The 71,235-nt window shown below is 42.8% G+C and overlaps 1 pseudogene; it reads right to left on the reverse strand.

The window, feature by feature from the left end:
• Nucleotides 1-10,039: 10,039 nt before the first annotated feature.
• On the reverse strand, nt 10,040-23,596 carry LOC115511193 (annotated as a pseudogene).
• Nucleotides 23,597-71,235: the final 47,639 nt, after the last annotated feature.

The raw sequence follows: 71,235 nt of genomic DNA on the forward strand, positions 1-71,235 counted from the left end.
CTGGAGGAATGAAGTTGCCATGAACTGAAATGGGGAAGGCTGTGGCTGGAGCAGGTTTGGGGTGGGGGTGGGGGGCGAGTAGGTAAGTTTTTGAAATGCTGAGTTTGAGATATTATTGTGTGTGCGCCCAAGTGGAGCTACTGAGTAAGCAGTTAGATACAATATCTAAGGGAGAGTTCCCAGTTGGAGAAAAATAGTTAGGAGTTGTTGGGCTGACAGTGTTAATTAAGGTTACTGGACTGAAAAAGAGCATCGAGGAGACTATATGGTGGTTAAAAGCAAGGGAGCTTGAACCAGAATGACTGGGTTCAAATCTCAGCCAGCCGCTTACCAGCTGTGTGACCTTGGGCAAGTTACCTAACCTTTTGGTGCCCAGATTTCCTCATTTGTGAAAGAGAATAATTGCAACCTATATCTCACATGGTTGTTGTGAGTTCATACATGTAAAGTGCTCAGAACAGAGTATGGCACATAGTAAACTCTCAGTATGTGTTACTGGTTATTCTTTTTTTAAAATTTTCAATGCTTTTATTTATTTTTGAGAGAGAGAGCAAGCGGGAGAGGGGCAGAGAGAGAGAGAGGGAAACACAGAATCCGAAGCAGGCTCCAGGCTCTGAATTGTCAGCACAGAGCTGGACGCGGGGCTGGAACCCACAAACCGCGAGATCATAACCTGAGCCGAAGTTGGATGCTTAACTGACTGAGCCAGCCAGGTGCCCCATCTTTTTGCAACAGATATGAATTTCTTCCTGATGCCAGAGTGTCACCAGTTTTTTTTTTTAAACTCTGAAAATGATTTTAATTTTAAAGAAAATCTGCAAATATAGGGCAAAGAATTTTTTTTTTCGAAACCTCTGTGAATAAATTGCTGACATGTTGCTTTATCACACCCAAATATTTGTATTTCCTACAAATAAGGACATGCTTCTGCATGGCCACAATACCATTCGAATCAGGAAGTTCACACTGACATGTTCCTGTTATCTTCAGGCCCCCAACAAGTTTTGCCAATTGCCCAAGAAAATTTGTCTTTTATAGAAAAAAGATCCAGTTTCAGTCACTTGCCATGCCTCTCTAGTTTCCTTTAATATAGGACAATTCCGCTCTCCTGTATGACCCTGGTACTTTTGAAAGGCATAGAAAGTAAAATGCCCCTCATTTCGGATGTTTCTGGTACTTTCCATTATTAGAGTCAGGTTTTGCATCTTTGGCAGAAATATCCAAAAGCAATGCTGAGTTCTCGTTGCATCCAATCAGGAAGCACATTCTTTCAATTTGTCTCATTGCTGGTGATGTTTGCTTTGAGTCTTTAGTTTAGATGATGTTGGCCATGCATTTTTACCGTAAAGCGCCCCCCCACCCCCCACCCCACTCCTGTCATTAGTAAGTATGTTGTAAGCCAGTCTAAGTCCTTGCCCCCAGCAAGGGTGGAGAGAGTTAACAGTAGCTATTTTCCTGCATAAAGGCTTTGGTTCTTGGAACCAGATCTTACCTGGTTCGCACCTGGTTACCTGCCCCCAGGTCTGGACACCTCCAGGGCGTTGTCTCCTAGCGGGGTGCATTGTTCCACAGCTCACTGGATTCACCACCTACTCATTGGAAGAGCCCCTTGTTTGGGCCTCTCCACAGCCACATCCCCCTTCTGCCTCGCTAAGAGAACCCAGTCTGTCCAGCATTGGGTTTCGCGGTACCTAGCTAGGCCCTGCCCCAGCCTCAGGATCTGGATCTTCATTGGGCCACATCAATTATGGAGCTCCACCTCCTGGCTAGTGATTGGTTGAGTAATTGGTCGAAGCTGGGACAGACATCAAGATTTTGACCTATCGGATGTGAAGGGAAATCCGTGGGAGGCTTCTGGGGGGGTGGGGAGGGGGAGTGGAATTCGATAGCTGCCTCTGCACAGCAGGTTTAGTAAGAAACCTACACCGACCAGTCTAATACTAATTATTATTTAAGCATCCTAGGGACTGTCAGCAGGAGATTAAGAGTTTTAGGTTCTGAGAACCAGTTAATATATCCCCCTGTTGGAATTGCCCTCTACATGACTTTTTTGCTTCTTTCTGCCAAGTCTGGAAATCAATTCCACCCGGGAATCTGGGGAAAAAAAATGAGGTTTCCAAATCGTTTTTATGAAACTCATTATTTTCTCTCTTCCCACATTTGGAGGAAGTGTTGGAAACTTGTAGGCATAAGGCACATAGAGAGTTGGTGCTTGTGGGGTTGAGAGAATTGGTGTTTCATGTGGTCGGATGCATTAGATGTTTTTCCCTCAAAGTAAAATTGATGTTGAAAAAGGAAAAGGAAAGAGTAACTTTGTACGGTATCCCCACATTGTTGTAACCTTTTAACCTTTTTAAAATAGATTTATTGAGATATAACTCACCTAGCATAAAATTCACCCATTTAAAGTGTAAAATTCGATGGTTTTGAGTATACTCAGAGTTGAGATGCATTGAATTTTACAAAGTGTAGACTTTTGACATGTAGTTATAAAACATGGCTGTTGGTGTCACTGCAGAGCTCTGCAGTCCAGTTTTTCTGGGGGCTTTTTTGTGGCCAAGTTAGGCAGCAGATAAATGTAACACATCTGTCTCAAGAGAGATTGTCATTGCAGAAATAGAGTATAAATGCACCTTCGAGTTTCAAAAGCTGAGATCCAGATGAAAGATGCGAAAGTGTGGAAAAACAGTCTCCCGTAGAGATCTATCCCCTCCCATCCCCTCCCATCCCCTCCCATCCCCTTCCATCCCCTTCTGCACACCTCTGAAACTAAGCAGCATTGCCCCATCTGTGGCAGAGAGGAGGGAAACTGGAGGGAACCGACGTTGGGGGGTCCCCGAGAAGGTGTTGCGGACTGTAAGTCTGGAGTTCTCGCTTGTCCAGCAAGAGAGCAGTTGCAGAATTGATTACGAGAGAGGCTAATGTCTGGGAGGAGACAAGAGCCCCAAACAGGGGCTTCCTCTCTGTATTTATTGAGCACTCAAGATCTTACACAGGTGGTAAACTCGAAGAAAACAATCAGATAGTAATCATTAACTTGGGTGTGTAAGAAGCAAAGGGTTTGGGGGTCAACTGGTGTTTGAAGTTGTGATCAGAGCACGAGAGTATATTGGTGCCAGATGGAAAGTAGTTTCCTGCAGGTGATACAACAAGTTACTCGTGATCCCATTATAATTTCTGGCTTATAATATCTTTATCTCTGTGGTGGCAGCTTTCCACCCTAAGCTTTTTAAACCATTTATGTAAGTATAAGGAATTCTTGAGCCTGTTTCCCTACAAGAAGGGTCCTGCAACTTGTTCCTCTTTGCAAACCTTGGGTCCAATTTGGAGGGATTGAGAGTCAGGACTCACGTCTTCCTTCTTGGTGACGTGACTTGTGGCGTTCCTGCCCCCAGTCTGGCCTGGCAATAGAACGGAACTGGGTGTGTGCTCTGCCTGGGTGGAGAGGACCCGAGACCACCCTGCAGAGCTTCCTGGGGTTCCAGAGTAGCCAGATTTTCCAGTGTGCACAGAGCTGAAAGCGAGGGGGTGTAGGGAAGCCCCGAGATCAGGAAGAAGTTAATTCTAGGGCCACTTGTGGGGATCTGTAGTTAAAGGCAGCACGGGGTTTTGGACATGTCAGCAGATGCTTACATAGACCGATGTCACAGAGTCAACTTAGACACTACTGGGGATGGAGAGATTGGGAGAGCCCTGAGTTGACTGAGGAAAACCTGAATGTCATGGTTAAGTCCCTGGAAACAGTACTTGAAATAGAAATTATGGTAAATCATGGAAAAGTTCAAAGATGTGGTACTTTTTGCACACTTGGAATGGTAGCTTGAGAATTGCATCAAAGTTTGGTTGTGTTAGGTTAGTCACGTCAGCTAATGTCCCCAAGACACAGCTTCCCTATTTGTCAACAGGGGTTGGAGAAGAAGGGTCGGACTAGGCATATCAAGAGCCTTTTCAGCTCAGCTTGACCAGGATGCGAAAGTAACAGTGCCTCTCAGGGGTTTCACTGCCCACTTGTGAATATTTTTCTTATATGTCACTCTCTTTGCAATCCTTTGCCCCTGTGTCCAGTAAGACAATGAGAGATACCAGTATAGCACAGGGTGGCCGGGGAGAAGGGAGACATTCTTAGCCCCTGTAGAGATCACATGAAAATGCAAAAGAAAAAATATGTACAATCGTGCCATCATGATAAATGGAAACATTCTGTCCCACTTCCCTTTCCAATCCATGCCTCCAGAAGTACCCCTTTCGTACCAGAGCCTGGAGTCTGCATTGCATACTAGGGCTTCTGGGAGGCAAGAAAGATGGAAAAGGAAAAGCTGTCCTAGCAACCAGTTTTACAGACCCGATGACTTTAAAAATTTCTCTCCAGCTCTGACCCTGAACTCCAGACGCATACGTTCATCTGCCTATTCAATATCGGCACAAGGATGATGAATAAATGTTACATTGAACGTGTTCAAAGCTCAACCCTTAATTCTCACCACCAAGCCTAGTCTACCTGTCTCCCCCATCTCATCCGTTGCTCAGCCTTGCCAGGAAGCCATCACCAATGACTTCCCCTCCATCACATTCCACATCCAGTCTTCAAACGTGTCCCATCATTTCTATCTTTAAGTACCCCTCACATTAGTCACTTTCTCTTCATCTCCGCTGGCACCGCCATAGCTCCAGCCACCCTCGCTGCCCCTGGTTTGCTGCAGTAACCTCGCATCTGAATTTTCTGGCTACCGGCTTTACTCTACTTACCCCCCCAGGCAGGAGTCATGGTGATTTCTTCAAAATGTGTATCTGATCTTGTCATTTGCTCTGTGTATTAAAGCTCTCTAATGTCTTTCCATTCTTCTTTGAGTGAAATCCAAACTCCCCACCATGGCCAAGAGCCCTGTGTGATTGTCTCCTGCCCATTTCGTCAGCATTGTTCCCTGTCCCACTACTCTCTAGTTCCAGCACTACGGCACCTCCTTCCTCTTCCTTGAAGGTTCCAGATTCCTTCATACCTTAGGTCTTGACACAGTGGGTTCCTGTAACAGGAGTGTATCTCCCCAGGCTCTTGCAACTTTCAGATATCAGCTCAAATATTCCCTTTTCAGAAAGGCTTTCTCTGCTATCCTTTCTAGATAGCTGCCACGTAATTCCTGATTCCTGTGGAGCTCTCTGTCATTGCCAGTGGAAGTACCTTGTGCACATCTTGCGTGATCTTTATTTTCTCCAGAACACGTATCACATTCTTCTTTCTTTTCTTCCTATCTTCCCCCTCCCTCCCTGCTATCTTCCCTCCTTTCTTTAGTATCTGTCCTCATCAGACGGTAAACCCCACAAGAAAAGGGACCATTCCTACCAACGTTCACCAGTGTTTCCTCTGTGTCTAAACAGTGCCTGTTACATAGTACAAACTCGGTAATATTTGTGGAATAAATGAAGACCTTACCTTCTTCGCCATGAGCAATTATTTGGGTGGAAGCTATGGGCTTGCTCAGGACGTGAGCTGTCTCCTGAAGGGATGAGGAACCTTCAGGTCCAAGTTAGGACTCTTCTGACTGCTTCATTTTCCCTCTGGTGTCAAGATACGGGACACCTGGGATAATCACTGTCGCCTTGTTGAGGTATGACTTAGGGAGTGAGGAACTACCTAAAGTTTTTTTTTTAATGTGTATTTTTTAATTGAAGTATAGTTGATGCCTAAAATTCTTGAGCAAATGTTTAAAAAAGGCCACTGTCACGTCTGTGTAGCGTATGGATTGGCGACTCCAGAGTGAGGGTCGTGAGGAGGCAATTGGCGTGATTGAGGTACATGCCGATCAGGGTCTGAGCAACCAGGAAGACGAATGGGAGGGAGCAGAAGTCGTGACACTTGGACACCTGTGGCGTCTAGGACACAAAATACGAGGTGACAAGTCTCTGCTGTCCTCACTCAACCCAGAGAAAGTATCTCCCTAAATTTTGTTCCCTAGGCCCTTTGCTGGCCTCATCCTTGTCCTGGCCCCATTTCTGGAGGGGGAGGTAAGGGAGAAAGGCCAGCACATCCCAAGGCTCCCAGCATCGGAGGCTGGGGATGGGGAAGCTGAAGCGGAAGCCGCTCTACCGTGAGTAGAAAATGTTGAAGAGCAGATTCATGCCTGAGGGGTAATGGGGGTTGGGCTCTGCCCTCCGTCCCTGTGACTACAAAGGTTCAAGGCCACAGTTGAACAAACTCACTGTAGGACACCTGTTTCCCCTGGGCATATTTGTCCTACAGAGAGCCTTTCTCCAGAACTTGGCCTACCCTACCTCCCCCAGATCTTCACCAGGGCCATTTTGGGGCTCAGGTACACAGGTGGGCTGATTATTGGAAGGAAAGGAGGGAGGGAGAGAAGATGGATGGATGGATGGATGGATGGATGGATGGATGGATCTACTGACCCTAGATCTACTCCAGGGCTGGAAAAGTGCATGTGTTCTCCCCTTCTGCTCCCACTTGAGGACATGGGATGGGCTTTAACGTAGAACAGCAGGCCTGAGAGATTGGGAAGCAATAAAATGAGGGTGAGTCAAGGTCTCCCCATCTGTCCATAGACAGTAGGTGGTGTGGCTCCCTAGAAAGCACTGAGCAGAGCTGTGTCTGAATCCAGGGGTTTTGGTTCCACCACTTGTTACTTGAGTAACACTGAGTGGCTTCCTTCAGGTTCCTCACTTGTAAAATGGAGAACGGTGTCTACCTTGTGGGATTGGTATGAGGATGAAATAATATACTGCATGTGAAGTGCTAGACCCATGGTGACACCCATTAGCTGTGCTTTCTTCCTAATGTGGACTTGTAAATGTCATAACAGGAAGGGAGCTTGGGGGCTCTTTAGGCATTGTTCTTCTGTTTTTTTCTTTTGAATCTAAAGGAAGTGTGTAGAAGGGCACCTGTCATAATTTTTGCTTTACGACTCCCTCACTGATTCATGCATGACCCTCTTTTATTAATCTACTTACCTACCCATCTATCCATCCATCCATCCATCCATCCATCCACCCATCCATCTGTCCATCCATCCGTCCATCCATCCGTCCATCCATCCATCCATCCATCCACCCGTCCCATCTGTCCATCCATCCATCCATCCATCCATCCATCCATCCATCTATCCATCTTCTCTCCCTCCCTCCTTTCCTTCCAATAATCAGCCTATCTGTGTACCTATGCATTTAAATATTTATTTATCAACCTTATATTGTTATCACTTCTATTTTTTGTTTATGATGATATGACTATTCATGAAGCCAACATCCAGCATGGAAGCTAGATTCCTGATATTAACTTCCATCTACCTCTATGTACCCACCTTTCTCATCCTTTTCCCCTCCCCCATTCTAGGCGACTACTATTTAAAAATCTTTTTTTAGTTTTGTTTTGTTTTGCTGAGAAATTTAGGGGAAAGATCTTTATTTTAAAATTCCATGAACATCGCAAATTATACCAGTCACATTATCCACAGTAAAAATGACTCCTTTAAATAGGACTTTCCTGTTCTTTCTGATTCAAGAGCAAATTCTTGTTTAAGTGACAATAACTGCAGAATTTCAGGCTACACTCAGACCAAAACAAGTCCCTTATTTTTATTTTATTTATTTTATTTTATTTTATTTTATTTTATTTTATTATTTTATTTTATTTATTTTATTATTTTTTTGTTATTGTTCCCCTGAGCTAGGACGCTGTATATAACGCACAGGCTACATATAGAGGAGTAGAAATTATGATCCATGTTCTCAAGGACTTTTGTTTTGACATAGGTTAAAATATTACATGACACCAGAGTAGTAATGTAAGGTTGTAAATAAACCCTAGCCATAAGTGCTAAAAAGATTCTAGTAAGCTTATGAATCATAGGATCCACCACCATCCTTTGTCTGAGGGCTGGCCTTCTCCCAACTTTGTTTTTTTTTTTTTTTTTTTTTTTTTTTTAATTTAAATTCAGGTTAGTTAACATACAGTATAGTCTTGGCTTCAGGAGTAGAACCCAGTGGTTCATGTCTTACAGATGACACCCAGTGCTCATTCCCCCAAAGTGCCCTCTTTATTGGCCCATCACCCATTCAGCCCCTCCCTCCACCCACCTCGCCTCCAGCCACCCTCAGTTTGTTCTCTGTATTTAAGAGTCTTAGGATTTGCCTCCCTCTCCGTTTTTTTTTTAATTTTTGAAAATATTTTATTTATTTTTGATAGAGACAGAGCACAAGTGGGAGAGGGGCAGAAGAGAAGGAAACAGAATCTGAAGCAGGCTCCAGGCTCCGAGCTGTCAGCACAGAGCCCGACGTGGGGCTCGAGCTCACAAACTGCGAGATCATGACCTGAGCTGAAGTCGGATGCCACCCGACTGAGCCACCCAGGCGCCCCTCTCTGTTTTTATCTTAATTTTCCTTCCCTTCCCCCATGTTCATCTGTTGTGTTTCTCAAATTCCACATTGGAGTGAAATTATATGTTTGTCTTTCTCTGCCTGACTTATTGCGCTTAGCATAATACCCTCTAGTTCCATGTGACTATTTAAAATCTTGAGCTCATTGTTCTTTTTTGAAAAAACACATGCTTATCATATTTATATGTTTCCCTAAAAAACATTTGGTAGCTGTTTTTAGCTTTTAAAAATAATGTCATGCTGTATGAAATCTTTTGGGGCTTACTTCTTTTTTTTTTTTTTTTTTGCTAAAATTTATCTATTTATTGTGTCTGGTTGTAGTTCATTCACTTTTATTGCTGTATAATATTCCATTCTGGGATTGTACTAAATTACTTGCTCATTATTCTGTAGATGTGCATTTGGATTGTTCTCAGGTTTTTCTAATTTTAAATTTTTTTATTTTTTTACTCTTATTCATTTTTGAGAGACAGAGGGAGACAGAACACAAGCAGAGGAGGGGCAGAGAGAGAGGGAGACACAGAATCCAAAGCAGGCTCCAGGCTCAGAGCTGTCAGCACAGAGCCCGACGCGGGACTCAAACTCACAAGCTGTGAGATCATGACCTGAGCCGAAGTTGGACGCCTAACTGAGCCACCCAGGCATCCCTCAGGTTTTTCTAATTTTAAACCGTGCTACCCCGTATGTATTTGAATATATCTCCTGGAGCACATGTGGAAGGGTTTCTTTGGGTATGTATAACTCTAGGGTGTAAATGGCAGGTTATGGGGTATGTGAATGTTCAAGTTCAAATTTTTCAAGCTGTTTTCCAAAGTAGCTCTGCTGATTTACATACCCATCAGCAACGTGGGAAAGACCCAGTTGCTTCTTTACTTTTTCTATCTGAATAGGGAAAAATGGCATCTCGGTGTGGTTTTGGTTTGGCCTTTCCCGATCACTAATGAGATTGGACATCTCTTCATAAGTGTATTGGCCGTAAATGTTTCCTTTAATACTATTTTAATGATGATGGGGCACCTGGGTGACTCAGTTGGTTAAGCTTCCAACTGTTTTTTTTTAATGTTTGTTTTTGAGAGACAGAGATAGCGTGTGAGTGGGGGAGGGGCAGAGAGAGAGGGAGACACAGAATCCGAAGCAGGCTCCAGGCTCTTAGCTGTCAGCACGGAGCCCGACGCAGGGCTCGAACTCATGGACTGCCAGAGCATGACCTGGGCCGGAGTCAGAGGCTTAACTGACTGAGCCACCCAGGCGTCCCATGAAGCTTCCAACACTTGATTTCAGCTCACGATTCATGGGATCGAGTCCCGCTCTGGGCTCTCTGCTGACAGCTCAGAGCCTGCTGGGGATTCTCTCCCTCCCTCTCTCTCCGCCCTTCCCCCGCTCGTGCATGCACTCTCTCTCTCTCAAAATAAATAAACTTTACAAAAAATACCGTTTTAATGATGGAGCTGTAAAGGTTTCATGGCAGCTTGGGTGCCCGCAATGGGCTTTCCTGGAGGAGTCAGGGAGGGGCCTTCCGAACTGCAGGTAATGTGTTTCTCCCTGGGTAGGAGCTTGTTTTGCCGCTGCTGGGTTTCTTGCTCAGGGCCATGAACTTCATGCCCAGAATTTCCAGAGAAGCTTCTTTCCTTCATTGGATGTGAGAGTCTACCTCTCACTACTGACTTTCCCGGTCCAGGCTCTCACCTCCACCGGGAACTGTAGGAGACAGGGAGGGACAGCCAGCACCGGACAGGTCTCAGAAGGCTGCTGAGGCAGGAGAAGCTTTGGCAGTGGCTGCAGACGTCATGGCAAGTGCCTCTCCTGGGTCAGCACTCCTAAATAAAACAGGAGGGCACCGAGGATCCTACGTCACTGAGGAGGGCCTTGTGGTGCCCGTGACCTGCCGAGGAAGCGGGGAGCTGGGGCAAAGCCTTTGTTCTCAGACTTCGCCTTGGAGACCACCTTGAGAGTGTTGACTCCAGACTAACTCTCCCTCCTTAAGTGTTCCCCCTGCCCGGACCAGGGCAGCCTGCATCTTTGTGCATCTTTAGACTGGAGCTGTGAGGGGCAGAGGGGATGGTTGACGGGACTGGGGTGTGACTCTTAGGGACGGTCTGGATTCAGCATGCCTTCAAGCTAGATGTGCAGCAGGAGTGCCGCGTGGCTTCTGCTCTCAGTGCCCCCTGTTGCCCTGGAATCTTCCCGTCCCCTGGAAGCCGTTTCTCTGTCTGAGGTTCCCTCTTAACTTGGAAGGGAATCTCCTCTTGAGGACACAGAAGATGCAAAGTACAGTCAGGGGAAACAACTTCCAGCCAAGCAGGATGACGGTTCCGAAGAGGGAGCTGAATGTCTGGCATCTGGTGACGGAAAGATACCAGGATGAACCAGGCTTCCTGCTCCCACCGCTCAACCCCCGGACAGGCTCAGCCTCACCTCAGGCTCCGGGAGCAAGCCTGTACCTTGGGTTGAGGGAATCGCCTCGCCTCTCTGAGCCTCAGTTTCCTGATCTTTAAAATGGGGCTTATAACGTGTACCTTAGAACGTTTCTGTGTCAGATGAGAACTCCCAAACACGGTCCCTAGTAGGCCCTCAGTAATTGTTGAGCCTGAACAGCTTTTGAGAGGGTGGGTGGGAATGAGGGACGATAAGTCACTAAATCACAGGAAGATCTGGTGGACTGTGTGTGTGGTCAGGCACCAGCTGTGTGGCGAGAGCAGGACTTCCTGCTGTTTCGTGCCCAAGGCGGCAGCACCCTCTGAAGAGGTTGTCATAATCTGTTCGTCTCCAGCCAGGTGATTTGTACGACTCCAGGGTAAAACCTTTGCACGTGGCAGGTGAGGCTAGCCAGCTGGAGGCTTGGGACACCGTGTGCTGATACGGTCACTGTGGGTGTAACTGAGACAATAGCCCTTCCTTCATTCCTTCCTTCCTTCACGCAAAAGAGGTTCAAGGAGCATCGCTATCCTTCTAGGCACTCTTGGGATACAGCCTTGAGCAAGACAGACATAGTCCCTGCCTCACAGAGCTCCTGCTCTGGTTGCGGGGAGGGGGGACAGGGAAGAAAAAGCAGTCACGTGACCCTCGGAGGGTTCTGAGAGCCTACACGGGGGCACCTGACCTGGTCCGGAGGTGGGGCAGGTTAGGCAAGAGTTTGTGGAAGAAGTGACCTTTGAGCAGAAATGTGAAGGGCGGATAGGCGTTAAACCACATGTGGCGGATTGCGTTTTCCAAAAATGGCCATAGCAAGACCCTGGATGCCTTCTAGAACCTCGCCACTCCCCGCCAGAAGGGGAGCCTACTTTTTAAAAAAAGTTTGTTTGTTTGTTTATTTATTTATTTATTTAGGGAGAAAGAGAGACAGAGAAGGCGAGCATGAGAGCATGTGTGCGAGTAGGGGAGGGGCAGAGGGAAAGGCAGAGAGAGAGAGAACCCCAAGCCCTGACAGTGGGGAGCCTGACGTGGGACTTGAACTCACCGACCACAGGATCGTGACCTGTGCTGAAGACGGATGCTTAACCGACCAAGCCCGCCAACCCCCGCCCCCCCCGAGAGACAAAACACTTGTAATATCTAGGGGTTCTGTTCTGCGCGACCATTTAAGTCTGTGATGAACAGTTGGAGATACTAACTTTAAAATGTGTGATGTGGGTGCCTGGGTGGCTCAGTCAGTTACATGTCCGACTCTTGGTTTCCGCTTAGGTCATGCTCTCATGGTTTGTGAGTTCGAGCCCCACATTGGACTCTGTGTTACTGGTGCGGAGCCTGCAAAGGATTCTCTCTTTCTCTCCCTGTCTCTCTCTCTGTCCTTTCCCCACTCGCTCGCACGCTCTCTCTCTCAAAATAGATAAGTAAGCTTAAAAAAATATATATGATGAACTACATAGTCCTTCACAGTTATCTCAAAAATGTTTTGAAGACTGCTGTTGAACATCCTGATAAGGATTTTATTTTATTTTTGCGAGAGCAGTGGTGAGCCGCCAAGGGCTTTAAGCAAAGGAGGGACAAGATCTGGCTTCCTTTATAAAATGTCCTCAGCTGCTGGGGTTGGAGGGGATGGGCTGTTAAGGGTGATGGTGAGTATGAGAGAAGAGTCTGGGTGTCCAGGTAAGAGATGATGTTGCGAGGCGCCTGGGTGGCTCAGTGGGTTGAGTGTCCAACTTCAGCTCAGGTCATGATCTCACAGTTTGTGAGTTCAAGCCCCGCATCGGGCTCTGTGCTGACAGCTCAGAGCCTGGAGCCTGCTTCAGATTCTGTGTCTCCCTCTCTCTCTGCCCCTGCCCTGCTCACTCTCTGTCTCCGTCTCTCAAAAAATGAATAAACGTTAAAGAAGTATATATATATTAAAAAAAAAAAGATGATGTTGCCTTGAACTTGGGGATGAACATGGGCAGTGGCAGCAGAAAGAAATGGATGGGGTCAGAGAGATGTGGGAAGTGAATTTGGTAGAACTTGGTGAGGGGTTGGGTGAGAACAGTTCCCTGGCTTGGACGACTGGGTTGATGGAGTGTCTCTTTATTGATATGGGGAAGGAGAAGGAGCCAGGGGTCTGGAGAAACTACAGAGAGCAGCACAATGCCATCTCTCAGATGACCGTGACCAAAGCACCTTCCTTGGGGAAGGGGGACACTACCTCCCTCTGGCATCTCTGTGCGGGGACTTTTACAGGACGGAGGTCTGACATGGTCATCCAGAGACGTGTATTACTGGGTTCACCTCCCAGCTCGTGAACTTAAGAGCCACGTGACCTTGGACAAGTCATTTTACTTCCCTGGGCCTTGATTTCCTCATCTGCGTGAAGCAGGGACACTTAGCTTCTTTGGGATGCTCTAGGTGGAGGCTGGAATTCTGTTTCCAGGCTGGAACCCTCTGGTGGAGCAGAGGCAGATACTATTTAGGGAGGGAGGCATTTCAGAAACAAGGAGCTAGACTCTACGTTGGTGCCACAAATTGCCTCCAATGGAGGCGGTTTGCTGAGGAGATTGTGATGCCGTTAGTGGGTTTTCTCTTTGCTTCCCTTTGGCTGGAGCATACGGAGGAGGGCTGGGGCTCTGGAGCCCTGGGAGGGATGTGCTCAGCTGCAGGAGTGAGTGGGACTCTGCCCTCTGAGGTCACTGGAGGGGGGTGGCTGAAAGAGAGCGCAGACACCCCGGGGATGCCCTTGTGAAGGCCAGGCCGTGAACTTTGGAGCAGCGAGGGTGATGATTTCCTTCACCCCTCCTGCCGTATTTCTGCAAAGTCTGATTCAACCCTCGGTAATAGCTTTGTTTTTATGAAGTCGGAGCAAGAGTGGTGTAGCCTTGTCCGCACTGTCCCCTCCCCCGACTAGGGTGGGTTTGTTTGTTTGTTTGTTTATTTATTTATTTATTTATTTATTTTCCTACTAGGGTGGGTTTAAGAAGCATGTTTCAAAAGTAGTGACTGGCAGCAAAGTGATGGTGGTTAGCAATGCAAGAGGGAGAAACTTCCTTGCTGTGGCTCGAAGCCCTGTGTGGTCTGGTCTCTGCTTGTCCCTCTCCCACCTCTTCTTTCTCCCCCGCACCCTTCTCTTCACTAAGCCCCGGCCACATGGGCCTCCTCTCTGCTGTTCACCGTGTCTCGCTCCCCACCCCCATCGCGGGGCCTGGGCACACCTGTTTCTTCTGCCTGGAAAACGCTCTGCCTTTTGCTTGGCTGACCCCCTTTCGTCTTTCATGCCACGGCTGAAACATCGCTTCGCCAAAAAGGCACTTCCTGAGCAAAGCAGACTTCTCCTGTTTTCGTCTGTGTTAACACTTAACTTCTTTCCCCCCGCAGCACACGTTACAAGTTAAAACTGTAAAGGTGTTGCGTCTCGTTGATGGGGCCTATGGGATTGTGAGCTTGGTGAAGCAGAACTAGGCCTGTTCTGTTTACCGTGGGATCCCCGGCACCTAGAATAACGCTACCACATAGCAGATGTTCGGTAAACACTCGTCGAATGGCACGAATGAACCTCTTCCTCCCCAACACAATAGGGCAGAGGGAGCTCTGAAAGAGAAGGACCTGACAATGGCGTCATGCAGGGAGAATGGTCGTATAAGATAGGGAACCTTGTACCCGTCTCATGAGGGGTTTGGTGAAGAATAACCGAGAAGATGCAGGTGGAGTAGTCCAGACAGGGAACATGACATAGTCACCCACGGTTGGCCATTTGGGTGGGTGGGTGGGGCCCTTACCTCGGAGGAATTTGGAGATGTTCACGTGCCTTCTGAGGGGGCTCCGCAGTGTACTGTGAGCCACTTGGCAGGTGATCTGGGAGTGGAGTGAGGATAAGTCAAGGGTCACCAGGGCAGCGCTGACAAGGGTGCAGGACGAAGCATCTTTAGGCAGGAAGATGAGGGTCTCCAGGGCCCGAAGCTCCACGCCATCTTGAAACCATCTCAGATGTATGTTTTTGGGAAAGAAGCCAGTTGATGTGCAGGTGAGATTCACTCTCTGGTCTGGGCCGACCCTGCTGGAGGGGCCAGAAATCTCCGGAAGAGAGGGCTTCACTTTGAGCAAGGCAAAGTTGAGGGAGAAGAGGAGAAACGAAGATGGCAAGTTACTCTCCGGTGTGATACCCCTGCTTAAGGTTCACCCAGCTAGTCTTACCCCCCATCTCTCCTCTCCAGTTTTCTCTTCTGCGTAAGTTTTATTGTGACACGTCTTAACATGGCAGCTTGCCAACTGGCCTCGCTGATTGCTTCTCCACCCTTCCAGTCTGCGGTCGGACACCAGACCATGGTGATCAGAACTTGTCATTCCCCATCCTCTGCCTTATCTCCCCTCCTTCCCAAAGTACATTGTTTTAAAAAGTCGTATCAGGTAAATAATTAAAAACACATCCCTTGCATGCAGGAGTGCTGTTTCGAAGGGGCACATGCACCCCCATGTTTATAGCAGCACTATCGACAATAGCCAAAGGATGGAAAGAGCCCAAACGTCCATCGATGGATGAATGGATAAAGAAGGAGTGGTATATCTATACAATAGAGGATTACTCGGCAATCAAAAAGAATGGAATCTTGCCATTTGCAACGACGTGGATGGAACTGGAGGGTATTAATGCGAAGCGAAATTAGAGGAAGACGAATATCCTATGACATCACTCGTATGAGGACTTTAAGACACAGAACAGATGAACACAAGGGAAGGGAAGCAAAAATCATATAAAAACAGGGAGGGGGACGAAACATAAGAGACTCTTCAATATGGAGAACAAACAGAGGGTTACTGGGGGGGTTGTGAGACAGGGGGTGGGCTGAATGGGTAGGGGGCATTAAGGAATCTGCTCCTGAGATCCCTGCGGCACTATATGCTAACTAACCTGGATGTAAATTAAAAAAATAAATAAATTACAAAAAACCGAAACAAAACACATCCCTTGCTTCCTCTCCTGGAAAAAAATTACAGATCAACCACTTTTAACTATTTCAGTTGATCCTTTGGACATTTCTGTGTTTCTAAATAACATGTTTATACAATTATTTCTCTGTTTTTCAATTTTATATATTATGGGTAGACCTTCTACTATGGAAGATAATGGTTTAGCTCTCTTACATCTCCCTCTACCTGCCATTCACACTTCCTTTCCTTATGTCCTCCTATCATAGACACATTAAAATCATTTACCAGTATCAGCCTTTATATTTCTATGACCAAAGGAGCATTGTTCACAACGGGGCCATTTAATATATATCATGATTACCTTTTCTTTCTTGTATAGCTTTTTGTTTTCCCAGGACTTTTAATCTCTTTTCTTTAAAGTTTTTATTTATTTATTTTTTATAAAAAAAAATTTTTAATGTTTACTTCTGAGAGAGAGAGAGAGAGACAGAGTGCGAGCAGGGGAGGGGCAGAGAGAGAGGGAGACACAGAATCTGAAACAGGCTCCAGGCTCTGAACTGTCAGCACAGAGCCTGACGCGGGGCTCGAACCCGCAAATAGTGAGATCACGACCTGAGCCAAAGTCGGACGCTTAACTGACTGAGCCACCCAGGCGCCCCATAAAGTTTTTATTTATTTAAGTAATCTCTGTACCCAACGTGGGGCTCAAACTCATGACCCAGAGACCAAGAGTCACAGCTCTTCCCACTGAGCCAGCCAGGCACCCCTAATCGTCTCGTTCTTTTCATTTGCATAATTTTTATGAACCTGTGACAAATTCATCCCTAAAGTCTCTGCCAGATAAGTATAACTCCTCCCAGTAAGTCTGACGCTGCTAAGTACTGGAGTGAACTTCAGTTTAGGGTACGTGAACACTTGGGAGTGGACAAAGACTTTTCAGGGATTTTATGCGTTTGGGTTAAAAAGAAAAAAGCCCTTTGTGGGGCACCTGTGTGGCTCAGTCAGTGAAGCGCCCAACTCTTGGTTTGGGCTCAGGTAACGATCTCATGGTTCGTGAGTTTGAGGACCGCATTGGGCTCTGCGCTGACAGTCCGGAGCCTTCTTGGGATCCTCTGTCTCCCTCTCTCTCTGCCCCTCCCCTGCTTGCGCACACGTGTGCACTCTCCCTCTAATATAAAAAAAAAACATTAAAAAAAATAGAAATTACTCATCATGGGACTTTAACAATGATCAACAAATGTTTTACCTATATTTGTACCATCCACTGCATTAGTTTATTTTTTTTTCAACTTTTTTTTTTTTTTTTTTTTTTTTTTTTTTTTTGGGACAGAGAGAGACAGAGCATGAACGGGGGAGGGGCAGAGAGAGAGGGAGACACAGAATCGGAAACAGGCTCCAGGCTCCGAGCCATCAGCCCAGAGCCCGACGCGGGGCTCGAACTCACGGACCGCGAGATCGTGACCTGGCTGATGTCGGACGCTTAACCGACTGCGCCACCCAGGCGCCCCCACTGCATTAGTTTAAAGAAAATACTAGACACTCTGCCATTTCATTCACAACTACCTCAGCAGGTATACCTAAGACTTAAGAATTTGTTTTTAAACATAATAAAAATCCCATTATTGTACTTACAATTTAATAATTCCATTGTATTATCTGATACTTGTCAGCGTTCAAATTTTCTGCTTGTCTGACAAATATCATTTTATAACTGGCTTGTTTGACTCGGGATGCAACCAAGATCCGGATTTATGTTTTGTTGCTATGTCTTCTCTTTTCTTTTTCTATTTCTTTTTCTTTAGCAGGCTCCATGCCCAACGAGGAGCTTGAACTCACGACCCTGAGATCAAGAGTTCACATGCTCTACTGACTGAGCCAGCCAGGAACCCCTTGCTATGCCTTTTTTTTCTTTTTTTAAAAATGCTTATTTTTTACTCTGAGAGAGTTCTGAGAGAGAGAGAGAGAGAAAGAGAGGGGGAACACGAGCTGCCAGTGCAGAGCCCAAGGCAGGGCTTGATCTCATGACCATGAGATCGGACAGTCAACTAGCTGAGCCACTCAGGTGTCCATACATCTCCTTTTCTGAAAGAATGTCCCTTCCCTTTTATTTTTCTTCACATTTATTTGTTGAAAAAAACCAAGTCTGCAGAAAAAAACCTGCAGAATTTTCCACATTCTGTCTTATATTCCTGTGGTATCATTTGACATGATCCTCTCTCCCCTGTATCGCCTGCAGTTGTAGCTAAAGGATCTAGTTGATTAGAACCAGGTTCATCATTTTGGCAAGAATACTTCATAGGTGGTGACAACTTCCTTAATGCATTTCATTAGGAGCCATGGACTATCTGGCTGTCTCTCTGTTTATGGTGTTCAGGTTGACTAGTGGGATTCGGTGTTGTCAGGGTGATCCGTTATGAATTCTCCACCAGCCTTTAGCCCAATGTCTTTAACAACCGTAGATTATTGCTGTCTAGCTCCGTCATGCCATCAGTCACCAGGAGTTGCACACTGGTGATGGCCTACATCTGAGAATTATGTTCTGTATCGTTTCTCGTAGCTTCCCATTTGATTAAGCTCCATTTGCCCACAGTGGTGGTGGGCTTAATGACATGCCCTTCATTGACGGTCTGACCTCACCATTCCCTTCCTAATTTGTGTATCCTCTCATTTTTCTTGATTGGCTACGTGGCTAGGAGTTTATAAATATTACTGATTTTTTTTCAAAGAACCAGCTTTTGATTTTATTGATTTTTCTCTCAGTTTTCCATTTTCTATTTCAGATTTCTGCTTTCTTTTTCATTATTTCCTCTCTTCTGGTTACTTTGGGTTTCACTCATTGTTCTTGTTCTAATTTTTAAGGTTGCTGACTTGAAACTTTTCTTCTGTCCTAATGTAGGCATTTTAGTGCTATAAATTGCCCCCTGAGTACAGTTTTAGCTTCATCCCACAAACTTGGTATGTTGTACTTTCATGTTCGTTCAGTTTAGAATGCTCTCTCATTTTCCATTTATTTCTTCTTTGGTAGCACATTATTCAGAAGTGTGTCATTTTGTTTCCAAATGTCTGGGGATTTCCCAGAGATCATTTTGTTTATTATCAATATAATTCCAGTGAGAACACATCTTGCATGACTTGGCTCATTTTAAATTTCCTGAGACAATTTACAGCCCAGGATATCGTGCATCTTGGTAAATGTTCCCTTTGTACTTGAAAAGAATGTGTTTTCTGCTGTTTTGGGGTAGAGTGTTCTATAACTGTCCGCTCAAATTGTTTTATAATGCTGTTCAAGTCTTCTACATACTTCTTGATTTTCTGCCTACTTGTTTTGCCAATTATTGGAAGAGGAGTGTTGAAATTTGAGACTATTGGGTACATAAACAATTAGGGTTGTTGTATTATCTCATTTAAAAATGCTTTAAAGATGTTTCTTCATTATCTTCTGGCTTATATCGTTTTTCAGTGAGAACTCTGTCAGATTCATCTTTGATCCTTTGTATCAATATTTCCTTTTTCCTCTGGTTGCTTTTAAGATCTTGTCTTTATTACTGATTTTATGCAATTTGAATATGATGCATTTCGGTGTCGTTTTCTTCATGTTTCTTGTGCTTGGAGTTCACTGAGCTTTTTGGATCCATGAGCTCATATTTTTCATCATATCTAGAAAAAAATGGACCCATTATTTCTTCAAATGCTCTTTCTGTCTCTTTCTTTCTTCAGATTCCGTAATACATATTTATTAGGCCACCTGGCGGTTTTGCACAGCCGACCGATGCTCTGTTTATCTTTTTTCACTCTTTGACCTTTTTGTGTATAATTTTGAATGGTTTCTATTGCTGTATTTTAAGTTCATTAATTTTTTTCAGTTCATTGACTTTTTTATCTGCCATTAATCCCATCCAGTGTGTATTTTTCACCCTAGGCATTGCAGTTTTCATCTCTAAAAGTGAAATATGGATCTTTGAAAATATTTTCCATGCCTCTACTTCACATATTCAGTCTTTCCTCTATTTGACCACACATGGTGTGGTTATACTAACTGTAATGTCCTTGCGTACTAATCCTGTCTCTGTCTTTTCAGGTTAGGTCTGAAATGATTGATTCACCTTATTAATGTATTTTCCTGCTTCTTTCCTTCTTGCTTAAAATTTTTATTGAAGTATAGTTGACATACAATGTTATTTTAGTTTCAGGTGTACAACATAGTGATCCCACAATTCTGTATTTTATTTTGTATTTATTACCACGATAGCCATAGTGACCATCTGTCAGCTTGGTAACTTTTTATTGCAATTTTTAAGGTTCTGAACTGAAACTTTTCTTCTGTCCTAATGTAGGCATTTTTAGTGCTATAAATTGCCCCCTAAGTATGGTTTTAGCTTCATCCCACAAATTTAGTGTGTTGTGAATTTTACTTTGTTTGGTGTTAGATATTTTGTAATCCTATACATATGTTTGAACTTGTCTGGGGACATGGCTAAATTACCTGGAAATGGTTTGAGGTTTTCATGTGTTGTATTTAAACTGTTGTATTTAAGTTTACAGGATCACAGTGTCATTTGGTTTAGGGCTATTTTTTTTTTTTTTAACCTCTTACTGAGGCAGACCCTTTCTGCATACTCTACTAGATGCCCCACGAATTACAGGGTTTTTCACTCAGGTTGGTGGGAACAGGCACCATTCTTGGCCTTGTGTGAGCTCCAGGGATATCTCCCCTTGAGGCCATGCACATGAACTCATGTACGTCTGTGTTCTCATGAACATTCTCTTCAGTACACAGCCAGATACTCAAGATCTTTGGAGTTCTCTCTCTGTGTAGCTTTCTCATCTTTGGTGCTCTACTCTGAAAACTCCAGCCATTTTGCCCTCCTTGGACTTCTAGCTCCTTCTGTTAACTTGGGGAGACTGCCAATACCCATCTGAGTTCTCTCTTACTGAATGGTGGCATGGAAGCTTTCTCAGAGAGTAAGCTGGAGGCAACCTTGGGTTTCACGTTTGTTTCTCATCTCTCAGGGATCATTATCTGTTGTTGCCTGATGTCCAATGTTTTTTTTTTTTTTTTAAAGTTTATTTATTTATTTTGAGAAAGAGAGAGAGAGAGAAAAAGCAGGGGAAGGGCAAAAAGAGGGGGAGAGAGAGAATCCAAGCAGGCTCCACCCTGTCAGTGCAGAGCCCAACTCGGGGCTCGATCTCATGAACTGTGAGATCATGACCTGAGCTGAAATCAAGAGTCAGATGCTTAACCGACTGAGCCACCCAGGCACCCCTCATGTCCAGTGTCTTGCCAACCATTGTTTCCTATAGTTTGCCCAGATTTCTCGTGGGCAAATAAATCCAGTCCCTATCACCATTTTGGTAGAAGGTACCCTAAGTATTCAATTTGCCCTAGGTATTCAACTCTGCCTTGACACAGGCCTAACAAAGGGGGAGCCTTGGGCTAAGAGCCGGGAGCTTGTGATTTGTCTTAGAACAACGGGCTGGGTTTTCAGGGATCTGGACTTACCATGCACAAACACCCTGGTGCCTGGTCCGGATTTTAACTCCACATCAGGGGTCCCTTTCTGGAACTTCACACAGTAGTAGGTACCGGCCTCTGCTGGGGCGATGTTACTGATGAGGATGGAAAAGTCCAGGTTGTTTCTCCTTGTGGGGTCTGAAACATTTGTTACTTCGGGGGGAGTCGGGGTCTCCCCCTCTAAAACTGAAGATTGACTCCCGGCCTGGCCCTGTCCCCCTGAACCACTCGACCTTCCCAGTGGGGATCAGCGAGGTCACGGTGCAGTGAAGAGTGGCCGCCTCTCCGGCTGCCGCAGACACCGACTTCTCGGGCTGGATCACCTGCAGTTCCGCCTCACCTGCCACACCTGGAGGGAAAACACGGCAGTTCCAGGTCCCCTGCCCGGCCCCGGGGACTTGTCTTGTAGCTTTGTTGTGGGACTAGAACTGGAGACTTTGAAGAACACTCAGGACTGTTGTCTGGACGGCCCAGAGTCTGTGGACCTGGTATCAGGCTGATGTGGGTTCAAGGCCTGACAACAGCACCAGACAAGCTTGTCGCTTGGGGGAAGTCCCTCTCTCTGGTTTCAGTTTCCTCTCTGTCAAGCAGGAGGGATCATCCCTTTCCCTATTAGTGCAGCGATATTTATTTATTTATTTATTTATTTATTTAATTTTTTTAACGTTTATTTATTTTTGAGACAGAGAGAGACAGAGCATGAACAGGGGAGGGGCAGAGAGAGAGGGAGACACAGAATCTGAAACGGGCTCCAGGCTCCGAGCTGTCAGCACAGAGCCCGACGGGGGGCTCGAACTCACGGACCGTGAGATCATGACCTGAGCCGAAGTCGGCCGCTTAACCGACTGAGCCACCCAGGCGCCCCAGTGTGGTGATTTTTAAATGAAGACATGGGTTGTCAAGGACTCGGAGTGAGTGCTGTAATGGCCAGAATCAGCAGAACCGTTTTTACGTGCTCCTACTTGCATTCACTAAACCCTGGAAGGATTCGACAGTGAGTTTCCATAGACCCTTCTGCATGCCAGGCATCATTCTAAGCACGTAAGTACATGAACTAGCTCCTGGAACTCCCACCACTACTCTGGGAGAATGGCAGTATTGTTCGTCCCTGTTTCCAGACAAGACAGTGGAGGCACGGGGAAGATCATAACTTGTCCCAGGTCAAACAGGGTATAAGTGATGCACTTGGATTTGAACCCTGGCAGGTCGGTTTCAAAAACTATCTGTGCTTTGGGGCGCCTGGGTGGCTCAGTCGGTGAAGCGTCCGACTTCGGCTCAGGTCATGATCTCACGGTTCGTGGGTTCGAGCCCCGCGTCGGGCTCAGAGCCTGGAGCCTGCTTCGGATTCTGTGTCTCCCTCTCTCTCTCTGCCCCTCTCCACTTGTGCTCTGTCTCTGTCTCTCTCTCTCAAAAATAAACACTAACAAAAAAAAGATTTATTAAAAAAAACCAAACAACCTGCGCTTTTAACCACTTTGCTGAACGGCGTTTTGACTGAGCTCTCAACCCGCCAGGAGGAGAAGGGGTGCTTTGCCTGTCTGCTGAGTGTGGGGGTCAGCTCTGGGGAGAAGGGAGTGGGCAGGCAGGATTAACTCCCACATCAAGAATATAACTTCAGGGGATTCAGTCAGCTGAGCCTCAACTCTTGATTTTGGCTCAGGTCATGATCCCAGGGTCAAGAGATCGACCGTTACACATATTAAATATATATGCGTATATATTTTATTTTAGGATGCTGAGATTTTGGGAGACTTAGTAGTCTACAAAGTACCATTTACCAGTTTTCTAACAGTTCTGCATGGCATGTGGAGTCCTTGTGATCGATCGATCTATCTATCTATCTATCTATCTATCTATCTATCATCATTTCCATCTTAATTAGGGCAGCCCTGAGTCCCGGGTTCTAGGGTTTTCAGCAGGAGTCAGATGCTGCACTGTCAACTCCTCCCTCAGGGTGGCACCAGGTCCTGCAGGTCTAGCCGCAGGGGGTCATGGAGCCTTCACAGTGTGACAAGAGTGTGGGAAGGGAGGAGGGGTGGGAACCCCGGTCATTGAGAAATGTCATGTGGGGTAAATCCTGCCTGGACCTCCATGGGAGAGGAAAGTGCCCCTCCAAGTAATGAGCATTCTGGGCGGGGGGGGGGGGGAGTACGGTATGTTTGGGAGATGCTTCCTGTAAAAGAAAACATTTAGAGAAATGTCTTAAGGAGGAAGAGTCGGTGAAGAAAGAGGGTCTGGAACAGAGGTCCATCTGCCCCCCTGCCAGTGAGGGATCAGGTGAGCATCCCTGCATGGTGGCCCCCGAGGATGGCCCTCACCCGTGAGGCCCAGCAGCAGAGGCAGCAGCAGGCGGGGTGGGGAGGCAGGTGCGGGCATGGTGGTGGCCCGGAGCCTGGTCTGTCTGAGTGTCGTCCTGGAGAGGTCCCTGGGACTCTGCTCTGCAGTGGGAGGGGAAGCCTGGACTCCCTCACATAAGAGGAAATGACCGTGATGGGTGGAACGAGCTGTGGGATTTTGACCATTTCTGCTTCTGGATTGTGAAATAGGAATCAGACTCAGCTAAGAAATTACTGCTATAGGGGCACCTGGGTGCCTCAGTCAGTCGAGCGTCCGACTTCGGCTCAGGTCATGATCTCGCGGTCTGTGAGTTCGAGCCCCTCGTTGGGCTCTGGGCTGATGGCTCAGAGCCTGGAGGCTGCTTCGGATTCTGTGTCTCCCTCTCTCCTCCCCCGCTCATGCTCTGTCTCTCTTTCTCTGTCAAAAATAAGTAAAACATTAAAAAAAATAAAAAAAAAAAAAAAGAAATTACTGCTATAAGGCTCCCAAGATGCTTGGAGAGTTACAGCAGGCTCCCTCAGTGCTGAGGCTGTGCCCCTTGGCTGCCTCGCTCCATGTCAGAGGCCCTGCAGGCTCTTCCTTGTCCGGCAGCCCCAGGCACACAGTCTACTGGAGTCTTCGAGAACGTTCTAACAAACCGGGCTCAGATGAACTGCCCAGCTGACCAGGAGGCAGGGTTCTGGGAATGGGGCCTCCAGGGCATGGGGCCCCCTCCGGAGGGGTCAGTGGTAAAAATGTGCCACATCTGATGGGCACCCCTGAGAGTACTCTTGCAGGGAGAGTGGCTTTGGGTGAACAAGGAGTTAGGTCTTTGGAGGGGAGGATGGCTTCTGTTCTAGAGGGTGGAGAAGGGACTTCAGCAGGTTCATCCTGCAGGAACAGCAACACGCCCCACACCCAGGAAGAAGAGGGGTGCGTCTTCTGTCTGCCCGGCTCTGGGGCCAGTTCTGGGCAGAGCGAGCGCATGAGCAGGAGGAACCCCCGCATTGAAAATGCTTTTCTCTTGAGCAGCAATGGCCAGCACAGAAGATTGTGTCCAGAGCCCGAGAAGACGTGAGCTCCTCACATCCACGGCCCCCCACTCCAGACACTGCCTTCTGTGACTCAGTTTCCCCACTCTTCCCGACCCTTGCCTCCATCCCAGCAGCCGACTGCATGTTGGTGATACGAAATAGCAGAACGAAAGAGGAAGTCAGAGATGGGATTAGATGGCTCTGTCACAGGATGAGTTTTCTCTTCCCTTGAGATGCTATTATTCTTCTAGCTGTTTGGTTTCTTTTTCCCCCTGGGAGAGCTTGACTGTGAGAACCTTGACAAGGCATTGGCCAGAGTGTTCCCTTTAGCATCCATTATTCTAACCCACTTCCTCTTTTCAACGGTGACAGGTTGTAGTTCCCAGAGCTGACTGTAGCAACATCCCCTTCCTCCTGCTCTTTGACTTGCCTTCCATTGAGAAGTGGGTAAATATCCCTTCCCCTGAATCTGGGCAGGCTTGTGATGACGATACAGGTCACGTGAGGTAACTTCCCAGGCTAGACCGTAAAACTCCCCTGTGCTTCTACCCTGCTCTCTTGGCATGTCCCTGTTTGGAATCTTGCCTCTGGACTATGAGGAAGCCCAAACTAGCACAACACAGAGGTCACACAGTAGGGACGCGTGTAGGGGTTCCAGCTGAAAGCCCAGCTGAGGATCCAGCCAGTAGCCAGTGTCAGTCATTAAACATGTAAACGAAGAAGCTTCTGAATGACTCCAGACCCTGCCTGTTGTCACCCCTAGCTGAGTGTTCCTAGCTGAGGCCCCAGACGTCGTACAGAGGAGACAAAGCCATTCTTGTGCCCCGTCTGAATTTCTGACCCACAATGTCACTAATCATAATGAAGTGGTTATATACTGCCCCTAAGTTTTGGGGGTGGTTTGTTACACAGCAGTTGTGACTCCAACGCGACCCCTGGCCACCTTGTTCTCCGTCTCCACTCATTAGTGTCCACCTCCTTTACTGGGCTTGGTTATCCTTGCTGGCAGGGACCATTGAATGCGGCCTGAGGAGATAGGCTTAGGGCGCAAAAGGACTTCGGTTGGAATCCTGGGCCCACGTGGTCCCTGTAGGACCATGGCCAAGTCATCTACGTGCCTGGATTGTACCGCTTAGCACCTGTAAACCGTTCTCATCACCACCTCCCCATCAGGCTCCCCACCTGTGTCCCCCTTTCAGTGTCTGATGTCCCCAGTGAGCCAGTTAGTCTAGTGGGGACCTTGGTGTTATTTTTGACAACTGCTTTCAACCTCTCCCCCCAACCCCCACATCCTTTCATCTAAATACATCTTAAATCCTCCTGTGCCTGTCTCTTCACTCTCACCTCTGCTTGGCTAGCCTGTCATTTTGCCTCCCCCCCCCCCTTTATTTCCGTTGTGCCGTGGTCTTCTCCTCACACCGAAGCCAGGGTGCTACTTTTTAAGCAAGGCATCTGCTCGTGTCATTCTCATTAAATGGCTGCTCAGGGCTCTTATGGTAAAAGGAGACCGTGCCTGACCGATCTAACTGCTTTGCTGGCCTCACCTCCTACCCCTTCACTCCTGTGTGGGCTCAACCGTGTTGGCCTTTCACCATGACTCAGGTGCCCTACTTCTCCTCTTCCATGTACTGGGGATGCCCCCCCCTTCTTCTCGTTACTGATAAACCTAGAGCACCCTGAAGTACCTATCAGGGTTTGTCATCATGTATTGATTTTAACTGTCTCGCCCACGAGAGCATATGCCTCAGTGAGAACAGGGGTTGGGGTCTGCTCTGTCTTCCACTGCAAATATTCAACAGATGTTTTGAAACTCAGGAGGGAATGGCTAGTAGATTCATGGTAAATGTGTGCGCAGTGACCCCACGTGTCAGCCGCCGTAGACCCGGAAGCAGTAGACCTGTAGGACCCCCCACCTTCCGTGGCGTCTCACAGCCGCCTTTTCGTCCCTTTGTTCCTTCGTGGGCTCCTCCATCCTTGGAATCCCTTGGAGCCTGACACTCATTAAGTAAACCACAGTGATGGCATCACAGCTACCTCCTTCTTGACCCCACTTGGTCAGGGCTGGGCTCTCCTCTTGGTAGTGGAAGCTCCCCTGGGTGGATGTTATCAGGGAATAAAAAGGCAGACGTCTTGGGTCTCTATGTTGGTGCCCGGCTCCAAGCTCTCTACCTGAGCATTCGTAGGTATCGCAGAAAGGAAAGGGGATAATCCTCATGCCTATGGGGTAGAATACGTTTTGGGGATATTATCATGGAATACCCCCACCAAACATTTTCATGCAACATGTATACAGACCATTCCCCCAAACTCGTACTAGGATTAGACCATGAGATTCAGGCACCATTACTAAGGGTGAGGGTGACACAGGTGAGAACAGAGAGGTGGTTGAATTCCTGGATGGGTCTTTTATTTGTTTATTTTTATTTTTTAACTTTTTTTTTTAACGTTTATTTATTATTGAGAGACAGAGAGACACAGAGCATGAGCAGGGGAGGGGCCAAGAGATGGAAAGACACAGAATCCAAAGCAGGCTCCAGGCTCCGAGCTGTCAGCCCAGAGCCCGACGTGGGGCTCGAACCCACAAACCGCGAGATCATGACCTGAGCCGATGTCGGATGCTTAACGGACTGAGCCACCCAGGCGCCCCTGGGTGGGTCCTTTAAACTCAAAGCCAAGGCAGTAGACTATAGAGCTAAGGCTTTTGAATGTGAGAAACAACTGGCTTGTAGAGAAAAGTTTTTAATTTCCAACTGTTTTACATTGAAAAAAGTAACCAAAGTTCTTTTTTAAAAATTTATTTTTTAATTTCCATCTAAGTTATTTAGCATACGGTGCAGCAATGATTTTAGGAGCAGATTCCTTACTGCCCCTTACCCATGTAGCCCATCCCCCCACCCACAACCCCTCCAGCAACCCTCTGTTTGTTCTCCATATTTAAGAGTCTCTTCTGTTTTGTCCCCCTCCCTGTTTTTATATTATTTTTGTTTCCCTTCCCTTATGTTCATCTGATTTGTGTCTTAAACTCCTCATATGAGTGAAGCTGTATGATATTTGTCTTTCTCTGACTGACTCATTTAACTTAGCATAATACCCTCCAGTTCCATCCACGTCGTTGCAAATGGCAAGATTTCACTCTTTTTGATTGCCGAGTAATACTTCATTGTATATATATACCACATCTTCTTTATCCATTCATCCATCGATGGACATTTGGGCTCTTTCCATACTTTGGCTATGTGGATGCTATAAACATGGGGGTGTATGTGTCCCTTTGAAACAGCACAACTGTATCCCGTGGATAAATGCCTAGTAGTGCAATTGCTGGGTCATAAGGTCGTTCTATTTTTAGTTTTTTGAGGAACCTCCATACTGTTTTCCAGAGTGGCTGCACCAGTTTGCATTCCCACCAGCAGTGCAAAAGAGATCCTCTTTCTCTGCATCCTCGCCAACATCTGTTGTTGCCTGCGTTGTTAATGTTAGCCATTCTGACAGGTGTGAGGTGGTATCTCATTGTGGTTTTGATTTGTATTTCCCTGATGAGGAGTGATGTGGAACATTTTTTCATGTGTCGGTTGGCCATCTGGATGTCTTCTTTGGAGAAGTGTCTATTCATGTCTTTTGGCCATTTCTTCACTGGATTATTTGTTTTTGGGTGTTGAGTTTGATAAGTTCTTTATAGATTTTGGATACTAACCCTTTATCTGATATGTTCTTCTTCCATTCTGTCAGTTGCCTTTTAGTTTTGCTGATTGCTTCCTTCGCTGTGCAGAAGCTTTTTATTTTGATGAGGTCCCACAGTTCATTTTTGCTTTTGTTTCCCTTGCCTCTGGAGACATGTTGAGTAAGAAGTTGCTGAGGCCAAGGTCAAAGAGGTTTTTGCCCGCTTTCTCCTCTAGGATTTTGATGGCTCCCTGTCTTATGTTTAGGTCTTTCATCCATTTTGAGTTTATTTTTGTGTAGGGTGTAAGAAAGTGGTCCAAGTTCATTTTTCTGCATACCGCTCTCCAGTTTTCCCAGCACCATTTGCTGAAGAGACTGTCTTTGTTCCATTGGATATTCTTTCCTGCTTTGTCAAAGATTAGTTGGCCATACATTTGTGGGTCCATTTCTGGGTTTTCTATTCTGTTCCTTTGGTCTGAGTGTCTGTTTTTATGCCAGTACCATACTGTCTTGATGATTACAGCTTTGTAATCATCATTTTGAAGTCCAGGATTGTGATGCCTCCAGCTTTGGTTTTCTTTTTCAACATTGCTTTGGCTATTCGGGGTCTTTCCTGGTTCCATCCCAATTTTAGGATTGTTCTAGCTCTGTGAAGGATGCTGGTGTTATTTTGATAAGGATTGTATCAGATATGTAGATTGCTTTGGGTAGTATTAACATTTTAACAATATTTGTTCTTCCTTTCCAGGAGCATGGAATCTTTTTCCATTTTTTTGTGTGTCTTCTTCAATTTCTTTCATAAGCTTTCTATAGTTTTCAGCGTGTAGATTTTTCACCTCTTTGGTGAGATTTATTTCTAGGTATTTTATGGGTTTTGGTGCAATTATAAATGGGATCAATTCCTTGATTTCTCTTTCTGTTGCTTCATTGTTGGTGTATAGGAATGCAGCCGATTTCTGTGCATTGATTTTATATCCTGTGACTTTGCTGAATTCATGGGTCAGTTCTAGCAGTTTTTGGTGGAATCTTTTGGGTTTTCCATATAGACCATCATGTCATCTGCGAGGAGTGAAAGTTTGACTTCCTCCTGGCCAATTTGGATGCCTTTAAAAAAAATTTTTTTTTAATGTTTATTTATTTCTGAGACAGAGACAGAGCATGAGTGGGGGAGGGGCAGAGAGCGAGGGAGACACAGAATCAGAAGCAGGCTCCAGGCTCTGAGCCCGATGCGGGGCTCGAACTCACAGACGGCAAGATCATGACCTGAGCTGAAGCTGGACGCTCAACCGACTGAGCCACCCAGGCACCCCAGATGCCTTTTATTCCTTTGTGTTGTCTGATTGCTGAGACTAAAGCTTCCAATACTACGTTAAATAACGGTGGCGAGAGTGGACATCCCTGTCGTGTTCCTGACCTCGGAGGGAAAGCTCTCAGTTTTTCCCCATTGAGGATGGTATTAGTGGTGGGTCCTTCATATATGGCTTTTAGATCTCGAGGTACGATCCTTCTATCCCTATTTCATTGAGGGCTTTTATCAAGAAAGGATGCTGTATTTTGTCAAATGCTTTCTCTGCATCTGTTGAGAGGATCATGTGGTTCTTGTCCTTTCTTTTATTGATGATGTATCATATCGATTGTTTTGCAGATACTGAGCCAGCCCTGCATCCCAGGTATAAATCCCACTTGGTCGTGGTGAGTAATTCTTTTAATGTATTGTTGGATCCCATTGGCTAGTATCTTGTTGAGGATTTTTGCATGCATGTTCATCGGCGAAGTTGGTCTCTAGTTCTGCTTTTTAGTGGGGTCTTTGTCTGGTTTTGGAATCAAGGTAATCCTGGCTTCACAGAATGAGTTTGGAAGTTTTCCTTCCATTTCTACTTTTTGGAATAGCTTCAAAAGAATAGGTGTTAACTCTTCTTTAAATGTTTGGTAGAATATCCCTGGAAAACCACTTGGCCCTGGACTCTTGTTTTTTGGGAGATTTTTGACTACTAATTCAGTTTCTTTACTGGTTATGGGTCTGTTCAAATTTTCTATTTCTTCCTGTTTCAGTTTTGGTAGCATATATGTTTCTAGGAATTTGTCCATTTCTTCCAGATTGCCCATTTTATTGGCATAGGTTGCTCATAATATTCTCTTATTATTGTTTTTATTTCTGCTGTGTTGGTTGTGGTCTCTCCTCTTTCATTCTTGATTTTATTTACTGGGGTCCTTTCCTTTTTCTTTTTGATCAAACTGGCTAGTGGTTTATCAATTTTGTTAATTCTTTCAAAGAACCAGCTTCTGGTTTCATTGATCTGTTTTACTGTTTTTTGTTCGTTTGTTTGTTTTGTTTTGGTTTTTCTCTCAATAGCATTGATTTCTGTTCTCATCTTTATTATTACCTGCCGCCTGCTGGTTTTGGGTTTTGTTTGCTATTCTTTTTCCAGCTCTTTAAGGTGTAAGGTTAGGTTATGTATCTGAGACCTTTCTTCCTTCTTTAGGAAGGCCTGGATTGCTATATACTTTCCTCTTATGGTCGTCTTTGCTGCCTCCCAGAGGTTTGGGGCTGTGGTGTTATCATTTTCGTTGGCTTCCGTGTACTTTTTAATTTCCTCTTTAACTTCTTGGTTAGCCCATTCATTCTTTAGTATGATGGTCTTTGTCTCCAAGTATTTGTTATCTTTCCAAATTTTTCTTGTGGTTGATTTCAAGTTTCATAGCATTGTGGTCTGAAGATATGCATGGTATGATCTCGATCTTTTTGTACTTGTTGAGGGCTGATTTGTGTCCCAGCATGTGATCTATTCTGGAGAATGTTCAATGTGCACTGGAGAAGAATGTGTATTCCACTGCTTTAGGATGAAATGTTTTGAATATATCTGTTAAGTCCATCTGGTCCAGTGTGTCATTCAAAGCCATTGTTTCCTTGTTGATTTTCTGTTTAGCTGATCTATCCATTGCTGTAAGTGGGGTGTTGAAGTCCCCTACTATTACGGTCTTTTTATCAATGAGTTTCTTTATGTTTGTGATTAGTTGATTTATATATTTGGGCACTCTACGTTTGGAGCATAAATGTTTTCAGTTGTTAGATCTTCTTGGTGGGTAGACCCCTTAATTATGATATAATGCCCTTCTACATCACTTGTTACAGTCTTTATTTTAAAATCTAGATTATCTTCTGATATAAGTATGGCTACTATGGCTTTCTTTTGGCGACCATTAGCATGATAGATGGTTCCCCATCCCCTTATTTTGAATCTGAAGGTGTCTTTAGGTCTAAAATGTTTTTCTTGTAAACAGCGTATAGATGGATCTTGTTTTCTTACCAAATCTGTTACCCTATGTCTTTTGACATTTATTTATTTTTGAGAAGAGAGAGACAGAGCATGAGTGGAGGAGGAGAGAGAAAGAGGGAGGCACAAAATCTGAAACAGGCTCCAGGCTCTGAGCTGTCAGCACAGAGCCCCACATGGGGCTCGAACTCACGGACTGCGAGATCATGACCTGAGCCGAAGTTGGACGCTTAACCGACTGAGCCACCCACGCACCCCTACCCTGTGTCTTTTGATTGGAGCATTTAGTCCATTGACGTTTAGAGTGAGTACTGAAAGATATGAATTTATTGCCATTATGTTGCCTGTAGAGTTGGGAGTCTCTGATGGTGTTCTCTGGGCCTTTCTAGTCTTTGTTGCTTTTGGTCTTTTTTTTTTTTTTTTTTTTTAAGCTTCGAGTAGAGAGTTCTCCTTAAAATTTCTTGCAGGGCTGGTTTAGTGGTCATCAACTCCTTTAATTTTTGTTTGTCTGGGAAACTTTTAATCTCTCCTTCCATTTTGAATGACAGCCTTGCTGAATAAAGAATTCTTGGCTAATGTTTTTCCAATTCAGCGCATTGGACGTATCCTGCCACTCCTTTCTGGTCTGCCAAGTTTCTGTGGATAGGTCTGCTATAAACCTGATCTACTTTCCCTTGTAGGTTAAGGACTTTTCTTTCCCTTGCTGCTTTCATGATTCTCTCCTTGCCTGAGTATTTTGTGAATTTGACTATGATATGCCTTGTTGATGGTCGGCTTTTGTTGACTCTAATGGGGGTCATCTGTGCTTCCTGGATTTTGATGTCTGTGTCTTTGCCCAGGTTAGGAAAGTGTCCCGCTATGATTTGCTCACACAACCCTGGGGAGGACTGTGAAGGCCAAGGGTCCACGGTGGTCAAAGCCGAGTATGTAAGTGGGAAAGTGACAGGAGATGGGTGGGGCAGCTCACCTGTAGGCCATCATGGACTCCCCTTGGCTTTCTTGTGAGATGGGCGGGCACTGCCGTGTTTGAGTGTGATGGGCTCCCCTGCTGCCCTGAGGGGAGGAGGCTGAGGTGTGCATAGGTGGGAGCAGGGACACCAGAATTGAGGGACTATAGCAATAATTCAGGTGAGTGCTGACACCAACTTAGACCAAGGTGGTACCTTGAAGGTGGTGGGAAGTGAGGGATTCTGGGTCTTTTTTGAACATAGAGACAATAAGATGTGGAGTATGACTTGGACATGAGGTCTGAGGGAAAAGAAGATCAAGGATCAAATTATGGAAAGAGCCTCAATGTCCACCAACTGACGAATGGATAAAGAAGAGGCGGTTTCTATATATCATGGAATACTACTTGGCCATGAGAAAGAATGAAATCTGGCCGCTTGCAGCAACGTGGATGGAACTGGAGGGTATGAGGCTAAGTGAAATAAGTCAGGCAGAGAAAGACAGATACCATATGTTTTCACTCTTATGTGGATTCTGAGAAACTCAACAGAAAACCAAGGGGGAGGGGAAGGGGGAACAAAAAAAACAAAAAGGAAAAAAAAAAGTTACAGAGAGGGAAGGAGGCAAACCATAAGAGACTCTTAAATACTGAGAACAGACTGAGGGTTGATGGGGGGTGGGGGGAAGGGGAAAGTGGGTGATGGGCATTGAGGAGGGCACCTGTTGGGATGAGCACTGGGTATTGTACGGAAACCAATTTGACAATAAATTTCATTAAAAAAAAAAAGAAGGTCAAGGATCATTCTAAGATTTTTGACACATGTGGTGGACGGTCTGTAAGATCTCCCAGTGATCCCTGCTTCCTGGAACTCACATCCATGTGCAGTCTGCCTTGAGAGCAGGCTGCACCTAGCGACTCAGATCTAAATGAATAAAATACAGGGACACCTGGGTGGCTTAGTTGGTTAAGTGTCTGACTCTTGATCTCAGCTCCGGGTTATGATCTCATGGTTCATGAGATCGAGCCCTCAGTTGGGCTCTATGCTGACAGCACGGAGCCTGCTTGGGATTCTCTCTCTCTCTCTCTCTCTCTCTCTCTCTCCCTGCTCCTTCCCTGCTTGTGTGCGCGCTCTCTCTCTCTCTCTCAAAGTAAAATAAACTTAAAAGAAAATTTAAATGAATAGAATACAGCAAAAGTGATGGGATGTCACTTCTAAAATTAGGCCTGGAACATTCTGTGACTCCTGTCTTGTGCATCTTCTCTCTCTGGCTACCCTAAGGAAGATCAGCTGTCATGTTGTAAGCTGCTCCGTGGAGAAATCCATGAGGTAATGGATCAGTCTTCAGACAGTGTCTTCAGTCAGTGGCCAGCAAGCGTCTGAGTCTTGTCAACAGGAAGTGAACTTGAACCCAGACCCCTCTCCCCCCAGTCAAGCCTTGAGTTGACAGTGGCTGGGGCTGACACCCTAACTTCACCTGAGCCAGAGGACCCAGGCTGTGAGAAATGTTTGTGAGATAAGCCGTGAGAAAATGTTTGTTGTGTTAAGCCACTGGGCTTAAAGTAATGAAAAAAATTTTTTTCAAATGTTTATTTATTTTGGGGAGAGAAAGAGACAGAGCACGAGTGGGGGAGGGGCAGAGAGAGAGGGAGACACAGAATCCGAAGGAGGCTCCAGGCTCCGAGCTGTCAGCACAGAGCCCCACGCGGGGCTGGAACTCACGAACTGCGAGATCATGACCTGAGCGGAAGTCGGATGCTTAACCGACTGAACCACCCAGGTGCCCCTAAAGTAATTTTTTTTTTTTTATGCAGCAACGGAAAACTAATATAGCATGCTAGAGCATTTGTACTTTAAAAGCAGGGTTGAGGGGCGCCTGGGTGGCTCAGTCGGTGAAGCAGCCGACTTCACTCAGGTCACGATCTCGTGGTCCGTGAGTTCGAGCCCCGCGTCGGGCTCTGGGCTGATGGCTCAGAGCCTGGAGCCTGCTTCCGATTCTGTGGCTCCCTCTCTCTCTGCCCCTCCCCCGTTCATGCTCTGTCTCTCTCTGTCCCAAAAATAAAATAAACAAAAAAAAAATTAAAAAAAAATAAAAGCAGGGTTGAGAAGCATGCATCATGCTATAAATTGTGTCTTCCCTTTATACAGATTCAAAACCACCCCCCGGAAGTGGAGAAATTGGGGCTGGGGCTGAGTGGGAAATGAGCAGGGCTCAGGAGAATTTAGACATGAGAATGGGACTCAGGACCCTTCGTTCTCCCTCCCTAGGGAGGTGTGATGCCCCCCCCCCCCCCCCCCCCGCCAAGGCCTCCTGTACAGCTGCCCCAGGTTTTGTCCAGAGACCTCCCTGGGGGCTGTGGTGTGGACAGGCATGTGGGGGGGCAGGTGGCCAGTGAGCGGAAGCATGTGGAGCCCTTCAGACCTCAAAGGCGCCTCTCAGTCCAAGTTCCTCAGGAGGGAAGGGGCAACAGAGACTGAAGTTCCCGCAGTGCTGGAAAGGGAGTGGCTGTGGACGCACGTCCATGTGTCTGTTCAGTCAGTGCAAGTGTCTGCTTATCTACTTGTGCCAACGTTTGCTCCACCTTGGGAGGTGTAGAGGGAGTCCATGTTCAGCTCTGTGAGGTCAGACACTGCCCCCTCTCTGGGTCCTCGTCCCCCAAACCATTCCTCAGACATCTTTCGCAAGCCCTGGATCTGGCCCCATTTCCCCCATTATCACACCTGAGATGGAGATTCTAAGAGGGTTCCAGGGAATCCCTGGGGAGGTGAGAGTTGTGTGTCCCTCTTATCTTCAGATGCACTTCGGCCTCATGTGACCTCAGGGCTCTTGGACTGATGACTCCTGACCTTAGCGTGCACCTGGGTCAGGCTGTGGCCACGACCTTGTCTTACCTCCCTGAGCCTCGTCTCCACTTACAATCTGGCCCTCTGCTTCCTGCAGAATGGAGGGTTGAGACCTCCATTACCAGCAGTACCTTGCGGCACAGGTGGAGGGCCACAAAAGGAAGGGTGGGCCCCACCCTCGGAGGGCATGGGAGTCCATATTCCAGTGTCTTCACTTTCCCATCATTGGTGACAACTGTTTGTCCTGTCCTGTGCTCTGCCTGGCACAGAAACAAACCTGAGGCAGCAACCCGGGCAAATACACACACATCTCCCACTGCTGGGCGAGAAAAAAGGAGGGGCAGGCAGCCTTAGTCATTCAATCATCTTGCACTGCCTTGTTTACTCCTCAGCATAGTCCTAGGACTTGGGTATTATTATCTGCAGGTTGGTGAGAAAACTCAGGCTCAGAAATTTTAGGAAACTTTGCAGGGTCACAAAGCAGTGAAGAGTCCAAATCATGTCTGTGAAATACTATGCTGATCATTGCTGCCTCTTTAGGGCAAGAAAGGACAGGATCTCCAGATATCCAGAAGGGGACTAGGAGAATAACGACACAGGCACAGGAATGTTTGTCTACACGGGTAGTAAACGGAATATAGACACGTTTCTGTTGGGAGATTTTCAAGGCTCCCCTGCTCAGCATGGGACTTGGGCTCAACAGGATCTGAGGAAATACTAAAAGGCCCCCTGGCAAGAAGCCATTCTTGGGAGAACGAAGAGGTCATTCAAGGGAACACAGACTTCCCTAACTTAGGGATCTCAGACATTACCTAGTCCTCCCATCACCTACGTCCTGAAACACACTTTGTGTATGCATGAGACCTAAAAGGATGCCCAGCACATCATAAATAGGAGATCTCTCTGGGGAGTTGGATTGCAGGTACTTGACTTCTAATAGATATTTAGCTTCTGATCTGTATATTTATATAAATCTGGATTGTTCGGATGTGTGTATGGGAGAGATGGAGTAAGGGAAGGAGCAGGCTTTATTTTTACAACTTAAAATCTCATGGTTTTGAAAAGAAATTTTGAAGGAAAGATGATGGTGCCTCCTTCAGTAAGTCATGGAGGTCTTGCCATTGGCTACTTCTCAGACTTACCCAGATAAACAGAAACCCAAAATGTCATTTTTGCAGCGGCCTCCTGCCGCCCATCTTGTTCTGCCTGGCAGGTGAGCACAGCCCCTTGGTTAGTTCTGTTCACCAGGATCGAGCTGTGCACAGCGCATAGTCCATCTCTGCTCATGGTAGGGGTCAAGGTCTTATCTGTCTGGGAGACATGTCCATTCTTCAGCCAGGTCAGCTGTATGCCATGGGGATAGAACTTCTTTGCCTTGCAGGTGACATTTACCTTGTTCTTTGAGATGGGGTGTTCAAAAATAGTCATGTTGGGTGGAACTGAAATAGCATAGGACAAAGGCTCAGACCCCGTGAAACAATCAGATTCACCTTGCTTATTACTCAGTGGCTGTTTACTTAGCACCTACTTAGCATGTGACAATTCCTTGCACATGGTAGATGCTATTATTATTTAGACTTATTCACCAGAGTAAATTTGGGGAGAACTATTTTCCGAAGCTAGGTCACAGCCTGGCCCCACGTGATGTCACCTACCTAGTATAGTCTTAGACAAATCGGCATTCCCCTGAAGAGCATAATGTAAGCTTAGGTGATTCCCATCACAGCTGACATAAGAGTGGAAGTCCTGTAGAGTCAGGGCTCCCTCAGTGGTACTGGCGATTTTGTAGGAATTGCTGTCCCTCATCTGGACGATGTGTGTCTGGAGGGATGAAATTTCCTTTCCATTTCTGAACCGCTTCAGGGTGATGTTTTTGGGAAAGCCGCCATAGGACATACAGCTGTAATTCACAGTTCGCCCCATTCGGGCCCTTTCCAAGGGACCTATTACCACAGGCAGAGAGGGTGGGGCTACAAGAAGGAAGAATAATATACAGTTAATGTTGCTAAGCCAGGCAGTATTGTATGTGCTTCATATAATCTTTTTTTTTTAACTTTATTTTTTATTTTTTAAAATTTATATCCAAATTAGTTAGTATATAGTGAAGCAATGATTTCAGTAGATTCCTTAATGCCCCTTACCCATTTAGCCCATCCCCCCTCCCACAACCCCTCCAACAACCCTCTGTTCTCCATATTTATGAGTCTCTTCTGTTTTGTACCTCTCACTGTTTTTATATTATTTTTGTTTCCCTTCCCTTATGTTCATCTGATTTGTGTCTTAAAGTCCTCATATGAGTGAAGTCATATGGTTATTGTCTTTCTCTGACCGACTCATTTCACTTAGCATAATACCCTCCAGTTCCATCCACGTAGTTGCAAATGGGAAGATTTCACTCTTTTTGGTTGCCGAGTAATACTCCATTGTATATATATATATATATATATATATATATATATATATATATATACACACACACACACACACCACATCTTCTTTATCCATTCATCCATCGATGGATATTTGGGCTCTTTCCATACTTTGGCTATTGTTGATAGTGCTGCTATAAACATGGGGGTGCATGTGCCCCTTCGAAACAGCACACCTGTATCCCTTGGATAAATGCCTAGTAGTGCAATTGCTGAGTCATAGGGTAGTTCTATTTAGTTTTTTTGAGGAACCTCCATACTGTTTTCCAGAGGGGCTGCCCCAGTTTGCATTCCCACCAACAATGCAAAAGAGATCCTCTTTCTCTGCATCCTCGCCAACATCTGTTGTTGCCTGCGTTGTTAATGTTAGCCATTCTGACAGGTGTGAGGTGGTATCTCATTGTGGTTTTGATTTGTATTTCCCTGATGATGGGTGATGTGGAACATTTTTTCATGTGTCGGTTGGCCATCTGGGTGTCTTCTTTGGAGAAGTGTCTGTTCATGTCTTTTGGCCATTTCTTCACTGGTTTGTTTTTTGGGTGTTGAGTTTGATAAGTTCTTGGTAGATTTTGGATACTAACCCTTTATCTGATACGTCATTTGCAAATATCTTCTCTCATTCCGTCGGTTGCCTTTTAGTTTTCCCGATTGTTTCCTTTGTTGTACAGAAGCCTTTTCTCTTGATGAGGTCCCAATAGTTTCATTTTTGCTTTTGTTTCCCTTGCCTCCGGAGATGTGTTGAGTAAGAAGCTGCTGCGGCCAAGATCTAAGAGGTTTTTGCCTGCTTTCTCCTCGAGGATTTTGATGGCTTCCTGTCTTACATTGAGGTCTTTCATCCATTTTGAGTTTATTTTTGTGTATGGTATAAGAAAGTGGTCCAAGTTCATTCTTCTGCATGTCGCTGTCCAGTTTTCCCAGCACCACTTGCTGAAGAGACTGTCTTATTCCATTGGATATTCTTTCCTGCTTTGCCAAAGATTAGTTGCCCATATGTTTGTGGGTCCATTTCTGGGTTCTCTATTCTATTCCATTGATCTGAGTGTCTGTTCTTGTGCCAGTATCATACTGTCTTGATGATTACAGCTTTGTAGTATAGCTTGAAGTCTGGGATTGTGATGCCTCCTGCTTTGTTTTCTTTTTCAAGATTGCTTTGGCTGTGCTTCATATAATCTTAATTCTGGCAACTCCATGATTAAGTATGGTAATGTTCATTCTTTAAACAAGGAGATGGAGGCTGGCAGAGGCAAGGAATACACTAACAATTTGCAGAACCAGAACTGGAATGTACATTTTCTCTGATCACATGGCTTACGCTCTTTCCTCAGGCCACATTGTTTCTGTGTGCAGAAGCCACCTTACTATGTCTTTCTCACTTTTGGTATTGATGAGTTCTACTACTCATTCTCATTTAATAAGGTTTAGACAGCTACGAATAGAAAGGAGCTTTCTTAACCTGATATGTATCTACCAAAATCCTAAAACGGCATATCATCTGTGATGTGCAACTTCACAAAAGTGTCCTTGAAAATGACGAACAGGGCACCCACTCTCACTGCGCTGTTCAACTCTATACTGGCAATCCTGGTCAATGCAGTGAAACAAGTAATGAATTAATAACGATTGGAAAAGAGGAAAAAATGTAACATACACAGAGCACACAAGTCAATCTGTTGACTGAAAGAGTAATGGGTTGGAAAACCCACACATACATGGGAATTTGGGGATTGGTGAGAAAAGAGAGTGAGCCAGGCAACATGTGGTGTTGGGGGAAATTACCTTTTTATAACTCTCATTGAACAACAAGAAATAAATTCCAAACAGATTAAATTCTTATGTCTAAAACTTGATAAAACTGTTAGGAGAAAAAAAAAGAATATCTTTATGTCTTTGGGATGGGAACGAATTTAAGATAAGATCCTTAAAAAAAAAAAACTGATTCAGATTTGTAAAGTCGACTGTAAAGGCCTATAACGGTGACTGTAACAAGGATAAACATTGCATATGATAAGAAACACCATAAACAAAATTTAAAGGCATGCAATAAATAGGGGAGAGAAAGGAAATAATAAATGTAAGAGTAGAAGTTAATGTAACAGGAAATGAGCGTGAAAGAGACATGCATGAAAGAGACATGCTTGACAAAACCAAAAGTTAGTTCTTTGAATGTTATAATCCTCTGGTAAGGACGGTAAGAAAGGGAGAGAGAGGAGTGAGGTAAGGGAGAGGGAGGAAGGAAGAGAGAGAGGGAGGGGAATGTAGTCAGTGTCAGGAGTGAAAAGGGGGCATCACTATAGATCATGCAGATGTTAAAATGATGAAGAGAGAATATCACGAACAATATAAGATGTAATATTTAGAAGAAATGGAAACTACCTGGAAAATGTAAGTTATCAAAGCTGCATAAGAATAGGACACACGGAGTCCCCAAACCATAAAAGATACTGATTTAGTGATTTAAAAAAAATGATTCTTATAATGAAAACTTCAGATCTAGATCTGAATTCACAGGCAATATCTACCAAACATTCAAGGGAAATAATTTCAATCTTACACAAGCTTTTCTAGAGAAATAGGAAAACAAGGTATATTTCCCAACTCATTTTTTGAAGCCAGCATACCCTCAATAACAAACTCCAGCAAGGATAACACGAAGAAGGAAAACAGATCATTCTCACTTACGAGTTATAGATGTAAAAATCCCAAACAAAACTTTGGCAAATGAAATAATGCACTATCACCACGTTAGTTTTATTCTAGGAATGGAGAATTACATTAATATTAGAATATCAAATCATACAGTTCATCACATTTACAAACTGAAAGACAATAGAAACGGTATGATCATCTCAACAGATACGGGAGAACATTAAAATATCCATATCCGTCTTTAAAAATTCTTTGCAAAGTGAAAATAGAAGTGAATGATTTGATGATGTGTTAAATTGAACCATATGCAATTACTGTTTTTGTCCAGTGCAAAATGGTAGAATATTAGCACTGTCATACGGTTCATCTTAATTTTAAAATTATAGGGGCTCCTGGGTGGCTCGGTTGTTAAGCATCCGACTTCCGCTCAGGTCATGATCTCACGGTTTGTGAGTTCGGGCCCTGCGTCGGGTTCTGTGCTGACAGCTTAGAGCCTGGAACCTGCTTCGGATTCTGTCTCCCTCTCCCTCTGCCTCTCCCCCTGCTTGCACTCTGTTTCTCTCTCTCTCTCTTGAAAATAAATTCAAAAAATATATAGCAAACATCATACTCAATGTGAAACACTGGAAGCTTTGCCTTAATATAATCTTGCTACCACAACTTCAATTTAATGTTTTATCAGAGCTTCTATGATGCTGATTAAGTCATGAGGCGATATAAAAGGTGTAAGAATGGGATGGAATACACTGAACTTTTATTATTACTGTATTCCATCATTACTCATCAAGAAAGTAAAAAAGAATCCATAAGACATTTGTAAAAATAGTATGAAAATTTAACAAGCTTGCTAGATACAAATCAATGCACACAAATTAATTGTGACGGATATTAGAAAGTGAAAAAAAATTTAAATGATGCTATTTTGTGATAGTGTCCACTATATTATGTTGGAATCAATGTAACAAGAACTGTGATGTGCTCAGTTGACACATCAAAGGGAGCAGCATTTTTCTAGCATCCCTACTTGTTGAAGCCTTCCACTGTGAGAGATTTAAGGTTACTTAATATACTCCAAGCTCACAACTCATGTGGCTGGAGAATTGGTATTGAATTGACAACATCAGAAGAACAGGAAATGTGATGTGTTTTATGCGTGTCAATACAGGAATGATCTGTTCCTGTTCTATAGAGAATGGAAATTGGAAGTCAGACACCTTTTCCAAAAGAGGGTCTCAAACAGTTTGTAATTTTCTCTTAAATCGTTAGGAGACTTGGAGCCGTTCGTTCATTTATCTTCCGATATGTTGTTTAATTTTTCTTTTAACATTTATTTATTTTTGAGACAGAGAGAGACAGAGCATGAACAGGGGAGGGGCAGAGAGAGAGGGAGACACAGAATCCGAAACGGGCTCCAGGCTCTGAGCTGTCAGCACAGAGCCCACGGGGCTCGAACTCATGGACTGTGAGATCATGACCTGAGCCGAAGTCGGACGCTTAACCGACCGAGCCACCCAGGTGCCCCTGTTTTGTTAAATTCTTGAGGTGGATGCTTCTGTTATGGTTTTCAGTCTTTTGTCTTTCCTAATACAGGCATTTAGGACTGTAATTTCCTCTAAGTACAGTGGTAGCTTCATGCCTCAAGTTTGAGGTTTCATTATTATGTAGTTCAGAGTACAGTAAAACCTTGGTTTGGGAGCATAATTCTTTCTGGAAACATGCTTGTAATCCAAAGCACTTGTATATCAAAATGAATTTCCCCGTAAGAAATAATGGAAACTCAGATGATTTGTTCCACAACCCAAAAATATTCATATAAAAATGATTACAATACTGTAATACAATACAAAATAATAAAGAAAATATAAAGAAAAATAAACAGTTTAACCTGCACTTACCTTTGAAAACCTTTGTGTCCTGTGTGAGGGAGGCAAGAGAGGAGGGTTATTGTGTAGGACGACTTTCACGATCACTAATGGAATCACTGCTATCTATCGGTTCAACGGAATCTTTTTCTTTTTGTGCAACTAACTTAACAAGGAACCTATCCAGTGACACTTGCTTTCGCCTCCTTTTGAGGATTTCTTGGAAATGTGATGTAGCGTTGATGATCACCCACAATCCCTCAGCGAGAGAGCGAGAGAGCGAGAGCGCGAGAGAGAGAGAGAACCATTGGCTCAGTTCTGATCATGTGACGTTTGGTGCCACAGATTAGTCACATGGCAAAACACTGCTCACTTATCAAGTTAAAATTTATTGGAAATGTTTGCTTGTCTTGAGGGACCCTCACAGAGCCAAGTTACTCGTGATCCAAGGTTTTACTGTATTTTCTAATTTCCACTGTAATTAAAAAAAATTTTTTTTTAACGTTTATTTATTTTTGAGGCAGAGAGAGACAGAGCATGAACAGGGGAGGGGCAGAGAGAGAGGGAGACACAGAATCCGAAACAGGCTCCAGGCTCTGAGCTCTCAGCACAGAGCCCGACGCGGGGCTTGAACTCACTGACCGCCGAGATCATGACCTGAGCCGAAGTCGGACGCTTAACCGACTGAGCCACCCAGGCGCCCCTCCACTGTAATTTCTTTAGATGGTTTGTTCTGGTTACTTTCTTAAATTTCTAAAATTTTCTTATATTTTCTAATGATCTTTTTGGAATTGATTGATAGTTTAATTCCACTGTGACCAGAAAACATATTCATATAATTTCAATATTTTGAAATTTGTTGAGATTTGCTTCATGACCCGGCACATGATTAATTTTGGTCAGTGTTCCACATGCACTTACCAGGTGTTGGGTGTAGTGCTTTATATATGTAGAGTAGGTCAACTTTGTTAACCATAACTGATCCAATCTTTTGTATCCTTACTGACCATTTGTCTGCCTGTCCTAACAGTTACTGAGAGCTATTGTGATCTACAACCTTTCAGATGAGCCATTTATTTAGTAGATCTGAATTCTTTTCAATAGTGTTTATTTTCAGAGTTCACAGCTGCATCTTTTTAAATTAAATTTATTCCTAAATATTTTTTCTTTTAGACGTTATGATAAAATAATTATTTTCTTAATTTTATTTTCAGATTGTTCATCTTAAGTGTATAGAAATACAATTGATTTTCATATTGATCTCGTATCCTCAACCTTGCTGAAGTCATTCGGTAGTTTATTTATTTATTTATTTATTTATTTATTTATTTATTTATTTTTAACATTTATTTATTATTGAGAGACAGAGGGAGACAGAGCATGAGCATGGGAGGGGCAGAGAGAGAGGGAGACACAGAATCCGAAGAAGGCTCCAGGCTCTGAGCTGTCAGCACAGAGCCCGATGCGGGACTTGAACTCACAAACCGCGAGATCATGACCTGAGCCGAAGTCGGAGGCTTAACCGAGTGAGCCACCCAGGCACCCCTCATTTGATAGTTTTAAGGTTTGTGTGTGTGTGTGTGTGTGTGTGTGTGTGTGTGTGTGTATTCTTAGAAATTTTCTAAATACAAGATCATGTTATTTGTGAATAGAGGTAATTTTGCTTCTTTCCACTTTAGATGTCCTTTAAAAAAAATTATTATTGGGGCACCTGGGTGGTTCAGTCAGTTAAGCTTCTGACTCCAGCCTAGGTCATGATCTAGCTGCTCCTGAGTTCAAGCCCTGCGTCGGGCTCTGTGCTGACAGCTCAGAGCCTGGAGCCTGTTTCAGATTCTGTGTCTCCCTCTCTCTCTCTGTCCTTCCCCACTCATGCTCTGTCTGTCTCTCTCTCTCAAAAATAAATAAACATTAAAAAAATCTTCTTATAAAAAAATTATTATTGTTACCTAGTTGCCTTGGCTGGAACATTTAGTACCATGTTGAACAGAAGTGATGAGAACAGACATCCTTGTCTTGATCTAACTGATGGGGAAAACATCCAGCCTTTCACCATGAAATGTGAGGTCATCTATGGGTTATGCATGTTTGCCCTTTACTGGGTTGAGGAAGTTGCCTTATATTCTTAGTTTGTTGAGTTTTTTTAAAAAAATTTTTAATATTTATTTATTTTTGAGAGATAGAGCATGAGCAGGGGAGGGGGAGAGAGAGAGAGAGGGAGACATAGAATCTGAAGCAGGCTCCAGGCTCTAAGCTGTCAGCACAGAGCCCGATGCGGGGGCTTGAACTCAGGAATGGCAAGATCATGACCTAGTTGAGTATTTTTATAATGAAAGGGTTTTTAATTTTGTCAAATGCTTTTTATGTATCTCTTGGGAGGATCATGTGGTTTTCTTTTTATTATATTGATATGGTTTATTACATTAATCAATCTTTGGATAGTCAAACAAGCTTGCACGTATGGGATAAATCCCACTTGGTCGTGGTGTATGATGCTTCCTGTGTGTTACTGGATTCAGTTTGGTAGTATTTTATTGAGGATCTTTGTGTTCACATTCATGAGCTATGTTTGTCCGTGTTTTTGTCTTTGTGATGTCCTTGCCTGGCTTTGATATCAGGGGACTTTTGTGATCACTAACTTAATGTGTTTTCTTGTGATCGATAATTTCAAATATTCCTTCTTGAGTCGGTTTTGGTAGTTTTTGTGCCTTTCTAGGAATTTGTCCATTTCATCTAAGTTATCTAGTTTAACAGGAACACAATAGTTCATAGAATTCCTTTATAGCCTTTTTATTTCTGTAAGGTCACTATTAATGTCCCTTATTTCATTTGATTCTAGTAATTTGTCTTCTTTTCTTTTTTCTGGTCCATCTAGCCAAAGGTTTGCCAACCTTTTGTTGAAAGAGCCACTGTAGCTTTAATGGACTTTATTTTTCTATTCTTTATTTCATTAACTACCATTGTAACTTTTACTATTTCTTCCCTCCTTTTTTTTTCTTTAGGTTTAATTCTACTCTTTTTCAAGTACTTTAGGTGGAAAGTTATGTTATTGATCTGAGATCACCTCTTAAGAATTATAGATGTTTACAGCTACACATTTCCATCTAAGCACGTTGTTAGCTGTATCCAGAAGTTTTTGCATATTTTTTCCATTTTCATTCATCAAAAGTATTTCATGATTTCCTTTCTGATTTCTTTTATAACCCATTGATTAGGAATGTACCGTTTAATTTCCACATGTGTAAGTTTTTCATATTTCTTCCTAGTTTCTTTTTTTAATTTTTTTGATGTTTTTATTTATTTTTGAGACAGAGAGAGACAGAGCCCGAGCAGGGGAGGGGCAGAGAGAGAGAGGGATACAGAGAGTCCGAAGCAGGCTCCAGGCTCCGAGCTGTCAGCACAGAGCCCGACGCGGGGCTCGAACTCACGGACTGTGAGATCATGACCTGAGCCAAAGTCGGGCGCTCAACCTACTGAGCCATCCAGGCGCCCCTTCCTAGTTTTATTTTTAATTGCATTCCATTGTGGTTGGAGAATATAGTTTGTATTATTTCTATTCTCTTCAGTTTGCTGAGTTTTGTGTTATGGATTATTGGATGATCTATCGTGGAGAATGTTCCATGTGCATTTGAGAAGAATGTGTATTCTGCTGATGTTTGATGGTTGTGTTCTACAGATGTCTGTTGGGGCTAGTTGCTCTATATTAGTGTTTCACTCCTCTGTTTCCTTGGTTGTTTTCTGCATAATTGTTCTATCTGTTTCCAAAAGTGAAATATTGAAGTCTGTAAATATTATTGTTGAATTCTCTATTTTCCCTTTATTTCTGTTAATTTTTACTTCACATATTTTGGTAGTCTGTTGTTATGAACATATGAGTTTATAAGTGTCTCATCTTCCTGATGGATTGAAACTTTTATCATCGTAAAATGACCCTTTTATTTTTTTTTAAATTTTTTTAAGGTTTATTTATTTTTGAGACAGAGAGAGACAGAGTATGAACGGGGGAGGGTCAGAGAGAGAGGGAGACACAGAATCTGAAACAGGCTCCAGGCTCTGAGCCATCAGCACAGATGCCTGACGCGACTCATGAACCGCGAGATCATGACCTGAGCTGAAGTCGGACGCTTAACCGACTGGGCCACCCAGGCGCCCCTAAAATGACCCTTTTAATCTCAAATAACATTTTTTTTGTTTTGATGTCTATTTTCTCTGATATTAGTATAGCTACTTTTGCTTTCTCGTGGTTGCCTTTTGCGTGATACATCTTTTGCTTTCTTTTACTTTCGGTCCGTTTGTATCACTGAATCTAAAGTGTATCTCCTGTAGACAGCATATAGTTGGATCTTTTTTAAAAATCCAGCGTGACAGTCTCTCTGCATTTTGTTTAGAATATTTAATCCATTCACATTTAATTGTATTAATATAGTTAGATTTATGCCTGATATTTTACTGTTTGTTTTCTGTATTTCTCATCTCTTTTTTTTATTCCTCTCTTTATCCTTGACTCCTTTCTTTCGCATTAAGTATTTTCCCATGTAGCATCGTATTAAAAAATTTTAATACATATACATGTATATCTGTATATAATGTTTATTTATTTTGAGAAAGAGAGAGAGAGAGAGAGAGAGAGAGAGAGAGAGAGAGAGAGAGAGAAGCCCGAGCAGGCTCTGTGCTGTCAGCGCTTTCTCATATGTTACATGAGGGATTTGGACCTGGTGGCGGACCTATGTTGTTTTCATTCTGTTTTGTGTTTTTTTTTTTTTTTTTTTTTTTTTTTTTTTTTTTTTACCGAGTGATGGATTCCCTACCTAGTGCCTCCTCTCCCTTGCAATTAGAGTAAGTGAAAATGTTGGGCATATGACACAGGAAAGGCAATTTCAAATGATTCCCTGGGATTCATTTGTGGAGGCTGGGAGGGAGATAACTCTCTTTCCATCCTGGCTGCTAAGCTGGGTGAGTGAATATTAAATTTTTTCGTTGATTTTCCTCATCATATGGAGAAGAGCCATTTGTACCAGATGAGAACAAAGCCAGGGAGAGACGAATAGAGATGAGAGAATTTTAGAGAATAAGAATCTTGGTGACACTATTCCCTTTAATGCTTGATTCCTAAAGCTCTGCCTTGGAGGGATCTAGAATCCTTCTCAACTGTAGGATCATTCAACTTCTGTTTTTGGTTTAAACTAATGTATTTGGTTCTTAGCCCTTGTAAAGGAGGTTCTTCACGACTATGTAGAGCATGCTAGAGAGAGCCCAGACCAACCTCACCTCTTTCCTCCACTGTCTGTACTCACGGATCTCCTTGAATTTCAGTTTCCTCATCTGTACAATAAGGATGAGCATCCTTATATTCAAGTTGCTATGCAGGTAAATACAGTAATATGGGAAAAGTACTTGGCTATGATAGATGCCTGATAAATGGTAGTGTTATACTATTTCCAATTTAATAATTTCTCATGCTGGATATTTCTCAGAGTTTAGAGGGCAACTTGAGTAGCAAACACTGAGAAAAATTAAGATTTGGAAGTAGAGGAATTGATGCAATTATATTTCAACAATCTGTGGATATGGGACATTTATCACCTGAGAACCCTTAGGACAGTGCTGACTTTAAGCAAACTGACTTAACAAAATGTTCTCTCTCTCAGAACTGGGGGTCCAGAGGCGGCATTGGACCAAGAAAATATGGGCATGCACTGGTGTCAACCCATACTCTATGTATCTATGCACTCCTCTAGAGCGGAATTTTCAACTGATTCATTTCATGATGAGATGATGTCTCTCTGGAGCACGTGGGCACCACAATTCCTTGTCCTCATGCAATAGGAAAGAGAATTCATCAGTTCCCAGGTTTCTCTACAAGCCTGTCCATTTCTTGTATACACCTAAATTGGCCTAAGCCAGTCCCATATTTGAGTCAACCACTGCTAGGGGACATGACATCATCTTAATAGGTTTAGTCTAGCTATCCGGGGTGGGTCACATGTTTAGGAGTCAAAAGAAATAATCCTCACCATTCCATTAATCTTTCGGAGTCTCAGTTTCCCTTCCTGTAAAATATTTAGCTCACAGGTTGCTGAGAGAATTCAACAAGGTCACTGTGTATAATAATAATATTTGGCATAGTGTAACTGCTCAGTGAATGGAGGATATTGTAACTGAAATAATATATCATAAAACAAGGGGTAGAGGAGACATACTCACTAATAACAGACACCTGGGTGCCCGGACCTGGCTGGAACTCCTTGTCAGGTTTCCCCTCCTTGAACTTCATGCGGTAGTAGGTGCCGGTGTCTGCAAGAGAGATTTCACTGATGTGGATGGAAAAGTCTGTGTTGCCAGCTTTGGTGGTGCGTCCAATTTCTTTTACTCTGGGAAAGATGCCTCCTTTGAAATTGTAGGTTAATTCCCGGTGTGGCCCAGTTCCCTTGAACCATAAGACAGGTCCTTTGGGGAATGAATCTGGTACCTGCAACTCAAGGTGACTGTGTCTCCGGTCGATACAGTCTGTGTCATCTCAGCTTGTTGCACCTGGAATAGCTCATGTGAGGCTCCTGCAAAGAAACTCAAAATCATTTCTTACTTCCCATGCTCTGACCTAGAGAGGATGGGAGAGAACTTGGATCCAGATCATGGTCGGACCTCATTCATTAATTAGTTCTTTTTTTTTTTTTTAATTTTTTTTCAACGTTTATTTATTTTTGGGACAGAGAGAGACAGAGCATGAATGGGGGAGGGGCAGAGAGAGAGGGAGACACAGAATCGGAAACAGGTTCCAGGCTCTGAGCGGTCAGCCCAGAGCCCGACGCGGGGCTCGAACTCCCGGACCGCGAGATCGTGACCTGGCTGAAGTCGGACGCTTAACCGACTGCGCCACCCAGGCGCCCCCATTAATTAGTTCTTTTAATGCCACATGGGAGCACGCACACGCTGAGTTTAGGGGGGCCTCTGCAAGTGATGGAAGCTCCTGACCTCACCGACTAAGGGGGGTCAGTGCAGGGGATCAGCTGTATCACCTCCCCAGTTCCACGTCTCAGCCCCTAACCAAGGTAAGAGGACAAGGAGGAAGAGGGCTGGGATTATGAATTGGTAGTGTTCATGGAGAGAGACTAGTCCCTCCCCCATCTAAATGCCAAAGATCACATTTTGAGATGGGTTCAAGTACCCTCTGCCCACCTCATACTTACAGTGCATTTGGGATTGACCTTCATCTCTTTTATTTATTTATTTATTTATTTATTTATTTATTTATTTAATATTTGAGTTAGTTAAAATATAGTGCACTATTGGTTTCAGAGGTAGAATTCAGTGATCATCACTTAGATATAACACCCAGTGCTCATCATAACAAATGCCCGTCTTAATACCTATCACCCATGTAGCCCATCTCCCACCCACCTACCTCCATCAACCTTCAGTTTTTCTCTATCATTCAGAGTCTCTTGTGGTTTATTTCCCTTTCTTCTCTTTCCTTTCCCCTTCCCATATATTAATTTGTTTTGTTTCTTAAATTCCACCTGAGTGAAATCATATGATATTTGTCTTTCTTTGATTTACTTATTTCTTTTTTTTCAATATATGAAATTTATTGTCAAATTGGTTTCCATACAACACCCAGTGCTCATCCCAAAAGGTACCCTCCTCGATACCCATCACCCACCCTCTCCTCCCTCCCTCCCACCCATCAACCCTCAGTTTGTTCTCAGTTTTTAAGAGTCTCTTATGCTTTGGCTCTCTTCCACGCTAACCTCTTTTTTTTTTTTCCTTCCCCTCCCCCATGGGTTTCTGTTAAGTTTCTCAGGATCCACATAAGAGTGAAACCATATGGTATCTGTCTTTCTCTGTATGGCTTATTTCACTTAGCCTAACACTCTCCAGTTCCATCCACGTTGCTACAAAGGGCCATATTTCATTCTTTCTCATTGCCACGTAGTACTCCATTGTGTATATAAACCACAATTTCTTGATCCATTCATCAGTTGATGGACATTTCGGCTCTTTCCATAATTTGGCTATTGTTGAGAGTGCTGCTATAAACATTGGGGTACAAGTGCCCCTATGCATCAGTACTCCTGTATCCCTTGGGTAAATTCCTAGCAGTGCTATTGCTGGGTCATAGGGTAGGTCTATTTTTAATTTTTTGAGGAACCTCCACACAGTTTTCCAGAGTGGCTGCACCAATTTGCATTCCCACCAACAGTGCAAGAGGGTTCCCGTTTCTCCACATCCTCTCCAGCATCTACAGTCTCCTGATTTGTTCATTTTGGCCACTCTGACTGGCGTGAGGTGATATCTGAGTGTGGTTTTGATTTGTATTTCTCTGATGGGGAGCGACGTTGAGCATCTTTTCATGTGCCTGTTGGCCATCCGGATGTCTTCTTTAGAAAAGTGTCTATTCATGTTTTCTGCCCATTTCTTCACTGGGTTATTTGTTTTTCGGGTGTGGAGTTTGGTGAGCTCTTTATAGATTTTGGATACTAGCCCTTTGTCCGATATGTCATTTGCAAGTATCTTTTCCCATTCCGTTGGTTGCCTTTTAGTTTTGTTGGTTGTTTCCTTTGCTGTGCAGAAGCTTTTTATCTTCATAAGGTCCCAGTAGTTCATTTTTGCTTTTAATTCCCTTGCCTTTGGGGATGTGTCAAGTAAGAAATTGCTACGGCTGAGGTCAGAGAGGTCTTTTCCTGCTTTCTCCTCTAGGGTTTTGATGGTTTCCTGTCTCACATTCAGGTCCTTTATCCATTTTGAGTTTATTTTTGTGAATGGTGTGAGAAAGTGGTCTAGTTTCAATCTTCTGCATGTTGCTGTCCAGTTCTCCCAGCACCGTTTGTTAAAGAGAGTGTCTTTTTCCATTGGATGCTCTTTCCTGCTTTGTCAAAGATTAGTTGGCCATACGTTTGTGGGTCTAGTTCTGGGGTTTCTATTCTATTCCATTGGTCTATGTGTCTGTTTTTGTGCCAATACCATGCTGTCTTGATGATTACAGCTTTCTAGTAGAGGCTAAAGTCTGGGATTGTGATGCCTCCTGCTTTGGTCTTCTTCTTCAAAATTACTTTGGCTATTTGGGGCCTTTTGTGGTTCCATATGAATTTTAGAATTGCTTGTTCTAGTTTCGAGAAGAATGCTGGTGCAATTTTGATTGGGATTACATTGAATGTGTAGATAGCTTTGGGTAGTATTGACATTTTGACAATATTTATTCTTCCAATCCATGAGCATGGAATGTTTTTCCATTTCTTTATATCTTCTTCAATTTCCTTCCTAAGCTTTCTATAGTTTTCAGCATACAGATCTTTTACATCTTTGGTTAGATTTATCCCTAGGTATTTTATGCTTCTTGGTGCAGTTGTGAATGGGATCAGTTTCTTTATTTGTCTTTCTGTTGCTTCATTATTAGTGTATAAGAATGCAACTGATTTCTGTACATTGATTTTGTATCCTGCAACTTTGCTGAATTCATGTATCAGTTCTAGCAGACTTCTGGTGGAGTCTATCGGATTTTCCACGTATAATATCACGTCATCTGCAAAAAATGAAAGCTTAACTTCATCTTTGCCAATTTTGATGCCTTTGATTTCCTTTTGTTGTCTAATTGCTGATGCTAGAACTTCCAACACAGTGTTAAACAACAGCAGTGAGAGTGGGCATCCCTGTCGTGTTCCTGATCTCAGGGAAAAAGCTCTCAGTTTTTCCCCATTGAGGATGATGTTAGCTGTGGACTTTTCATAAATGGCTTTTATGATCTTTAAGTATGTTTCTTCTATCCCGACTTTCTCGAGGGTTTTTATTAAGAAAGGGTGCTGGATTTTGTCAAAGGCCTTTTCTGCATCGATTGACAGGATCATATGGTTCTTACCTTTTCTTTTATTAATGTGATGTATCACGTTGATTGATTTGCGAATGTTGAACCAGCCCTGCATCCCAGGAATGAATCCCACTTGATCGTGGTGAATAATTCTTTTTATATGCTGTTGAATTCGATTTGCTAGTATCTTATTGAGAATTTTTGCATCCATATTCATCAGGGATATTGGCCTGTAGTTCTCTTTTTTTACTGGGCCTCTGTCTGGTTTAGGAATCAAAGTAATACTGGCTTCATAGAATGAGTCTGGAAGTTTTCCTTCCCTTTCAATTTTTTGGAATAGCTTGAGAAGGATAGGTATTATCTCTGCTTTAAACGTCTGGTAGAACTCCCCTGCGAAGCCATCTGGTCCTGGACTCTTATTTATTGGGAGATTTTTGATGACTGATTCAATTTCTTCGCTGGCTATGGATCTGTTCAAGCTTTCTATTTCCTCCTGATTGAGTTTTGGAAGCGTGTGGGTGTTTAGGAATTTGTCCATTTCTTCCAGGTTGTCCAGTTTGTTGGCATATAATTTTTCATGGTGTTCCCTGATAATTGTTTGTATCTCTGAGGGATTGCTTGTAATAATTCCATTTTCATTCATGATTTTATCTATTTGGGTCATCTCCCTTTTCTTTTTGAGAAGCCTGGCTAGAGGTTTGTCAATTTTGTTTATTTTTTCAAAAAACCAACTCTTGGTTTCGTTGCTCTGCTCTACAGTTTTTTTTAGATTCTATATTGTTTATTTCTGCTCTGATCTTTATTATTTCTCTTCTTCTGCTGGATTTAGTCTGTCTTTGCTGTTCTGCTTCTGTTTCCTTTAGGTGTGCTGTTAGATTTTGTATTTGGGATTTTTCTTGTTTCTTGAGATAGGCCTGGATTGCGATGTATTTTCCTCTCAGGACTGCCTTCGCTGCATCGCAAAGCATTTGGATTGTTGTATTTTCATTTTCGTTTGTTGCCATATATTTTTTAATTTCTTCTCTAATTGCCTGGTTGACCCACTCATTCTTTAGTAGGGTGTTCTTTAACCTCCATGCTTTTGGAGGTTTTCCAGACTTTTTCTTGTGGTTGATTTCAAGCTTCATAGCATTGTGGTCTGAAAGTATGCATGGTATGATTTCAATTCTTGTATACTTATGAAGGGCTGTTTTGTGACCCAGTATGTGATCTATCTTGGAGAATGTTCCATGTGCACTCGAGAAGAAAGTATATTCTGTTGCTTTGGGATGCAGAGTTCTAAATATATCTGTCAAGTCCATCTGATCCAATGTATCATTCAGGGCCCTAGTTTCTTTATTGACCGTGCGTCTAGATGATCTATCCATTTCTGTAAGTGGAGTGTTAAAGTCCCCTGCAATTACCACATTCTTATCAATAAGGTTGCTTATGTTTGTGAGTAATTGTTTTATGTATTTGGGGGCTCCTGTATTCAGCACATAGACATTTATAATTGTTAGCTCTTCCTGATGGATAGACCCTGTGATTATTATATAATGCCCTTCTTCGTCTCTTGTTACAGCCTTTAATTTAAAGTCTAGTTTGTCTGATATACGTATGGCTACTCCAGCTTTCTTTTGACTTCCAGTGGCATGATAAATAGTTCTCCATCCCCTCACTCTCAATCTGAAGGTGTCCTCAGGTCTAAAATGAGTCTCTTGTAGACAGCAAATAGATGGGTCTTGTTTCTTTATCCATTCTGATACCCTATGTCTTTTGGTTGGCGCATTTAGTCCATTTACATTCAGTGTTATTATAGGAAGATATGGGTTTAGAGTCATTGTCATGTCCGTAGGTTTCATGCTTGTAGCGATGTCTCTGGTACTTTGTCTCACAGGATCCCCCTTAGGATCTCTTGTAGGGCTGGTTTAGTGGTGATGAATTCCTTCAGTGTTTGTTTGGGAAGACCTTTATCTCTCCTTCTATTCTAAATGACAGACTTGTTGGATAAAGGATTCTCGGCTGCATATTTTTTCTGTTCATCACATTGAAGATCTCCTGCCATTCCTTTCTGGCCTGCCAAGTTTCAGTAGAGAGATCAGTCACGAGTCTTATCGGTCTCCCTTTAGATGTTAGAGCACGTTTATCTCTAGCTGCTTTCAGAATTTTCTCTTTATCCTTGTATTTTGCCAGTTTCACTATGATATGTCGTGCAGAAGATCGCTTCAAGTTACGTCTGAAGGGAGTTCTCTGTGCCTCTTGGATTTCAATGCCTTTTTCCTTCCCCAGATCCGGGAAGTTCTCAGCTATTATTTCTTCAAGTACACCTTCGGCACCTTTCCCTCTCTCTTCCTCCTCTGGAATACCAATTATGCATAGATTATTTCTTTTTAGTGTATCACTTAGTTCTCTAATTTTCCCCTCATACTCCTGGATTTTTTTATCTCTCTTTTTCTCAGCTTCTTCTTTTTCCATAATTTTATCTTCTAGTTCACCTATTCTCTCCTCTGCCTCTTCAATCCGAGCCGTAGTTGTCTCCATTTTATTTTGCAGTTCATTGATAGCATTTTTTAGCTCCTCCTGGCTGTTCCTAAGTCCCTTGATCTCTGTAGCAAGAGATTCTCTGCTGTCCTTTATACTGTTTTCAAGCCCAGCGATTAATTTTATGACTATTATTCTAAATTCACTTTCTGTTATATTGTTTAAATCCTTTTTGATCAGTTTGTTAGCTGTTGTTATTTCCTGGAGATTCTTTTGAGGGGAATTTTTTGTTTCATCATTTCGGATAGTCCCCGGAGGGGTGCAGAACTGCGGGGCACTTCCCCTGTGCTGTCTTGAATAACTTGCGTTGGTGGGCGGGGCTGCAGTCAGACCTGATGTCTGCCCCCAGCCCACCACTGGGGCCACAGTTAGACTGGTGTGTGCCTTCTCTTCCCCTCTCCTAGGGGCGGGATTCACTGTGGGGTGGCGTGGCCCATCTGGGCTACTTGCACACTGCCAGTCTTGTGGTGCTGGGAATCTGGCGTATTAGCTGGGGTGGATCGGCAAGGTGCACAGGGGCGGGAGGGGCAGGCTCAGCTCGCTTTTCCTTCAGAGATCCTCTTCGGGAGGGGCCCTGCATCACCGGGAGGGAGTCAGACCCGCCTGAGGGATGGATCCGCAGAAGCACAGCGTTGGGTGTTTGTGCGGTGCAAGCAAGTTCCCTGGTAGGAACTGGTTCCCTTTGGGATTTTGGCTGGGGGATGGGCGAGGGAGATGGCGCTGGTGAGCGCCTTTGTTCCCCGCCAAGCTGAGCTCTGTGGTCCGGGGCTCAACACCTCTCCCGCCCATTGTCCTCCAGCCCTCCCGTTCTCCGAGCAGAGCTGTTAGCTTATAACCTTCCAGATGTCAAGTCCTGCTTGCTGTCGGAACACACTCCCTCCGGCCCCTCCGCTTTTGCCAGCCAGACTCGGGGGCTCTGCTTGGCCCCCCTCCGCCCCGGCTCCCTCCCGCCAGTCCGTGCAGTGCGCACTGCCTCTCCGCCCTTCCTACCCTCTTCCGTGGGCCTCTCGTCTGTGCTTGGCTCTGGAGACTCTGTTCTGCTAGTCTTCTGGCGGTTTTTTGGGTTATTTAGGCAGGTGTAGGTGGAATCTAAGTGATCAACAGGGTACGCGGTGAGCCCAGCGTCCTCCTATGCCGCCATCTTCCCAGGATCGGAAAAGTGTTTATTCAACTCTTCTGCCTGTTTCTTAACTGGGTTGTTTGTTTTTTGAGTGTTGAGTTTGATAAGTTCTTTATAGGTCTTGGATACTAACCCTTTACCAGGTATGTTATTTGCAAATATCTTCTCCTATTCCATGGGCTGCCTTTTCATTTTGTTGATTGTTTCTTTCTCTGCAGATTTTTATCTTGATGAAATCCCAATAATTTATGTTTCCTTTTGTTTCCCTTGCCTTTGGTGACATGTCTGGTGAAAAGTGGCTCTGGCTGAGGTCAAAGAGGTAGCTGCCTATGTTCTGTTCTAGGATTTTGATGGTTTCCTGACACACATTTAGGTATTTCATCCATTTTGAATTTGTTTGTGTATGGTGTGAGAAAGTGGTCCAGGTTCATTCTTCTGCATGTTGCCATCCAGTTTTCCCAACACCATTTGTTTAAGAGATTGTCTTTTTTCCATTGGGTGTTCTTTCCTGCTTTGTTGAAGATGAGTTGACCACATAGTTATGGGCCCATTTCTGGGTTTTCTATTCTGTTCCATTGATCCATGTGTCTGTTTTTGTGCCTGTACCATACTGTCTTGTTGACTACAGCTTTGTGATATAGCTAGAAATCCAGAATTGTGATACCTCCACTTTTGTTTTTCTTTTTCAGGATTACTTTGGCTATTCAGGGTCTTTTATGGTTCCATACAAATTTTAGGATTTTTGATCTAGCTCTGTGAAGAGTGCTGGTGGTATTTTGATAAGGATTACATTAATGTGTAGATTGCTTTGGGTAGTATAGACATTTTAACAATGTGAGTTCTTCCAATCCATGAGCATGGAATGTTTTCCCATTTCTTTGTGTCCTTTTCAATATCTTTCAATGCTATGAAACTTGAAGTCAACCACAAAAAAACATTTGGGAAGCTCCCAAATACATGGAGGCTAAAGAACATCCCACTAAAGAATGAAAGCATTAACTAGGAAATTAAAGAAGAAACAAAAAAACATAGAAGCCAATGAAAATGAAAACATGACAGTACTGACCTTTTAGGATGCGGCAAAGGGAGTCCTAAGAGGAGAGTATATTGCAATTCAGGTTTATTTCAAAAAGCAAGAAAAGATCCCAAATACATAATCTAACCTTACACCTAAAGGAGCTAGGAAAAGAACAGCAAATAAAGCCTAATGCCAGCAGAAGGGAAATAATAAAGATTAGAGCAGAAATAAATGATATGGAAACAAAAAAAACCCAGTACAATAGATCAATGAAACTAAGAGATGGTTCTTTGAAAGAATAAACAAAATTGATAAATCCCTAGCCAGACTTATCAAAAAGAGATAGTTCCCAAATAGATAAAACCATGAATGAAAGAGGAGAGATCACAACCAATACCACAAAAATAAAAACAATTAGAAGAGAATGCTATGAAAAATTGTATAGCAACAAACTGGACAATTGGGAAGAAATGGACAAATTTCTAGAAATTCACAAACTACCAAAACTGAAACAGGAAGAAATAGAAAATTTGAACAGGACCATAACCAGCAAAGAAATTAAATCAGTTATCAAAAATCCCCCAACTACAAGTCCTGGGCCAGATGGCTTACCAGGGGAATTCTACCAGACATTTAAAGAAGAGTTAATACCTATTCTTCTCAAATTGTTGCAAATGGAAGGAAAGCTTCCAAACTCATTCTGTGAATCCAGCATTACCTTGATTCCAAACCAGACACAATCCCCACTGAAAAAAATTACAGGCCATTATCCCTGATGAACCTGGATGCTAAAATTCCCAACAAGATACTAGCAAATCGAATTCAATAATACGTTAAAAGAATTATTCACCATGATTGAGTGGGATTTATTCCTGGGCTGCAGGGCTGGTTCAATATTTGCAAATCAATCAACGTGATACATCATATTAATAAAAGAAAGGATAAGAACCATATGATCTTGTCAATAGATGCAGAAAAAGCATTTGACAAAATACAGCATGCATTCTTGATAAAAACCTCAACAAATTGGGGATAGATGGAACATACCTCAACATCATAAAGGCCATATACAGAAGACGTACAGCTAATATCATCCTCAATGGTGAAAAACTGAGCGCTCTTCCCCTATGGTCAGGAAGGAGACAAGGATGCCCACTCTCATCATTATTATTTAACAAAACACTGAAAGCCTTAGCCTCAGCAATCAGACAACAAAAAACATATAAAGGCCATACAAATCAGCAAGGAAGAAGTCAAACTTTCACTATTTGCAGACATGATACTCTGTAGGAAACTGGAGAGACTCCACCAAAATTTGCTAGAACTAATACATGAATTCAGTGAAGTTACAGGATATAAAATCAATGTGCAGAAATCTGTTGCATTTCTATACACCAATAACAGTGCAGCAGAAAAAGAAATCAAGGAAGTGATCCCATTTACAATTGCACCAAAAACAATAAGGTACCTAGGAATAAACCTAACTAAAGAGGTGAAAAATCTGTATTCTAAAACCTATAGAAGACTTATGAGAGATATTGAGGAGGACATCTCTTTTCTGAAGGGTGAGCAGCCACTGAATTTGTGGAGATATTAGTGTTGACAGGTATGGAGAAAGGGGAAGTCGAGAGAGAGTAAACCTAAAGAATTGGGGGGGGGGCATTTAGGATTACTATATGTGCATGCAGGCAGGGTGTGGTTCCTCTGCTTATCTCTCAAGATAGAAGAGAGAGACAGTTTCCTCTTCCCAACAAAAGAGAGTAGAGCCTCAAGGGACCTTGTCAATTTTGAAGGGTCCACGACTGACCCCCGACACCCACTGCCACCAACATCCCTACCACGCGCTGTGTCAGGTCCTGGTAATATCTCTCCTTTCAGGTTGGCAAACCATCAACGCCACTGATGGGGTGAGGTGCAGGTTAGAGAGACAAGGGAACTCCTGGCTGGGGAGGCTGGGAGAGAATGGCAGGTAAGCTGCCTACACTCACATTTTCTAGCTTGAGGGAAATGTGGAAATGTTCCATGGCCAGTTGGATGGCCTAGAACGTGGGTGGACTTGAGGAGAACATGACTGGGAAAGACTGGTTTTCCCAGCAGAACAGATGGATACCCTAATCTCACTGTATTTAATGGAATTAACTCAGAGAGTAGGAAGAAGCAGGAAACACTGCTTGTCCTCAGAGAATAAGAGAACAGCAGAGGGCAGACCAGGGAAGGATCAAGTGTGAGGAGAGTGAGTCAGCCCCTCCAGGACAGCTTTTCCAAACAAGACCTGGGAGTGGGTGACACACAAGGACCTTCCTGTTGGTCTCATGGTTCCCCAGAAGCCATAGTAGGAGACCACACTCATTCACTCACTTCCTGTGTGGAGGATATGTCTTGACTGCATTGAGGTGATCCTTCAGGGACCTGCCACCAGACCCCAATGACATTCCAGTTAGAAACGGGGGAGTGGAATTGTGCAGGCTTGTAGAGGTTGCCTCCCTGTGGATCCCTTTGTTTTGGCTCAGGTGATTTTGGGTTTAGGGGGCAAACTCTGCTATGTTGAGATTTTGTCCTGGGTCTGGAAGATAAGATGTGGCTACAAGGGTCAGTGAATGGAAATTGAGTCTCAGGGCATAGGTTAAAAGAGACTCAGTGGATAGCTGTCTTCCCAGGATTATCTCCTAAACTTAGGAAGGCGAGTCATCCATCAAGCTCTTGGTTTTCTCACTTTTGGATCTTGCAGTGCACACTGTAGTTGCATTTTGCCTACCGGATATCTTCCTACGTGGGAGTTTCCCTTGCCAAATGTCACCAGGTTTTTTTTTTTTTTTTTTTTGGAGTTGGTTGTCAGGGACCTGTCCACATGACTTGATTCAATGTTGGGCACAGGACTGTAGAATGGTCGATCAGTAGGGCCATCTGTAGAATACTACTAGCCTATGGGGTTGTTTGTAGATGAAGGGGCACTGCATCCAGTGTAGAACAATGATTTGGTACATGTTGTATATTTTTAAAAGTTGATATTTACAAACCCAGAAGTGCGTCAGACTGTATCACCATTTACATACACGTAGGTGTCTGAACCTGTCACATGCTCGTCAGGATGACCGTTTCTTTTTCTTTTTTTTTTAACGTTTATTTATTTTTGAGACAGAGACAGAGCATGAACGGGGAAGGGGCAAAGAGAGAGGGAGACACAGAATCAGAAGCAGGCTCCAGGCTCTGAGCCATCAGCCCAGAGCCCGACGCGGGGCTCGAACTCATGGACCGTGAGATCGTGACCTGAGCTGAAGTCGCAGGCTTAACCGACTGAGCCACCCAGGCGCCCCAGGATGCCCGTTTCTTAATGTGACACAGTAGTAGGTGCCAGAATATCCAGGCAACACATCACTGATGCAGATGGAGTAGTCTGTTTGGTTGACCATTGTGTTTTCCACTTGGGTTAGTCTGGGGAGGTGGCTCCCATTGAAACTATAGATTAATTGTCATTCCTGCCCATTCTCCCTGAAGCACAAGACATTCCCTGCTGGGGATAGAGTAGACATGTTGCAGCCAAGAATGACAGCATCTCCTGTGTTGACCAACATTAACTTTTCAGTCTGGTTCACCTGGAGCTCTTCACCTGAAGTTCCTGGAAAGAAATTTGGAATCACATACCCTATTTTAGCCCAAGGTAGCCTTAGGTTCTTGTACTACGTCAAGGTGGGGTCTCATCACATACTCTTTCAGCAACATGTAGTGGCACCGACTGTATGAAAATTACAGATCTTGTTGCCATATGGGATGAAGGGAAGGAAACCAGCATGCAGAGAGGAGGATGGCACTTTCCTTCTGCATCAGGGTATGAGGATGAACTGGAACATAGTAGGCACTAAATAAACACTTAGTGGGTGAACTGTGAACTGGCAGACAGCTAAATGGCATTAAGACATAAAGAAAGGGGCAGCAGGGAGCTGACCAAACTGAAATCAGGGTGGTATGATCAGCCTGCCTGCTTTTGTTTGGCCCTAACAGGATTCATGAATTATATCCCTGGGGTAGTAGACAGCCAGGAAAGTGACTGGGTGTGAAACAATGCTTGGGAAGCTCAGCTTTCTGAATTCTCACAGGATTTCCTGATGTGAATTTGAAAAGGAGGGTATGAGGGAGGTTTGCTGAGAGAACAAAGAGAACTGCATTGTTGGGCTTGGTGGTCTCAGTTCAGACCTCCCCAAATACTGGGGAATGTGGAGTTATTATACGTGGAACTCAGCTCCCTTTGCCTGGGTTCCAAGAAGCAAGGTCTAAGGGAGGGTGATAAACAGGACCTCTCCTTTAGCTCTGGCATCCCCCAAATATAGCTTAAGGCTCTGACAGGAGACCACAACCACTCATTGACGTCCAGTGTGGGAAATATGGTCCCAAACTGGTTTGTGTGGCCACTCAGGTCCCTGTTTGCAAGCCCAGTCACACTCTCGTCTGTGATGGGAGATATGTGTAGGCCTGGAGAGACCCATTTTGCTTGGGGCTCCAGAGAGTAGAATGACCTCCTTTCCGTTGAAGAGATAAAGGGCATCTGGGGACAAACCTCATCACTGCTGAGACTCTTTTCTGGATCAGCCAGAAGCTAAGATTTTGGCTGTCAGAGGCAGAAAATGGAAGCGGACTTTAGGCATGACAGACACAATAGACACCTTTGTCCCTCACATTGCTTGAGTCAGAGAGCCTCCATGGAGGGATTTCTAGGGCAGGGGTGATGAACTTCCTTAGTGTGAGGGAAGTGATTCCTTGGAAACTGTAGCTGAGAAGTTCATTTTCCTTCTTTATTTCTTATCTGGGATGAAAAGTATTTGAATGGATGTCTTCAAATTAAGGGATTGGTTTCTCCAAAACCAATAGATGAGCTTAAAACAAAAGTTCTACCATTTATGTATAAAATATTAAGCATATAAATGAGAAAAGATACTTATTAATATTTGGGCTATTAGCCGATTCCCCTTTCAAGGAGCCATTCCCAGTCCCTGTCCCCAAAGTGAAGATAGAAAAAGTCCAAAGTGAAAAGTCAGCAATATGTGAATTTGAGCAATCTATGAAATGACCCATAAAAACATATTGCCATGTGAAGTGATATTTCTCCAACGAATGATATACTCAAGATCTATTTGTACTAATTTTAAGGAAGTATCTATTATACATATGGCTACATATATATAGAGTATTTGTATATAATATATATATATATATATATATATATTTAAACTTACTCAACTACTCTTCTTTCAGACTTGCCCCCTTTTTTCCTAGAGTTTGTACAAAATAAAAATATTTTAGGTTTACCTTTGTGCCAAAGGGTATTTCTTAATTTGGCAATATTTTAAAAGTTCACCTTATTTAAAAGTTCACCTTATTGGTATTTTTTGGGAAGGAATTAAAAAAAAAAAAGAATACTCCTAAATCCATGTGTTTTCCCAACTGCATGTTGAAAGGTTGTGAAAAAGCTTACAGTTTATGAGGATCTGAGGGACCTCAAGACACTAAATTCTCTAATCAAAAGACATAGAGTGGATGAATGGGTATAAAACAAAACCAACTCAATACTTCCTACAAGAGACTTGCTCCAGTTTTAAGGACACACAGAGACTGAAAATGAAAGCATAAAAAAAAAATCCGTGTAAATGGAACAACAACAAAAAAAAACAGGGGTAGCTATACTCATGTCAGATAAAATAGACTTTAAGCCAACGATTGACTCTAGTAAGAGACAAAGGTCATTATCTAATGATAAAGGGTCAACCCAACAAGAATTGATATGTCATTTGTAAATATTTATGCACCCAACACAGGCGTACTCAAATATTTAAAGCAAAAATTAACAGACCTGATGGGAGAAGTAGATAGCAATACAGTAATGGTGGGGAAGTTCATTATGCTACTTTCAACAATAGATCTATCATCCTGAGAAAAAAATCTATAAAGAGCTTTGGATCTAAACCACATGTTAGACAAGAAGGATTTATCATTTACTGTCAATAAATCTGGTACAGAGGGAAAGTACCTCAGCATAATGAAGTCCATAGATGACAAGCCCACAGCTAACATCGTACTCAACAGGGAAGCTTTCCCTGTAAGATTAGGAACAAGACAAGGATGTCCACTCTCATCACTTTTATTCAACATAGTATTGGAAATCTGAGCAAGAGCAATTGAGTAAGAAAGGTATAAAAGGCATCCAAATCGGAAAGGAAAATGTAAAATGTCACTATTTACAGATGACACGATATTGTATACAGAAAATCCTAAAGACTTTACCAAAAAACTATTAGAATGAATAAATGAGTTTTGTAAAGTCACGGGTACTAAATCAATATATACAAATATCTTATGTAAGCATAACCAACTATCAGAGAAATTAAGAAAACAATCCCATTTATAATTGTATCAAGAAGAATAAGATACCTAGGAATAAACTTAACCAAAAAGGTGAAAGATCTATATGCTGAAATCTGTAAGGTATTGATGAAAGAAATGGAAGAAGACATATATAAAGATAGTCCATGCTCATGGATTGGAAGAATTAATATAATTAAAGTACCTATACTACCCAAGTCAATCCACAGATTCAAGGTTATCCCTGTCAATTTTCCAATGGCGTTTTTCATGAATAGAGCAAACAGTCCCAAAATTTGCATAGAACCACAAAAGACCTCAAATAACCAAAGCAAGCTTGAAAAAGAAGAACAAAGTTGGAGGCATCATGCTTCCTGATTTCAAACTGTATTAGAAAGCTACAGTAATCAAAACAGTATGGTATTGGCATAAAAATAGACAATGGAATGGAATAGACAATGGAAGGGACAATGGAATGGAATAGAGAGCCCATCCATAAACTTAGGCATATGTGGTCAATTACGTTTTGACAAAGGTGACAATATACAGTGGGGAAAGAATAGTCTCATCACTAAATGGTGTTCAGAAAAATAGATGGCCACATGCAAAAGAATAAAGCTGAGCTATTCTCTTACACCATGTACAAAAATCAACTCAAAATAAATTAAAGGCTTGAACATAAGACCTAAAGCTATAAAACTAGAAAAAAACCCAGGAAAGATACTTCTTGACATGAGTCTTAGCAATGTTTTGTTGGATTTGATACTAAAGCAATGGTGACATAAATAAAAATAGACTAGTAGGACTGAATCAAATGGAAAAGCTTCTGTACAACAAAGGAAACCATCATCAAAATGAAAAGGTAAGCTATCAATGGGAGAAAATATTTGCAAATCTGGTAAGGAGTTAATATCCAAAATATAAAAGGAATTCATACAACTAAATAGAAAAAAGCCCCAAGCAACAACAACAAAACCCAATAGTACAATTGAAAAATTGGCAGAGGAACTGAACGGACTTTTTTTTTTTCCAAAGAAGACATACAAATGGCCAACAGGTGCATAAAAAGGTATTCGACATCACTGATAACCAGGGAAATGCAAATCAGAATCACAATGATATCACTTCACACATCTTAGAATGGCTGTCAGAAGACAAGAGGTAACAGGTGTTGGTGAGGATGTGGAGAAAAGAGATTTCTTGTCCATCATTTTTGGGAATGTAAATTGGTGCAGCCACTGTGGAAAAGAGTGTGGAGTGTCCTCAAAAGATTAAAAATATGACTATCATTTAGTCCAGCACCATATATATCTTATCATATATCACATATTATACTACCATATAATCCAGCAATTCCACTTCTGGGCCTATATCTGAAGAAAATGAAACCACTGTCTTGAAGAGGTGTCTGCACTCCCATGTTCATTGCAGAATTATTTTCAATAGCCAAGACCGGAAAACAACCTAAGTGTCCATCAATGGATGAATGGATAACAAAAATGTTAACAGATATCACAATGTATAATGGGATATTAATTAGCCATTAAAAGAAGGAAAACCTGCTATTTGCAACAACATGGGTAGACCTGGAGGTCATTATGCTGAGATAAGTCAGAGAAAGACAAATACTGTGATCTCACTTGTATGTGGAATCTAAAAATACAAACTCACAGATATAGAAAACAGATAGGTGGTTGCCAGAGGTGAGGCCTTGGGGGTGGGGGAAAGAGGTGAGGGTGGTCAAAAGATACAAACTTCCAGTTATGAGTTAACTAAGTTCTGGGGGCAAAAAGTTTGTGACTATGTGAAGTGACAGATGTTCACTCAACTTTATTGTAATCATTTTGCAATATATACATATATCAAATCATTACATTGTACCCCTCACATAAAAATGATGTTGCATGTTGACTATATCTCGGTAAAACCGAGCAAAAAACCCTAAACTTATTTCACTTAGAGGATTGCTCTTTATTACATGTCTTTGGCATTAAAGCTTTTAATCACTACTATCACTGTCATTACATGACATCACATGTCATGTTATGAATGATAATGATAGATGATAGTTGCTTCTGTTTGGTCTGTGATTAATAAAATTTCAAGTTGCCAGAGAAAAAAAAATCTATACTGTTTCAAACTAACCTAGGCCAATTTGGTCATGCGTAATTATTGGGTTCTTTTAGATCAGTCATGATAGCCTCGGTTAGTTGGGATAGGAAAAGCCTCTAGATTTCTTCCCCCAAAACGTTGCCACCAAGTCACATATTATAGTGAGAGAGAGATATAATCTGAATTATGTCACTCACACAAACATTACTCACTAGATATAAAAACAGTCATATAGTCAGTTTTGCCGAATCAATGAAGTTGAACCTCTGTGTCCTTTTCCACTGTGTGTTTTTAAAATCATCTTAACCATTTTTAAGAGTACAGTTCAGTACAGTCCATCATTGGAATTATTGGAAATAGATCTCCAGAACTTTTTCTTCTTACGAAACTGAAACTCTGTACCCATCAACAACCCCCATTCCCCTCTCCCTCCAGCTCTTATTAACTGTGATTCTGTTTTCGGTCTTGGTGAGTTTGACTACTCTTGATATCTCCTAACAGTATAATCATACAGAATTTGTCTTTATGTGATTAGCACTTTCACTTAGCATAATGTCCTCAAGATTCATCCACGTTGTAGCATGTGACGGTATTTTCTTCTCTTTTTCTGTCATTGTTTTTTTTTTTTAATTTTTTTTCAACGTTTATTTATTTTTGGGACAGAGAGAGACAGAGCATGAACGGGGGAGGGGCAGCGAGAGAGGGAGACAGAATCGGAAAAAGGCTCCAGGCTCTGAGTCATCAGCCCAGAGCCTGACGCGGGGCTCGAACTCCCGGACCGCGAGATCGTGACCTGGCTGAAGTCGGACGCTTAACCGACTGCGCCACCCAGGCGCCCCTTTTCTGTCATTGTTAATAGCAGATAGTTGTTGAGCATCTACTGATTATTAGGCTTGTTCGAGATATTTTTGACCAATGAAAAAAACAGGGGTAAAGAAAACTAACTTTTTAAATAAATTTCTCTGAATTGACAGATTATCCATGCTAAGATATCTTAACTAAGTCATATTAAGGTGTCTGCTGTATTTTTTATGTAGTAATTCTTTTTTTTTAAGTTTATGTATTTTGAGAGAGCAAGGGAGTGCACAAATGGGGGCGGGGCAGAGGGAGAGAGGCAGGGGCAGGGAAAGAGAGAGGGAGAGAGAGAGGGAGGGAATCCCAAGCAGGCTTTGTGCTGTCAGCACAGCCCCACTTAGGGCTCAAACTCACGAACTGTGAGATCATGACCTGAGCTGAAGTCGGACGCTTAATGACTGAGCCACCCAGGTGCCCCTAGGTCGTAATTTTTACGTCTATCTTCTACTATATATGCATAGTTTTGTAAAAGTTAATACTTGTAGAATAAATGAGTTCTTTGAAAAACCCAGACAACTTATTGTCAGTCCATCACCAATTCTACTAGCTTGCAAAATCTTCTGCATTTAAAAAATATATTTTGTTTTATTTTTATTGTGGCGAAAAACATAAAATTCACCATCTTAACCAGTTTCAAGTGTACAGGGTAGTGTTGTTATTCACACAATTATGCAACAGATATTCAGAACTCTCATCTTGCAAAACAGAAACTCTGTACCCGCACAATAGCTCTCTTTCTCCCTGTTCTTCCAGGCTATGGTAAGCTTTCTACTTTGTTTCTATGAGTTTTACTATTGTAGGTAGATATCTCATATAAGTGGAATCATACAGAATTTGCCGTTTTGTGACTGGCTTATTTCATTTAGTATGATATTCTCAACATTCACCCAACATTTTAGCACGTGGTAGGACTTCCTTCCTTTTTAGGGCTGAATAATATTCCATTGTATGTATACGCCACATTTTGTTTATCATTCATCTATTGATGGGTATTTGGGTTGCTTCCATTTCTTGGCTGTTGCAGATAGCGCTGCTGTGAACAGGGTGTGAAGCTATCTCTTTGAGACCTGGATTTCAATTCTTTTGCATATATACCCAAAAGTGGGATCGCTGGAACATATGGTAGTTCTGTCTGTTTTTAATCTGTCAAGGAAATACCTACCAAGGAACATATCATACCATACCATACTACCATATGGACGAGTGTCTTGTCCATAGAGCCTGGCAGTATTATACAGTCCTACCTACATGCACAAGGGTTTCAGTTTCTCTGTATCCTCATCAACACTTATTATTATTATTATTTTTAATAGTAAAAAATTCTAATAGATGTGAAGTGATAACTCATTGTGGTGTTGCTTTGCTTTTCTCTGAACATTAGTGAAGTTGAGCATCTTTTTCATGTGATACTTGGCCAGTCACTTTATCATCTTTGGAGAAACATCTTTTCAATTCCTTTGCCCACTTTTTAATTGGTTATTTTGTTGCTGTTGGTTTGTAGGAATTATTTATATTTTCTAGGTATTAACCCTTATCAGACACACGATTTACAAATATTTTCTTCCATTCCACAGGTGGCCTTTTTATTCTGTTTATTGTGTCCTTGGGTGCACAGAAAATGTTTAAGTTTGATGGAGGTCTATTTGTGTATTTTGCTTTTATTGTCTGCTTTTGGTGTCATCCAAGAAATTACTTCCATATCCAACATCTTGAAGATTTTCCCTCATGTTTTCTTGTAGGAGTCTTGCAGTTTTGGGTCTTACATTTAGCTTAGTTAACCCGTTTTGGTTAAATTTTACGTACGGTTGGTGTAAGATAAAGGTTCAATATCATTCTTTTGCAGGTGGATATCCAGTTTACCCAACACTGTTTTTTGAAGAGATTGTCCTTTCTCAGTTGAGTGCTTTTGGCATCCTTGTTGAAGATCATTCATCCAATACATGAGGGTTTATTTCTGGCTCTCTGTTTTGTTTTATTGGTCCATACGTCTGTCTTTATGCTGGTACCACATTGTTTGATTACTGTTTCTTTGCAGTAATTTTTGGGGTTCCTTGAGATTTGCTATGAATATTAGGATGGATTTTTCTATTTCAGAAGAAATTGTCATTGGGATATTGATGGAGATTGCATTGTATCTCTAGATTGCTTTGGGTATTACTGCCATATTAACAATATTGAGTATTACAATCCATGACCATAGGATGTCATGCCATTTATGTCTTCTTTAATTTCTTTTAGCATTGATTTGTAGTTCTTCGTATACACATCTTTCGCCATCTTGGTTAGATTTATTCCCAAGTTTTTTATTCTTTTTGATGCCATTGTAAATGGAATTAAAAAAAATTTCCTTTTAAATTATTCATTCCATGGAAACAAACTGATTTTGTATCCTGCAACTTTTCTGAATTATTTTATTAGTTATAACAGTTTGTGTGTGTGTGTGTGTGTGTGTGTAATCTTTAGTGTTTTCTACATATAAAATCAACTATGAATAGAGATACTTTTACTTCTTCCTTTCCAATTTGAATGAATTTTATTTCCTTCTCTTGCCTAATTTCTCTAAGACTTCTTTTTTTTTTTAATTTTTAAATTTTTATTATTTATTTTTGAGAGACAGAGACAGAGTGTGAGCAGGGGAGTGGCAGAGAGAGAGAGGGAGACATAGAGTCTGAAGCAGCTCCAGGCTCCAAGCTGTCAGCACAGAGCCCAATGCGGGGCTCAAACTCATGCACCACGAGATCATGACCTGAGCTGAAGTTGGAAGCTTAACCAACTGCCACCCAGGCACCCCGCTGACTAGGACTTCTAATACTATGTTGAATAGAGTGATGTCTGTTCCTAATCTTAGAGGAAAAGATTTTAGCCTTTCACCATTTAGTATGATGGTAGCTGTGAGCTTTCCACATATGCTATTTATTATATTGAGGTAGTTTTCTTCTATTCCTGTTTTTTACTGATAAAATGATATTGACTTTTGTCAAATGCTTTTTACATCTCAGTTGAGAGGATTATGTGTTTTTGGCCTTCATTCTGTTAATGTGGTATATTATTACATTGATTGATTTTCATATATTGAACCATCCTTGCATTCTGGGAATAAATCCCAGTAGGTCATGGGGTATAATCCTTTTAATATATCTTAAATTTGGTTTGATAGTATTTTATTGAAGATTTTTTGATCAATATTTACCATATATATGGTCTGTAGTTTTCTTAAATTTTTTTCCTTTTTAAAAGTTTTTTTTTTTGTTTGTTTTTAATTTTTGAGAGAGAGCGAGTGAGCAGGGGAAGGACAGAGAGTGAGGGAGAGCACACATGGGAGAATCCCAGGTGGGCTGACAGTGCAGAGTCCGTTGTGGGGCTCGAACTCAGGAACCGTGAGATCATGATCTGAGCTGAAACCAGGAGCTGGGCACTTAAATGACTGAGCTACCCAGGCTCTCCTAGTCTGTAGTTTTCTTGTAGTGTCTTTGGCTTTGGTATCAGAGTAATGCTGGCCTCATAAAACAAGTTTGGAAGTGTTTCTTCTCTTTCAATTCTTTGAAAGAATTTGAGGATTTATGTTCAATCTTCTTCAAATGTTTGGTAGAATTCTCAAGTGAAATTATCTAGTTCTGGGCTATTTGTTGGATAGTTTATGATAACTGATTTAATCTCCTTACTAGTTATTGGTCTGTTCAGATTTTCTATTTCTTCATGACTCAATATTGTTAAGTTATGTGTTTCTGGTAATTTATTCTAGGTTTTTATTTATTCTAGGTTATCCAATTTATTGAGGTATAGTTGTTCATAGCATTCTCTTATAATCCTTCTTATTTCTGTGGCCTCGATTGTATTGCCCCCTCTTTCATTTCTAATTTTAGTTGAGTCTTCTTTTTTTAAATCTAGCAAAAGGTTTGTCAATTGGTCTTTTAAAAAAAACAGCTCTTAGTTTCATTGAATTTTTAAAATTCTCTGTTTTGTTTACCTCTGCTTTAATCTTTGTATTTTCTTCCTCCTGCTTGCTTTGTGTTTAGTTTTTGTTTGAGTTGAAAAGTTAGGCTTTTGCTTTGAGATCTTTCTTCTTTTCTTTTCTTTTTTTTCTGGTTCCTCTTTAAAAATTGTATTTAAATTCAAGTTACTTAACATACAGTGTAGTATTGGTTTTAGGAGTAGAACCCAGTGATTCATCACCTACATATAACACCCAGCGTTCATCCCAACACCTGCCCTCCTTAATGCCTATCACCCATTTAACCCACCCTCCCACCCACCTCCTCTTCAACAACCATCAGTTCTTGGCATGTAAGAGTCTCTTAAGTTTGGTTTCCCTGTCTGTTTTTAGCTTATTTTTCCTTTCCTTCTCCTGTGTTCATCTGTTGTGTTTCTTAAATTCCACGTATGAGTGAAATCCTATGATATTTGTCTTTCTCTGCCTGACTTATTTTGCTTAGCATCATACACTCTGCTTCCATCCATGTTGTTGCAAATGGCAAGATTTCATTCTTTTTGATTGCCGAGTAATATTCCATTTGGTATATACCAAATCTTTCTTTATCCATTCATCAGTTGATGGGCATTTGGACTCTTTCCATAATTTGGCTATTGTTGGTAACACTGGTATAAACACTGGGTGCATGTACCTCTTTAAATCAGAATTTTGTATCCTTTGGATAAATACCTAAGAATGCAATCGCTGGGTTCTAAGGTAATTCTATTTGTAATTTTTTGAGGAATCTCCACATTGTTTTTCAAAGTGGCTTTGCCAGTTTATATTCCTACCAACCTCTTTCTAATGTGTGCATCTATCACCATAAACTCCTTCTTAGAACTGTTTTTACTGAATCCCTTAAGTTTTGGTATGTTGTGTTTTTATTTGTCAGAAGATATTTTCTAATTAACTTTGTGATTTCTTTTTTGACGCTTCGTTAAGATTGTGTTGTTTAATTTCTGTGTATTTTTAAATTTTTCCTGTTTTTCTTCTCCTGTTGATTTCTAATTACATTCTATTGTAATCAGAAAAGATACTTTCCACCTTTTAAAATTTGCTAAGACTGTTCTGTGACCTAACATATGTTCTGTCTTGGAGAATGTTCCGTGTGTACTTCGAGGAGAATGTATATTCTGCTGTTGTTGGGTGGAATGTTCTGTATATGTCTGTTAAGTCTAGTTGGTCTGTAGTGTTATTCTGCTCTTCTGTTTCCTCATCAATCTTCCGATTGTTCATCCATTATTGAAAGTGGGGTCT

Source organism: Lynx canadensis, chromosome A3 (assembly GCF_007474595.2).
Source record: "Lynx canadensis isolate LIC74 chromosome A3, mLynCan4.pri.v2, whole genome shotgun sequence".
Taxonomy (NCBI): domain Eukaryota; kingdom Metazoa; phylum Chordata; class Mammalia; order Carnivora; family Felidae; genus Lynx; species Lynx canadensis.